Source organism: Vanessa atalanta, chromosome 17 (genome assembly GCF_905147765.1).
Source record: "Vanessa atalanta chromosome 17, ilVanAtal1.2, whole genome shotgun sequence".
NCBI lineage: Eukaryota > Metazoa > Arthropoda > Insecta > Lepidoptera > Nymphalidae > Vanessa > Vanessa atalanta.
Genome location: NC_061887.1, coordinates 1,799,909 through 1,871,997, shown reverse-complemented (window position 1 = coordinate 1,871,997; position 72,089 = coordinate 1,799,909). Strand labels below are relative to the sequence as shown.

The 72,089-nt window shown below is 32.1% G+C and overlaps 4 protein-coding genes across 5 annotated transcripts; 3 read left to right on the top strand and 1 right to left on the bottom strand.

Annotated features, from left to right (window-relative positions):
- The first annotated feature begins 8,447 nt into the window (after positions 1-8,447).
- On the top strand, positions 8,448-15,426 carry LOC125070388 (cuticle protein 3-like). Its single transcript, XM_047680233.1, has 4 exons — positions 8,448-8,479; positions 10,107-10,290; positions 11,833-12,060; positions 15,249-15,426. The coding sequence occupies exons 1-4, from the start codon at positions 8,471-8,473 to the stop codon at positions 15,347-15,349; spliced, it is 522 nt and encodes a 173-aa protein (XP_047536189.1). The 5' UTR covers positions 8,448-8,470; the 3' UTR covers positions 15,350-15,426.
- Positions 15,427-17,701: 2,275 nt separating this feature from the next.
- LOC125070462 (cuticle protein 3-like) lies at positions 17,702-25,733 on the top strand. Of its 2 annotated transcripts, XM_047680348.1 has the most exons (5): positions 17,702-17,793; positions 23,237-23,422; positions 23,812-24,073; positions 24,680-24,907; positions 25,454-25,733. In XM_047680348.1, the coding sequence occupies exons 3-5, from the start codon at positions 23,830-23,832 to the stop codon at positions 25,603-25,605; spliced, it is 624 nt and encodes a 207-aa protein (XP_047536304.1). In that variant the 5' UTR covers positions 17,702-17,793; positions 23,237-23,422; positions 23,812-23,829; the 3' UTR covers positions 25,606-25,733. The 2 variants fall into 2 exon arrangements, with proteins under 2 accessions (XP_047536304.1, XP_047536305.1); XM_047680349.1 differs by lacking the exon at positions 23,237-23,422.
- A 22,794-nt stretch (positions 25,734-48,527) lies between these two features.
- On the top strand, positions 48,528-54,491 carry LOC125070376 (cuticle protein 3-like). The gene is made up of 4 exons (XM_047680220.1): positions 48,528-48,610; positions 50,375-50,569; positions 52,058-52,256; positions 53,881-54,491. The coding sequence occupies exons 1-4, from the start codon at positions 48,602-48,604 to the stop codon at positions 54,000-54,002; spliced, it is 525 nt and encodes a 174-aa protein (XP_047536176.1). The 5' UTR covers positions 48,528-48,601; the 3' UTR covers positions 54,003-54,491.
- A 2,550-nt stretch (positions 54,492-57,041) lies between these two features.
- LOC125070627 (pupal cuticle protein 27-like) lies at positions 57,042-58,305 on the bottom strand (the record flags this gene model as incomplete). Its single annotated transcript, XM_047680575.1, has 3 exons — positions 57,042-57,148; positions 57,498-57,779; positions 58,095-58,305. Coding segments are annotated over 3 exons (600 nt in total), but the record flags the coding sequence as incomplete, so codon positions are not given.
- Positions 58,306-72,089: the final 13,784 nt, after the last annotated feature.

The following is a 72,089-nucleotide window of genomic DNA, read 5'->3' as shown; positions in this document are numbered from 1 at the left end:
CCAATATCCCTAATTTTACCTCAGTCACGGCACACTATAGGTAACCTTGCTAAAAACAAAATCTTCATATTTCTAACATCAGAAATAACGAATTTCCATAAAAAATTTCATCCTCCAACTCCCATAGGATGAACTTTGAACAATCCTTTCTTCTACCTAGGTTCCGTAGGGTTTTTTTTTTATGTAATAGGTATGCGGACCGGCTAATGGGCCATTTGGTGTTAAGTGCCCAAAGACATTGGTGCTGTTAGAAATATTAACCATCCCTTACTTCGGTAATGCGCCACCAACCTTGGGAACTAAGATGTTATCCCTTGTGCCTGTAGTTACACTGGCTCACTCACCTTTCAAAACAATAACTGGTATTGCTGCTCGGTGGCAGAATATCTGAAGAGTCGGTGGTACCTACCCGGATGGGTTCGCACAAAGCCCTGCCACCAAGAAAATTGATTTCTAGTTTTAAAAAAGTTACTTTTTCTTTTTTACTCACCCACAGTAAAATGGGTCGACGAGATATTTCAAATAAATATAGTTCAGGGGTTTAGGGTTACTGGTTTTGACATACGTATGACATTTCATTCGATCTGACGATGTTATCCACATTACAAACATAAAAACACAGTTGTTCCTCGTGTTCTATCTGAGCAATCTTGGCTCTTGTATCAAACTACAATTTCGAACCTGTACAAAAAAGTATGTATTTTTTTAATTTTTTCTTCGTTATATCTTTATTATATAATTTCATTTTATTATATTATAGTTTATATTTTTCAAGGTTGTTTGCACCTTTAGAGACGAATCACATCGAATATTAAAAGTTTTTAATTTAAATTGTTTATGGTATAACTATTTCCATAAATAAATAGCAAACACGAAAATCATTACCTTATCCTAAATGTAAGTCGGTTAAAGGCATTTCCGCGGCGCGATTATTATTTAGCAGCGTAATCAATATCAGCGCTATGAATTATTCATAGACATTAAAACGTAAAGTTAATTTGATTTGTCTGTCTATCTGTCCATTAAGATATGTGAGGATGATTTGCGTGTTAGCAAGTAATGCATAAATGCACCCACCATACCCATTCGTTTAATTAGATGATTTAATCTCTTGAAAATATTATATATTGCTATTGAAATTAATTTAAAAAAAAAACGGCACTTTGATTAAATTAATGCTATATGTCAAAAATCTATAATTATTTCTTACAGTGAAAAGGAGATACGAATTCATTGATTATAATTTTTTTTTATTAAATTTAAAAAAAGAACATATTTTATTTCGATTTATTTATACTCAGATGGTAGATTAGTTGGACGCGAAGATCTTCAACGATGCTGCGAGTTGAAATCCAGACAAGTGTCATGAGCTTAGCTTAGAGTTAGCCAAATAACAGTAAACTGTATTGTTTGTTCCGGTAAGAAAGGTGAGTGAGCCAGTGTAATCACAGGCACAAGGGACATAACATCTTAGTTCCCAAGGTTGGTGGCGCATTGGCGGTGTGAGGAATGGTTAATATTTCTTACAGCGCCTTTGTCTATGGGCGGTGGTGACCACTTACCATCGGGTGGCCCATATGCTCGTCCGCCAACCAATGCCATAAAAAAAAAATTAACGTCAACCAGTTCGAAAAGTATTAGATACTCTTTTCTCCATATTAATTCAACATTGCTTTAAGTTAAAGTTAGATACGTTAAAGCACCTACGTAGAAATCTTAACGTTATACTTTGCAATTATCTATTGTACGAAACTATAACTATTATGAAATTATTATAGGTCAGAGATAAACCCGGTCAGATAAAAAAAAAAACAGAGACGCGCCCAAATTTATTCAAATACCATTCATGTAAATGTTAAAATTGCTAAATATATTATACAAATACGTTAAAGCCGCAGCTTTGCTTATGTAGGTGTAATGGTGTCTTAGTGGCCTTGACGTATCGTGGATTAACGGCCAATGTTGAGATCCAGGTGAGGAAACAAGAGCACACGTGGGCGCCTAATGACATTTAACCTAAAAAAATCTCATTTTTATCTTCCGAAATATTGTACCCATAAGTGTTTCCGGAGTGTGTACATCACTTCTGATAATAATAAAAACAGCCATCAAATAATTTGAAGAGACGCACATTGTTTACCTACCAAACCTCTCATTGGATATTCCACCGCTAAACAGTAATACTTAACATCGTTGTATTCTGGTCGGAAGGGCGAGTGAGCTAATATGACAACAGGCACAAGAGACATAACATACAACTCTACCATTATAAAATATTTAATTTATTATGTTTATAAACGCTGTTTGGAAATATCAATAGGGACTTACAATTATTTAATTTGAAAGTATTTATAAAATACCATACGGATAGTGTACTATTATAGATTGACATACAGAGTGTACAAGTGTACAAGTGTACTATTATAGATTGAATATTAATAACAAGTCTCGCTGAACTCGATATGGATTTCAAATCGAGTCGTTGTTAGCGATCTCCATAATGTGTCATAAACAGATCTATGAATGCGGCTTTCATTCTATAAATTTGTGTTAATGCATGCGTATATACATAGATTATCTGCTATAGGTCAAATATACTTCACAAGTTTCAAAGATAGATAAGATATGATACTAAAAGATTATAATTATCTTTTTTTGATCCTTCCTCCTTTCTCTGCTACATCTGACATTGAGAACATAATAACAGAATATCTATTATGTTCTTACGGAGCTTTGTTTATGAATATGAATGCATAATTAAAACGTCTGTGTTGTCTGTAAATAAAAATATTAATGACAAGTAACACGATGTTTTTGTTTTTTAATTTACAATAGGCAAACGATACTGGACTTACAGCCTAATTTATTAAGAAATAAAAAGTTTCAATTTTTAATATTCTTCGAGTTCTTATTTTATGTATTTTAAGATTTATAAATTTAGTGAATGTCTGAATTTTTATTTAATGATAATTTCTAAAAATTGTAAAAATAACGATTATTTATAATAATAAACAAAAATGTTACTCGAAAAAAAAAACAAAACGTATTTATACACACAAACATTTTGAGAACCTCCTCCTTGATTGTTATGGGTTTAAAAACTGATAAAGCCGATGTTAGAAGTCAAGTTGACAATGAAATATGTACAGACAACCCAAACTTCCTAAATGATTCACAGCATCCTTGACACAAGCGTGGGAGCAACAATGGATTAGGAATTAGTACTCTACTGACACACGATTGAATTATTTACTACGCAAGGTAAAATCAAGCGAGGTTTGGAATTTAATTAACTTCGAAATTTATAAAAAAAAAATAATGACAGAAGCGATATTCAAAAAATATCCAATCAGAATCCTATTCAAGTTTAAAATGTAATTTTATTGTGAGACTGTACATTGATGATTGCGGGTTCAACCCCGACTATAATGGAATTTATGTGCTTTAAATAAAAAATAAATTAATAACATCGTGGGAGAGAAACGTTTTTCTACCAACCCACATTGGCCTAAGGTGGACAAGTCCAAAACCTATTTCAAAAGGAGAATACTTAGTCTACATACTGATTTTAACTGTTCGTAACTTATAACTCAAAATATATAAGCTGATTGTAAAATATAATTACTCCACAGACAAATAAATACAAATTATTAAAGTTTTATTTAGCGTTTTTATTTATGCAGACATTATTATTGATAATTCTTGCTAACGAAACTTTAATAATATTTTTTTGGTAAACACTCATTGATATAGTAGTTAAACTAACAATTACTATACTTAAACCATAGAGTACAATATCTCTTGTTATTAACAATAGCTTGGAGCAAATCCATCATAACTTTAATAAGAGGTTATTGTACCTTAAGTATTCGTAATAATAACATTGTAAATACCATTTTTTTTTATTCAAGCAAATTGCCTACCAGTCACTTATCAAGTATTCCGCCAAGCAGCCAAACCTAGTGTTGTGTTCCTGTTTGGGGAGTGAATGAGTGTAAATGTCGGGACAACTTCTATCTTAATTCCTAAGGTTGCTGGAGCATTGCCGATTTAAGGATGGTTAAAATTGCTCACGGTGCCTGTTGTGTTCCTGTTTGGGGAGTGAATGAGTGTAAATGTCGGGACAACTTCTATCTTAATTCCTAAGGTTGCTGGAGCATTGCCGATTTAAGGATGGTTAAAATTGCTTACGGTGTCGATGTTTTTGTGACTACTTACCAGTAGTTGGATCATTGCTCGTTCGCCTATTATAACATAAAAAAAGGAATAAGCAAATTATTTTAACTACTCGACTAACTCGTAAAATCGTGACCAAAAACATTGAAATATTATCATTGGTTGCCATTATAAATTTATAACAATGATAATGACACCTAAGTAGGGATTAAAAAAAAATCAAAATGCCAATGATAATATTGGTAATATTTTATGACGTTCTATTGCTCTATTTGTAATAAAAAATATACCACAAAAAAAATGTATAAAAAATTTAAGGTGCGATCAGACTTCCGTGAATATTCTAACCTTTATGTAATGTAAAGATTGATGCTTACTTTATTTTTAACAATCGTAAATCCGGTTTGTTTATTTGTCGAGGATACGCGACTTATTTTGTTAAAATAACGTGTAAATACAGTTACAATTGATAGGCATCTCATCACGGTTCACAAAGTTGGTGGGATAGTGGTGATGTCCCTTACATCGTTCATATTTCTTTTGCGCAAATGTCTATTGTCGGTGACAACTTATCATGTGGTGGCCAATTTACCAGTATACCTAATTATATAGAACAATAAACATTTTGGGCGGACGTACCAAAATCAATTATGAAACAGCATAAGTGGATCCCGAATAAGTTATAATATTACGACACTAAAAAATTAAAATTGTACGTACAGGATGTATCTACAATATTTTAACAGAAGTTCGTACAATACATGTTTTGCCTTATGCAATTGCACTTGCATCTAAGTGCCAAAAATCAAGACAGATAGCTGTCACTAGGAAACGTAAATCATAAACAAAAGAAAAAAAAAAGATCGGAGACTTAAGTCCGAGCGAGCACCATTGGAAGCAAAATTTCCATGTGCTTACATCTTCTTTATAATGTCTATGGTGGTTGTTGGTGGAGGAAAATACTGTGAAGAATTAAATTGGAATTGAAATTAAGCCACATTGGAACGAGCTATAGCAACTTGCGATGGTGATATCTACCTGAACATATATAATACGGTCAGTTAAAGGGAAGATAACTTAAAGACACTAAAGCACCAAAATTATACTTTTGGTAATTTTTGAGTAAGCCATAGCAAATGCAGGCAAAAGAGACACAAGGAAATGGGACATAATATCTTAGCTCTTAATGTTGGTGACTTATTGGTGTGATCTAATGAATTGTTAATATTTCTTACAGTGCCAATGTTTTTGGGTGGTGACCACTAACCATCAGATGACCCTACAGTAAAATCTGTAAACCTCATTTCCCAAATATAACATCGTTACTTTCCACTGGTAATATGTATCTAGCCTTTTTAGTATTACTTGGTTATATTAAGACAGAATTCAAGGAACTTTTGGGTCAACAAAGGAAAAGAAAGTTATATATTTGGCTTATTAAGATCATTTAACTGAACGGAACCTATTCGAATCGTCGTCCAGCGTCATTGAATCGATTAAACGTGTTCGTTAAATATAAAATCTTTACATTTATATATTTAATGTGAATTTATTTTTAAACTTTTACAATATTATTCCGGGTCATCGTTGAATATAACGTTATGTTTACTTTTTGTTTCGTTTAATTCTTGATAATGCCAAATTTATTAATATCAGTGAGATCCGGAGATAATAAAAGATGTTTATTTAATTTATTTTTTATTTAAAATACTTATACTGGGAAATCAAAATAAAAAAAAAAAATAACAAAATATTATTTATTCGAGTAAAATCACTTGTGTATCGTCAATTTAAATTAAGTTACCACCGGTTCGGAAAGTAGATTCTACCGAGAAGAACCGACAAGAAACTTACTAATTACTCTTTATCACCATTTTAATTACAAAGTATGCCTGTAAAGTACAATTAATTTTTTATCATATATCCTGCATAGAAATCTTTAAATAAATGTCCACGCTTTTTCATCTTTAATATAATCTTGTATTAAGTAATATGCTTTATTTGTCAATGTTTTTTGACACGAGTTTTAATTTTCTAAATGTCTGGTGGCTACCGCTGAAACCCATCGGTAGTGTAAGAAATAGTAACCAGCCCTTAGTACGTCAATACGTCACCAACCGTGAGAACTAAGATTTTATGTCTCTTCATCCAGTAGTTACACTGGTTCACTTTCCGAACCAGAACACTGCAGTAATAATTATGATTATAATTCTGGGCAATAGAATATGCGATGAGTGTGCGCTACCTTCTGAGACTGGCTGCACAAAGCCCTACCGCTAAGTATTTCTAAGTTTGTCTAAGAAAAGAGCCACCGTAACAACTCTAAGCACAGCGTCGACTAATCAAATATGGGCTGTAAGTTTACTTTATGATGTTTATGTTTTTTTTTTATGGCCTTGGTTGGCGGACGAGCATATGGGCCACCTGATGGTAAGTGGTCACTACCGCCCATAGACAAAGGCGCTGTAAGAAATATTAACCATTCCTTAAATCACCTATGCGCCACCAACCTCGGGAACTAAGATGTTATGTCCCTTGTGCCTGTGATTACACTGGCTCACTCACCCTTCTAACCGGAACACAACAATACAGTGTACTGTTATTTGGCAGTAGAATATCTGATGAGTGGGTGGTACCTACCCAGACGGGCTTGCACAAACCCCTACCACCAAGTAAATATAATATTATTATTCTATAATATTCAATTACAAAATTAAACGAATTGCTATTCCCAATGATGTGAAATACAACTTCACAATTTCAGAGTCTCCGATACGGATAATACTCAGTATCAGTGTGAGAGAGAATAAGGAATATAATTATATTGTGCATGATGATGATGACGATGATGATGTGCATTCCATAGTTGACGTTGTAAGAACTAGTCAATACCTCTTGCTTTGTGATATTGGTAGATATATTTTTAAGCCGAGTAGGACTGTGCCTTCCCGGTAGTAGACTCGTATGAGTCTACTCCACCTGATGGTGAGTAGAAGTGGAATTGTAATTAGTCCAAACGCGAAGACGACCAGTACACTCAGGGGGAATGAACAGCACCAGTCGCCCTCGTAGTGGCGGCCTGTAAGATGACTTTTCACGCCTCATTTGGAGGGACCCAGTATATAAGAGGAGGGGAACACGTGTGCTGGTAGAGAGTTCCATTTTTTGGCGGTGTGACAAAGAAAAGAGTTGCCGAAGTTCTTCGTGCGTGATGGAATTGATGTCACAGTTAGGCGGTGTCATCGCGAGCCAGCACGCGTATACTTGTGAAGGAAAGGAAGCAGGAATTAGAGAGAATAATTACTCAGAGCTCTCACCGTGTTACAGTCGATAGAAAGGAGTCAGTCAAATATAACTTTTTTGTTAAAATCAAACGCGCACGAAGTCGCGGGCACCGCTAGTAATATATATAACAAGATAAGAGGCCTTAAACTTGTCAATGAGAAATTATTTTTTTACCGAAGTGTAAGCCATAAATTAATAATGATTTTATTATAGTATTTAAAAGTTACACAGCTTCTATTCATTCTCTTATATGAATCCACTATTTTGACACTTATTACATTGACTTAAGCGCTAGAATAGTATGCTCAATGAAAACGCATTTGTTTTTATTGATTTCGATTCCAATTTTGTTAAAACTAGGTTAATTTAGTGCAATATATATTTACTGGTAGGGTTTTTTGTAAGACTGACTACCACCCACTCATGATATATTCAACGCTCAATATAAATGTTTATTATTGTTGTAATCTGGTTTGAAGGGTGAGTGAGCCAGTGTAACAGACACAAGGGACATAATATCTTAATTCCCATGTTGGTGGTTGTATATTCCCATTGTTCATTTTTTTATAATATCAATGTCCATGAAGTAAAAATGTATTTTATATTCATGTTTAAATTACTTTACACATTTCGTCTCTAATTGCACCAAAAAAATAATATTACATTAGATCAGTCCAGAATCGAACCTTCGACTTTCTTGTCACAAATAGCCTTTATAACATCAATCTGCTTAGATTATACTTTCTCGTTTATTTATTTGGACTTCCGTATCATTATCTATTTTAAAAATATAAATACAAAAACGACTTTATTTCATTAATGTTAGAGTTCAATTTATATATAGAGCTTAACCAATGAGACTGGCGTTTACTCTTCAATGTGCTACAGGTCTTAAGACGAACAGATTCTACATTTCAACCTTGACATTGCCAATATTGATGGTGTTTAGTATATAAACCGAGTTGGGAACCAGACTCATCATTCGAGGATCGTTACTTCAACCGGCAACATGAAATTGGTACGTCAAACGACCTATTATTATTTATCTTGAAAGACTTCATTAAAATCAGTTCAGAAAATTGCATATACTTTGACATCATCACGTGTATTGTGATTCTATTCAAAGGAAACTTAATAAACTAATCTGGTATACAGTGGAAATAACTTAATTTAAGATAAAACTCATCTCTCTTTGACACTGGTGATTGCTGGGTTCATTTTATTGCCGGGAATTTTGCTAATATTTATTTTTAATTTTGACCCATATAGTCTATCGATATGTCTAACTGATATAATGGAATATTTACTTACATAATGCGCTTTTAATATGACATATAATAATTAATTCTAATACTAATTCAACTAATATATTTAACACAAATATGCTTGGAAGTTAAATGGCCGTATATGTTGCTGAGGGGTGATTGTATAGATATATAGAGGAGCATGTGTATTATTTTTCAAATTATCTATTTAAAGTTTAATTAGTTATTAGTTAGCAAACTAAACAAACTAATTATTAACGCTACTATCTTTACTTGCTCAATTTCAAATCAGTTTAATAGTTTACATGAGTCCAAGTTATAGATGCCACGGGGCTTAGTGACGATAGTATATTTTGAACGTTTTAATAGTAAACAGTTATTATTAAAAGTATTGTTTAATGCATTTACTAACGTATAATAAATTTAGTCGATTTTAATTGTCAACTGCTAAAATAATATGTATTCGCTGAATTTAAATTTCGAATTACATCCGTTACAATTTTCGTTGGATAAGATGTGTTGGTCACAGCGGTCACTTAAAAATAAACTGTGTGCGGAGCCGATAATCTAATGCGCTTTTTATCGGAGCGAGAAAGGCTTAACATACGTTTGGACTTAAAGTATTTTTCCTATTTTATACTAAGACCTAATAAAATTAAAAACAACGTTACTCTTTTGTTCGATGTTTGCGTTTATTCTAAATATGAATTTATAATGTTTTTTTTCAAATACGAATATATCTTAGCTAAATAGTTCAATGTCACGTGATATATTATTATTATACATATTATTATTCAAAACCTGACTAAGTATATAATATGATGCTTCTCCCACATATTATCATAATGACTTAAGCTCCTACTTAAACATTAAATGCTTTAAATATGATCGATAGTTTTATACTGATTAAATAACATATATTAATTACATATATAAAAGCAGTGATATTCAAATTAAGTTTATTTTAAAATGTCGTAAGTAATAAAGTATGTATTTTGAAGATTTTTTTTTAATAAAGAAGATAGAGTACCTAGATAGAGCTCTGAATGTTATACTTATTAAATTTAAAATATATTAAAACATATAAATGACTTATCAATCAGAAGACCGCTCCTAGTATTTCATTCTGAGCACTTTCTGTACTATTTATGTAAAATAAAAAATATAATATTAACAAACATTAATAATGTACTATACAGACTTAAAATTAAATTATAAATAATTAATATATCGAATATATTATTTATTAAAAAGTAACGGGTTTCTGGTAATTTTAAATCCTTATTCCAAAGTACAAACTTGTTAAATGATTATTTTGATATTGTCTACGATAATCTTGTATGTTTTCTCTATACTAACTATACATTTTATTTGCTCTAGATCATCCTAGCAGCTATCATCGGCGCGTGCGCAGCTGCGTCGCTCCCCGGCTACGTGGCACCTCAGTACCGCGCCTACTACCAGGACAGGCCTCGCGCTGCATTGGAGAGGAATGCGGCCATTTTACGATCAGTGTCCGATGTCAACGAACAAGGATATCGTTTCGCTTACGACACGGAAAATGGTAAGTTGACACTTAAATAAGCAAAAAGACCTGCAATGTAAAATACATTTTTCAAACGATACTCTTTTTGGAACGAAACTCTAAAAACCGTCACGTAAAGAAAAAGCGTTATATCCTCTAGGCGACCGTTCCTCTCTTTCTATCTTATCTCTGTCTCTTTCTATATATACGATTTTATATCATATTATTTTTTGTTATTGTTTCAATTAATTGGGATTTTAATATTTTTTTTATGTCATTAAATCATTCTCATACATTGATAATTTATTTAATTGCGTATAAGTAATTTCGTTTTAACCAGGTGTCCAAGGATAACTCTCGTTTTATTTTGCCTAATCTTTCGTATTTTCATTCAAGAAATGGAAAAAAGAATAATGGTAAATCTTAGGTTTTACTGGAAAATCTTAAGATTTACCTTAGTTCGAGCTTTTACAGTAATACATATACAAAATAAAAAAAAAAATGTAACACAGGTGAAATATTTTAAATATGTGTTTATTTATATAAAGCCTTTTATAAATAAATCCATCAAAAGTTTTGTTATTATTACTCTAAAACGTTTGTTGGGCAAACCGTTGGATAAAAGCCTCATTTCAAAGGTTTATATATAAAAAGGTATATATGTAAAAGATATATATATATAGGTACAAGTAAATAGGCCATCTGATGGTAAGTGGTCACCATCACCCATAGACAATGGCACTGTAAGATATATTGGCCATTCCAACATCGCCAATGCGCTACCATCCTTGGAAACTAAGTTGTAAACTGTTATGTCCCTTGTGCCTTTAATTACACTGGTTCACTCGCCCTTAATTTTTGGCTGTAGAATATCTGATAAATGGGTGGTACCTACCTTTAAAATACTTTAAAACAATTGCTTTTGTTACCCTACCTTTAAACTTATGCAAATTAATCCTATATAAAATTTACATAAATATATGTATGTAAAATTTACGATCATTGCCACCTATAAAACTATTACAAAAATTTAAACAAGGTTAATGTTAAGACATGATGTATCGATATAATTTTGAAATCTGATATTTAAACGTTACGATTCTATTTTGTAGTAATGAAAAGCCTTCTGGTTTACGATACGTATTGTGACATAGAGGTCGCTCGTTCAATCTAGGCAGTATGAGATATTTTTGGAAACGTTGCTGTTTTCAAATTAATTATATGTTTAAAAGGGGATTTTTAATTTGGGTAGATTATTTTAAAAGCAATATAAACAGCCTATAAATGTTCGTCTGCTTGCCTGGGGAATGCTCTTCATTTGACACGATTAGGACCTTATTCCACTACGCGTTGGTGACATAGATTTTTATCTACCATATGTAGGTTTACTGACGATGTTTTTCAACACCGTGTGAAATTAGATGAATTAGGCATATGGAAACACTGTTAAGATTTTAGTGTATTGTATTTTCAAAATAATCTTAATGATAAATCAAATAGATCTCGAATCTTAATAAAATGTTTATATAATAACTACTATCGATTCATTAAGATAAATAGATTTTTATTAATAATTTTCAGGAATCCAAGCCGAGGAAACCGGTGTAGAAGCTAATGGAATTCAAGCTCAAGGCGGCTACTCGTACACTGGTGACGATGGCCAGATCTACAGCGTGAGGTACACAGCTGATGTGAATGGCTTCCAGCCCCAGGGTGCTCATCTGCCAACCGCTCCACCAGTACCCGAAGCTATTGCCAAGGCTTTACAGGAGAACGCTAGAGATGAAGCCAATGGCATCTTTGATGATGGTAAGCCCAAATATATGTTTGATCAGCCAACCACATCACAATTAATAACAATGCCTCAGATATAACGCACGCTGCGTGTTCAAGAAACCGTTTTATACCTAGATAACTTGGTGCATACCGTGATTTCTAAAAGTTGTACAATACCAAGATTCGGTAGTGTAGACACTGATAGAAATCGAAGTAAATCGAGTAATTTCGTTTTTATCAATCCGACTTTGAACCCTGTATACTTTGCAGCCGTATCAATTAGCCAAAAGGCTACTAAGGGAGTAAAATCAGTCTTATCCCTCTTGAGGAGCATTACATCGTATCGTAAGCCATCTGGTTAATGCTATCGTTCACAATCTATACACAGTAAAAAACAAAGTCGCTTCGAATCTGTACACTTTGATTTTTAATCTACGCAACGGATTTTAATGAGGTTTCCATCAATAAATAGAGTGATTCAAGAATAAGGTTTATGTGTATAATACAGGCATATTACAGTAAAGTAAAGGTCAGAATTTCAACTAAAGTAAAAACACGAATTATCTCTTTATGTTTTTTCTTCAACCTTAATGTTTTATATTGTACCCGTATGAAGCCGGGACGTGTAGCAATATTATAGTAATATATAATTAAATACTGAATAGCAATACAAATATTAATTAATCTGATAAAAATCTATCCCGTTCCATATTCGCATAGAACGAGACATATAACTATCGTTATCCCTTTCCCTCGCATAGGGATAAAAAAGGATTGGAAATTTAGTTATGCCAAAAGTTCTTATATTTTTAAATTGTGTACAATATAATTAATTTAAACGTTTTTAATAATCATTAATTTATCATAAACAGTAACATTAAAATTTCTAAAGAGATTTTTATACGCGTAAAATTATAAAAAAAAAATTCAAGTAATTTTCGCATTCATATCTCCGTTTTAATAAAGTTTGTGTGAATGAAATGAATATAGAAGGCCATATGGAAGAGAAAGAGACGGCGTATAATTTTGGCAACAGCTTGAAGAGTGAAAGTTACACTAAAACTCCTACATAATATTTCTTACACGCGTGTAATTTGATTATAGTTATTAACATGTGTTAATTTTCATAGCGTCCGAATGCGTAACTAAATATATTTATGAATTTGCCAACTGTGTTATATAAACTTATGTAGATTTTGTTACCTCTGTCTATTGTTGCCATTTAACGGTTTCTTTATATTTGGAAGAAAAATAAATCTCAAATTTTATGTCATTAAAGGATATTCAAATAAATAATAGAAATAACTTTTTGGCTAAATTTTAAATAATTATATTTTTTTAAAAAGTATTAGAATTTGTATTATGTACTTATATAATTTTTACTTTTATCTTAATTAGTTGAGTCTTATCCTTTATAATTACTGTCTAGGAAAGATAAAAAATGGCCTCTTCTATACCAAAACAAAACTCGCAAAACTATAATACCCCGAACTACATTAGTTCAAAATAACATCCTAGAATAACAGTACCACGGGGAACCAACTCATAAAGTTTTTTCCTATTGCAATACAAGTGCAAGCCAATTTTCAAATAATGAAGTATGTCAATCATAATTACTCATTATTCTAGTAACTTTGATATTAAGTCGAATTATCTTTACACTTTAACATCGTGGAATAATCATTAATCTTCTCTTCGTGTGATTTTAGCGACATTTACGTCAAGTTTCATCAAAAGATTCGTATCAAAATTTTAAATGAATTATTAGTTATAGTTAACTTCAAATATCTAATATTAGCCTTTAACCAGTACATAATAATTATAAATATTAAGGCCACTACACACACACACTAATACACACACATTAATTAAATGCAAATTAAATTTAAAAATAGTTACTGTACAAGTCATGACCGCGGGGATTGGTGTCAAGAATCAGCAGCATATCCTTGTTGAATCGCAAATTCTCTGAGTAAAATGGGAACCAGTCAGAATGGCAATAAGCCGAGGAGTTGCACTAGTTTTTTTCACCAGACGGCCTATTTAATCATCTGCCTTCCAAATAAAAAAAAAACAAACAATTACTTAAAGTATTTAAATTGCCCTTATATACTATATTGTATATTGTATTAGGTATTGACAAAACAAAAGATCTAACAGATGTAGTCTTAATTTTTTTTATAAAGGTAAGGATTTATTAAATTGGAAATATTTTAAATAGGACGAACTAATCTTTGTCTACAAGGATAAGTATCCGTCATTTCTTTTAACATTTCAAGATGGCAAACGATTGCAATACAAATTACAAATAATATTCTTGACGATTTCATATTTCTTGTTTCGACCGAGTCACGAATCTTTGATTCATCATGACAGCAACAAGGAACAACAATATACGAACCGATCACCTTAATATCAGGTTATGACCCGAGGCTTTTAAATCTTCGTTTTCTTCATGTTTTGTAAAACGCTTCCCCTTAAAACAAATACAAAGTATCTTTATTAGCATTAGCAGCCTGTAAATTTCCCACTGCTGGGCTAGAGGCCTCCATTCCCTTTGAGGAGAAGGTTTGAACATATTCCACCACGTTGCTCCAATGCGGGTTGGCGGAATACACATGTGGCAGAATTTCTGCTGTGGTTTGCCTGGGTTTGAACCATAAAAACATAATAACAAAGTATCTGGTAACTTCAAACTGTACTTGGTAAGCACCACCCATTATCTATCTTACCGTCAAACAGCAATACTTATTATTGTTGTGTTCCGATTTGGATGGTGAGTGGCCAGTGTAACTACAGGCAATAGAAACATAATATTATGGCTTCCAAGGTGGCGCATTGGCCATGTAAGTAATGGTTAATATTTCTTACGTGCCAATGTCGATTGCCAGTGGTGTCCACTGACCATCAGGTGGCCCAAAAATTAGCTTACTAATCTATATTATAAAAAAGCTGATTAGTAGTCCACAGAATCAGATAATTGATATGCACAGTGCATTGTTATGTTTTACGTTATTATTGAAAAAATATTAGCTTTTAAACATCAAAATAATATTTTTTACTATCTAAAAAATATATATTTCTGATTATTGTCTTCGATGTCAAACATTTTCTTCGTATCGTTTTGTCTTGCTCTTTCGCCTTCTTATATCAAATTAAACTTGAAAGTTGTATCTAGTCACTTCATATAACTAAACATTCTTTTCTTTTAAAAATTTCAGGTAGCTACCATGCGGGTAAATACGATCAAGGCGTATTTGCTGCTCGCACCTACACTACCCCGAGGTACATAGCGCCCTTCGGAAAGCCCTACCGCTTCTGAACAACACGTATTCGTGCCATCGATTAGACTAAGTTTTGTACAGTGCAATGTTTACGCAATAAATTGATTATCATTTTTATTTTTATTTTACTTTATTCGTAATTCAACTTATCTCATATTATTGAAGCTTCAGAGAAATAATCGTTGCGGTTGTCTGTTTAATTTGTTGTGATTTCATTCGACCATTAAAAAAACATTAAACAATTTAGCCATGCGAGACAAGGGTCAATTACCCTTGTACAAGTAAAATATTTTAGTAATGTGCGCAACTCAAACATCACTAATCATAGTTAAACGCGTTACTTGCAATCACATCAAGTAATTTATTAGTCAATTCTAACACAAAAAACCACCTTCACTCGAGTAAATTTTCTTCGACCAATTTTTAAATCAGTCGCTATAAACACAGGCTAAATAAACTTCCAGTTAAATTGATTAAATTAAAACTCCTTTAACCCACTACACAATAACTATCGCAGGTCATATTCATTTAGTCTTTCATTTAATTGACCTGAACTGAACTACACATATTGTTTTTTTTTAATTCATCTATTCAACAATTCAAAAATCAAATAACCACGAATCATGGAACCACAAAAAAGCTGAAAGGTCATCTTGACTATCTTTCCGTATATTTATTAATTATTTAATTATCTCTGTTATAACTAGCTCATGCAACCTCATCTGCAGCCTTATGAGATCAATAAGGGTCCAAGTTTACATAATAAACACAAACCTTTATGTAAGACTAAAATTACAATCAAAAACTAGTTAGATTTGTGGTCCTAGAATAACTCCTCAGTATGTGCTTTGGTATTAGTACTTCAAATTTAGAAAAAATAAAACCATATTAAATTAAGCCAAAGGAGATTTTTATAAACTGTCATCGGAATATTACGAAGTATAAAACGGATGAGAGAAGTTATTTTTAATTAGGTTCAAGGTAAATGTGTTACTATTGAATCTAGCACACTCACCTTTTAAACCATAATAGCAATACTAAAGAATGATGTTTAGCAGTGGGATAACTTGTGATTTGTATCTACTAAACAGCATTTTACCGTTCACTAGCATTTAAGAAAGTATATATTTTGATATAAATGTATATATAAATAGAGCCGAGATGGCCCAGTGGTTAGAACGCGTGCATCTTAACCGATGATTTCGGGTTCAAACCCAGGCAGGCACCACTGATTTTTCATGTGCTTAATTTGTGTTTATAATTCATCTCGTGCTCGGCGGTGAAGGAAAACATCGTGAAGAAACCTGCATGTGTCTAATTTCAAAGAAATTCTGCCACATGTGTGAATAGAGTGGTGGAATCACCAAGCCGCATTGGAGCAGCGTGGTGGAATATGCTCTATAACTTCTCCTCAAAAAGGGAGACGAGGCCTTAGCCCAGCAGTGGGAAATTTACAGGCTTTTTATGTTTATTTATGTATATATATATATTTATATTTATTTTCCTAGGTACGAGCGACTTTACCCATTGAATACTTCTAATCCTCATTAGAAGATTCTTACGGAAATAAATATGTGCAGAAATTTGGAAATTTTCAGATACCTTAAAATCTATATTAGTAGTTTACACGGTTTTTTTTATTTACGTATTCCATTACGAATTAAATATTCATCAAGACAGAAGACCACCATAAGACAGGACAATGTTCATCAAATAAATATTTCACTTTAACTTAAGTGTCATCACCTACGTATCCCAGCGCTGGGCAATGTTCACTTGACTTATCTTTTATTTTTATATATTTTCATAACTCCTTAGAAGATAAATTAAATCCTAATCCACTATTCCTATCATAAATATCGCTGTTGATTTATACTCGGTGACAAGCCCGTCTGGGTAGGTACCACCCACTTATCAGATATTCTACCGCCAAATAGCATTGTTGTGTTCCGGTTTGAAGGGTGAGTGAGCCAGTGTAACTATAGACACAAGGGCATAACATCTTAGTTCTCAAGGTTGGTGGCGCATTGGTGATGTAAGGAATGGTTAATATTTCTTATAGCGCCATTGTCTATTGGCGATGGTGACCACATACCATAAAAAAATGGAATTAAGAAATATCGCGAGTTATAGTTTATCCAAGTTAAAAAAAAATGTCATCTAGATTTAAGCTGCAACTTCGGATCCTCAACTTTTGTCCATTGGGCCACCTTATCTATCATCGACATCATCAATCCAAACAATGCAAGGGTATTAATATATAATTAGGGATTTACAAATGAGACGTTTCCGACAAGTACAATCTGTAATAATCTCGTCATGTATCATTTTACAAGCCGCAAGAAATAATTGCGTGTTGTTTTATTATTCATTGTTCTCGTTAGCGAGATGTGGCGAGTTCAGGTCAGTGTGCAAATGTCAGACGAATCCGGGAACTGTTCCACTAATCGTTAGCTGTTAAAAAAATATTTTTAGTATTTAGGTGAGTTTTAAATATACCCTGTTCAAGTTAGCTTGATCTTTTTGATACTTGTAAATTTTTCTGATCGACATAACTTTGCAATTACTAACATATTATTTTCTTAATTTAATGATTTTAAAAATTGTAAATATTTAAAAAAAAATACATATAATACAAAATCTACCACCGGTTTAGCACCTCGGACCTGAGAAGAACCGGCGAAAGAAACTCAGCGGGATATATTATTTTTTTTTTTACCATTTTGCACGTACAATGATAATTATATTTTAGATATTTGAAACAGCCTGAATATATAGGATTAGTAGTCTTTTTTTGGTTACGCAGTTCAAATAAATGTCTCTTCATTTAATCATATAAAATGAATGTTAGTATATCCATTGGAGAATAATACCTTGCGACGATTACCATGAAAGCTATACATAATTTTTTATATTGTTATACTATTTGTCGTAATTTTACAATATCCCAAGTTCACCAACTAACGATACGTATCGCACCGTATCATAATCACAATTGGTGCATATACAAAGGCAGTCTGTCTGCACATTATAATTCAACTTGCTGGGCTGATATAGCCCACTGGTTATTTATCACATTATTAATTATAGTGGTTTTAGTATAGAGTTCATAACCAGGCAACCTTGAGCTGAATTTTGATGTGTTTTAACGAGTGTTTTTTTATCTAGTATATATAACGGACTTTTGAAATGGACCACCCGGTGGTAAGTGGTACCACTGCCCGTAAATGTTATTTTGTATAATAATTAATTATATAGAAAGACATATTAATCGTTATAATCAACATTATGTCCCCTGTACCCGTAGTTACATGGCTAACTAGTTTATAAACAAATAATGTAATATTAGTTTTCGTTAAAACCAGGCTGTTATTTGATCTGTTCCGCAAGATGTATAACGTATAAAGAAGTCATTAAAATCTATGTTAAGTCGTATTTATTTCTAACTTTCTGAATTTCTCTTTTTACGAGAAAGACAATGGTTATTATTAAACATTTTTTTTTGCACGTACACGTCACGTACATGTATATACCAGCTCTGAATGTTTTATCACGATGAATAATTCTTTCTAAAATTATATAATAGAATATAAAAAAGAATACTTCAAAAATTGCAATTTAAATTTAAATTAGAATAACTCAAGATTCCCCCACTCTTTTATATGTATAGTAATGTAAAATAAATTAGTGATGTACGCTTTTGATTCTACTGACGAAAAAAAAAACATCTCTCTAAATCCACAGGAACATACAGTGTAACACTTCTTTGGTATTTATTGTCTGTCTGTACATAGCAAATTACGCGTAACCTCTTCGTATCGTCTGATAGCATTGTTCGAATATTTAACTTAACAATACATCAATACACGTCGTGTTAATTTGACTAGGGCTGCCAACCGTTTTGTATTCACAGGACTCGTCCTGCTGGTTTATTTAAAATTAATCGAATACAATTGTGTTTAATTTTAACAACATTTTTAATTAAAGTATTTAATAATAATGTACTTTAATACTTAAGCTAGTGTTAGGCTATTATTTTGTTTTATTTTTGTGTGTCTTTGTACAATTTAATAAATTAGTCTTTGAGTGTTCTTCGGCCTTAAGTTCAACCGATCAAAATCTTACATATTTAGAAAATAATACGTCACTAACAAAATTGCATTGTAATATTATTATCATCAATATATGTGAACACAGGTTTATTTAACATATTTAAGTTCTGAGTTATATATTGGACTGCCTCGTTAGTCTAGTGGCTAAATATAGGGCCACAGATTCCCAGACTCTGGGTTCAAATCCCAGGTTTAAAAATATTGGGATTTTGTGTCGCAAAACTCTCAACAACAGCTCGGAGTCTTAAAGTTGGAAGTGTGTACTCTCCGTTCCTCGGAATTCTATTACAAAGTCAATACGTGTCTATTTTATTTTGGTAGTAACTTAAACGAAATAACAAATCAAGCTCAACAAGATATGAACACACTAGTTCATTGGTTTCAACAAAATTTACTTACGATCAATGCATCTAAAACTAGTTACGTCATTTTTAAACCCAAGAACAAAAACATTCCAGTACACACTCCTCTCGAAATTAATAACCAAAAACTGCAACAATTACAATTTGAAAAATATTTAGGACTTCGATTAGACGATTGTTTGAACTGGAAGGTACAGATTGCCCACGTAAGATCAAAGCTCTGTTCTTTAATGGGTAAGCTACGTAACTTCATTCACTGCGTTCCGCGGCAAGTGCGACTGATAATATACAATTCTTTAGTAAAGCCACATTTACAATATTTAATTGAAATTTGGGGTTTTGCTCCAAAAAGCAATTTAAAGGACCTACAAATTGCACAAAATAAAATCATTAAAATATTATTTAATTACGATTATTTAACACCTACAGTCAAATTGTATAAGGAGACACAGCTCATGAATATAAAACAATTACATGCATATGGCACTTGTATATTAATAAGAAAAATCCTGAATAAATCAATTAATTCACAAATCCCATTCACAAAAGTTCATCAAGCTCACACCCGTAGTAGCCGAAGGGGAGACCACATCTTATTACCTCAAGTCCAAACCACTTTAGGTATGCGCACCGTGATCTTTGCTGGAGTACAAATCTATAATAAATTACCTAAAGAGATAAAAAATGCAAATTCATTTAAAATCTTTAAAATTAAACTAAAAAAACATATAGTACATGACAATACATTATTAAAATAAAATAAATAACTTAAGCTAATGCAAATAAAAAAAAAAATAAAAAAATTTATATATATATATAAATAAAATTAAATAGAATAAAAATAAAGTATGAAATAAATAACTAATGATCAAACTGTTTTTGTTACTCTGTGTCTATGAGTTTGCATTTCTTATCGCTGTTTTGTACACAATTATTGTTGCTTTGAGGGTATGTTTTAGATTCCTTGTTTAAAACAAAATTTATTGTAAGAATAATATGTTAAACTAGTGATATTATGATTGTCGAAGTTTAAATTTAAAATATGTTTATAGACATAATTTTCTCAAGTAAGTGAAATGTAATTTCTTTTTGAGAAATAAAGTATCTTTAACCATAAGTCAATATTGTATCGCGTTTCGTATCACAGCAATGATATGCATCGGCGATGAGAATACCGAAGCAGCAAATGATACATTTTATCCGGACTCAGCGTAATATTTGTTTAATTTTTGGTTTTTAATTTTGTCCTGATTTCCACTTTAGTATGGTTACCCCAGTACAACTTCAATTGAATTCATTTTGAATTTAAGTTATTACAAACAACAGTCGTATAACTCATCGGACAAGATTCTATTGTGAAGTATTACATCTGTATAAGTTTATTGTTATTGCCGTGGCATAACAGATTGTTAATATTTGCTTCGGTATATTTTTTATTTAGAAAGGCAACACGTAATTGGACCATTTTTTATAGCATAGACATTAGCACTACAAATAGTTAATTAACCATTCCTTACATCGCCAATGCGCCATGGATAGATCTTAGTCTCTATGATCGTCGGTGCGTTGATGATGTATAAATAGTTTGCGGTACTCGCAGTACCAGTGGCTATTGCTGATGTTGACCTTTTAATTAGTCTTAAACTTCCTAAAGAAGATTTGCAACAGCCTGTAAATGTCCCAATACTTGCCTGAGGACTTCTCTGCTTTCGAGAAGATTCGGAGCTTATTCCATCATGCTGTTCCGATGATGTTTGGTGGAAATCCATGTTGACTTACGATGTTTTCCTTCAGCGCCGAGCCGAGAACTCATTTAGAGTTATAAAGACAAATAAAGTACATTAGAATTCTAGCAAATAAAATGTATTAACAATGGGCCATCACGACTCTCTTTAAATAAATGTTTGTATTTATATACAGCGTAGTAAATAGGTCAAGTTATATTAAACGATGGTTGCAGGCTTGAGTCATGACAAATACCATTAAAGTTTCACGTGCTGAATTTGTGTTTAGAAAATATATTTATTTGCTCAACGGTGCAAAACCATAGACTTAATCTAACCAAAAAAAACTGCCATACCTAAATTAATCGCAGTGAAACAGCGTTAAGAGACTCCAAATCTATTAAAATTTTTTGCTCCGTTGTGGTAAGAATAATACTATTTATTTTACTTGGTTATAGGGCTTTGTTCGAACTCGCGAACAATTTTCTCGTAGTGTTGTGTCTTCCAGTTTAAAGGGTCAGTGACTATTGGCACAATGGATATACAATTGTAGTTGCCAAGGTTGGCGCATTAATGATGTAAGAGATGACTATTTATCGGACTGGCCCATTTGCCAGACTGCCTACCTAAAAATTAAAAATTATAATTAAAATTTTTAATATTTAAATGCATGTCTTGTTTCCATTGAGGTTTGGTCGTGTTTTAAACGTACTCGAAATATAACAACGTTAAAAAATTTAATACCTCTATTGTATAGCGAAAGTATAATTGAACGTAACAAACATATTAGCCTAGAATTATTTAAAGCACTTAATTTATGAAATAACACTTAAATTATATATTTATTCTTAATTGTTATTATTTAAATGTAGACCACAGATTCTCGTAGAACTGACATTTAAAAATTAAAATACAATGTACTTTCGTGTAGAGGTAATATTGTTAAGATTGATTTTACTCAGTCGCGCTAAAACTTCTAATTAAATTTGGCAGAGTGAGTCATGGCTAAAATAGGAAATAGCGCCGAGCGAGACCTCCTTTCTCAAAAATACGTTGATCTGTTATTCGTTTGATTTTTCAATTTGTTTAAATATAATTATTATGATATTTGATACTTTTATTATTGAACAATGAAGATCGAATTTTTCTTTTGTTTTTACATCGTTTTAATTGTGATTTACATCGTCGTAAAATGTGTGGCATAGCAAACATTTCATAAAATCTAGCATCATAATATTATATTTTACAAATATTATTTATTTGTGTGAACTGATCTTTTGAAATATAAAAAAGAACTAAACGAAACAAGAAGAAAAAAATATACATCTATTAAAATCAATACAAATTCATTTTATAATAATAAAAATATGCCCTTATGCTCAAATTATATACAATTGCCACATCTATCACTTACTATGGTCTGTCCAAAATCCGCTCTACTTGTTCAGTGATCGGGTGCATCTTGTTACCTAACAGATACCATCTTACAGAGACCACTTATACCATGGACCTTTCGTATTTTTTTTAAATATTGTGTTTACGTTTTAAAACCTATACAAATGAGTGTTTTATTCTAAAAGCTAAATTAATAATTAATTGGTATATCTCACTTTTTTTTTTAATAAATTATAATATGTTGATTATTTTTTGTGTTGATATGTATATGTTAATTATTTTGCAAACATCTATCTCAAATATTGCTGTTCTTATTTTATTGTAATTTGCAGTATTAATCCAACAATTATATGTGGTCAGAAAAGTTCTTAGTTCCTGCAATGTTACTGAAAACGATACGTTAAATAAAGCGAAGTGGAAGCAAAAGTCTTGGAAGGTAGATCCCACCATCAGATGGGAATAATAAATGCACAGGAGAGGGAGAGAGAGAGAGAGAGAGAGAAGTCAATAACACATAAGTGAATAACTATTTTATAATTATTAAGTAAAATAAATATATCATTTTTTTTTACTATGTTCATACTTTTAGTGGTATCACCGCTAATAACACAGTTCTTATTAAGTCAGAAGTGTGACTTCATAAGAACGTGCGTATATAGAAATTATTTAGTATAAAAACGGTTGGGTGAAATTTTTTTTACGCATTCAAGTTCTAAAGTTCTTGTAAAACAGTCAATATGAAACTGGTAGGTTTTAAAAATATTTATTTTAAATTTAGAATTGTAATTTTGCTTTTTAATTATCTAGTCCAATTTAGGTTTTTTTTTTATAATTTTGACCATTTAAAAAAAACAAAATTCCTTTATACTTATGTAATCTACTAATATTTACTTTGTCTATATTCCAGATCACATCTTTCACGGCTATGGTGGCGGCAGCATCAGCTGGCCATATCTTCAACCAACCACAGGCCGAGCACTACGCAAATGCTGCCGATATCTACCAATCGGCGGTTGAATACCAACAGCCTGGTGTGCAAGCCGGACATTCATACTCCGCGCACGATTTGGCCTATCAGAGACCCTCAGCTGAGAAAACGGCTAAGACTTTAGCCTATCATTCGGAAAATAATGGTCACAGCTACCATTACGCCTATGAAACTGATAACGGTGAGCATATATAGTTTCATTATAACTTTTGGTACTTTAATTACAACATAAACAAATTTTATGTGCACAAAAAGCTATGACGATAACTTGATATGGAAAGTGAAGTTAGGAATCAAATGATTTATCCTTATTAATTAAAATTATGTTATAATTGGAGAACTTATTCCAGAATGTCTCATATAGAAATCATAATGTTATAAAAAAAAATGTCATAAATAAAAAAAATATATCCCGCTGAGTTTCTTTCGCCGGTTCTTCTCAGGTCCGAGGTGCTAAATTCCGAACCGGTGGTAGATTTTTGACAATTAATAAGCAAGTGCAAACACTTCTATATTGAATAAAGATCTTTGACTTTGACTTGACTTTAACTATATAGATCTATTTGTATTGACAGAATTTATAGAATTTGTAAGTCTTTGTCCGAAAACTGAATCTTGCATGGCAAGATTTAACGGAGATCAAACAAGGCGTAACTGTAACGTCTCCACAAATTAAGATATTTTTGTTAATTGCGTTTGAGCGATTATAATATCCTAAACCTAATTGAATTAAAAAATAAATTTAAGAGGTATACATTGGTAATCATTTTATCATTAATATTTCCAGGTATCAAAGCCCAAGAAGTAGGCCACGTCGGCAAAGGCACCCAGGCTGAAGGCGCCTACTCCTATACCGGAGATGATGGCCACACCTACACAGTAAAGTACACTGCTGATGAAAACGGCTTCCAGGCCTACGGCGATCATCTGCCCACCTCCCCGCCAATTCCTGAAGCGATCTTAAAATCTTTGGAAGAAAATGCGAAGGCTGAAGCCAATGGCATTTATGATGATGGTAAGTGTTTTTCATATGCTTCTCTTAGAAAACATATTTATATAATATTTTATCGATAGTAGATGGTGCAGATCCAGATAATGGCAGATAAATACACTTGTCAATAAACATCAATACTTCGTGTTACTGTCCAGGTTTTAATGGTGACTGGATCGTATTATTCAATGATATATATTTATTTGTAATACGTCATACTGTAAACTACAAATCTTCACAACCAAATGACCAAAATTGTAATAAAATTTATAATATATACCAATCGACAAAAAGCCAATGTAATCATAAACACGAGACATAACTAATCTCGCCCATATCAATCAGATTTACGTATTTGAAAATGGAGTAAAAATTAAATTTGTATGAATTCGGTCATATTAAGGAACACTTGCATATGACTATGGAGAAAATGAAAATAAAACAGCTGAGAACCCTTGATTTGTAGCACATTGACGGATAATGAATCGGATATTTTATGTACTGTGCAAATAAAAATATTGCAATAGTAAAAGCCAATACGTCTAATGATTAACAAATGTTTATTTCCAGGTCACTACCATGAACAACAACCAGGTCACTACCATGAACAACAACAACAGACTGAAAGCTACCATGATGGTGGCGTTCAGTACCACGAACAGCAACTCCAAAGCTACAACAATGCCGTTCATGCCGCAACTGACTCCGGCTACCATCATTAATAATTAATTGTTGTTGAAACTGTTGATTTCTAGCTTTTGTTATTCTGTTAAACTTTTAGTTATTTGTTGTTAGTTGAAGCCAATTTGTTATTGTTGTTTTGTTTTGTTGTTTCAATAATTAGTTCCTAATATTTTAAAGGTTGCATAAAAAAACCTCTATATAGTCTAAGTATGAAGATCTCTTATCAAAACTTCTCGCTATTAATAAATGATTTTTAAAAAATGATCTTATGTATTTTTCTTAGTAATTATCTGAATTTATAAAATTGTTTTTACTTGTCTATTAACGCACAATTGGAAGCATGATAATAAGCATCTGCTGTATATTACTTGGTCGTGGGACTGTGTGCAAGTCTAAGTAGATACCATACCACACCCACTGACCTGATATTCTACTATCAAGATTAGTTTGGTAGTAGAATATTAGCTTACTGTTTGGTAGTAGAATATTAGCTTAGTATTCTTGTATTTCTGTTTGCAACACCAGGGTCTTGCAGATGCATTGTCGGCCTTTAATGTATGTAGGCTCTTTTCTTGAAGTTTCCCAAGTTGTATCGGTTCAGAAAAAATGCAGACGAAAGTTTCCACAGAGTGGTTAGTTTAGGTGTTGAATATTTTAGGTACCTACATATTTCCAAATGCACATCACAAAAATGATATGATGTTCCTCCTATTTCTTTTATATTTCCTAATAATCGTAGCCCATGTCCGAATTTAAGTCAAAATAAAAGAAAGGTCACTTTGTCTTGTAAATTTATCATTTTGTTAAATCATCAAGGAACTCAACTTGCTAAACTCTTACATTAGAAATGTATAGTAACATTTTAAACGTTATCAAATTGATATAATATATATATTTTATATTCCTAGTTAACGTCTAGCTTGCAATTAAATATCTAAATATTCGAAACGACTTTCGTATCACCTACAATTACGTGATAGACAGCATCGGTGTTATTAGCATTAATTAAGTGTTTAAAAAAACAAATGTTTTTAACTAACGAGAGAAATAACACAAACTCTATAACAATTGCTATTAACATTTTTAATTAATTATTAATGAATAAGTATTTTCAAACATTTAATTAATACACGATGCGTAATTTAACCTTAAACAAATTAATTAGTGTTGCTTTTAATAGAATCCGATAATGATTCACAGCCTACGAATTAATATAATGTTTCTTCAGACCTACGAGTCTACCCACAAGGTAGTTCTTTTGTAAATATATTACTCATTTTTTTTTTTGTAGTATTAAGGGTGTCCTAAATATGACAGGATGAGATCGGATTGGGTCAGGATTACGATCAAGCACTAGGAGTAGGTGTGAGTGAGATGATATTTTCATCCCCGGCGGAGTACTTCGCTGAGTCGCAAGTGGACAGCGTGGGATCAAACTCGTGGGATCAACGATCACGTAGCCTATATGTACAAAGAACAACAGCTGTTGTTTTAACGATAATAAATCAGTAAGAAAGATGTTCTTAATAAAGAAATGAAATAATTATTAATAATCGTAACAATTCCTAGAATGCTAAACACCAGTATTAAAAAGAATGGTTGGCCACTAAGCCATCAGTTTCATCGTCATTTCATTCATCTGGTTTCCAGGTCACAGAACTTTAAGCACTGCCAATGTCCAAACTACAGGCAGTAATTGAAAATTCCTTTAAAACCCCAATTATAGGATAACCCGGACTTTGTATTAAGATACCCATTTTTTTTTTGTATAAATTAAAAGAAACTGTTAAATAAATTTAAAGAGATCGCTTGTTTAAATCTTTCAGCAATTCACTCATAAAAAAAAGATGTTTGTAACTATATAAAAAGTTTATAGACATAAATAGACAGAGGTTGTGTGGAAGACCATGCTTCCTACACAATATAATCGATTGTAATACTTAACATTCTAGTGCCTTCAGGGTGATTTGATTCACTTTGACCCGATGACATTTAAGTTTAAACGATAGACAATAGTTTGTGATCTCACATTCATTGGAGATCCTCAAATTATAAAACAAAAGACAGAGAGCACGTGGACCAAAATCAAAATCAAAATATACTTTATTCAAGTAGGTTTTTACAAGCACTTTTGAATCGTCGTTATACAGCTATATTAAGCGAAGCTACCACCGGTTTGGAATGTAGATTCTAGCGCGAAGAAACGGCAAAGTAACTCTTTAGTTACTCTTTTCCAATATTTAAAATACAAAGTTATGTTAGTTAAATACAATTACATATCATGCTTGAGAGTCAACGGGTACTATCTCCACGCTTTTTATCATCTATATAATCTTGTGTTGAATAATATGCTTTATTTATTAATATATATTTTCACAAATGATATGAATCCGTAAAGTTAGAAATATCTGCGGAATTTTACTATAAAAACGGATACCTTGCACCAAGAAGGATTTATTAACTTTGCGGAGTCGGAAATCAAAAAATCAAAAACGAATACAAATTCCTGGTGTAAAGTAAAGACAGCTTTTAACAAAAGGTGACGTATTAACAAAAAGCGCTTCGTTTCGTTTCATTTTCTTTTGAAGACGGTGTTTTGGCAATACGATTTGAACTATAGGTTCAAAATTGAACAAGCACAACTAGATCATCATGTGCTACTTTTGTTTTTATTATTAATCTGGTTCTAAGCGGTTTAAGAAAACTTCGTACAATGCAAAATGACGCGTATTTTTTTGGCTTCAAAAGACCTGTCATTTTTATTTGTTACTTAATAACGTATTACCAAATAGTTAATCACTGTTAATGTTTTGCGCTGTTCATCTGACTTTCATTTATTATATATATGTATTATTATATATTTGTTAACGTGATATTTAAATTAATTTATTTTAAGGCCGGCAACGCACCTGCAAGCCTCCCGGTGTTGCAGATGTCCATGAGCGGTGGCAGTCACTTTCCATCAGGTGAGCCTCCTGCTCGTTTGCCACCTTTGACATAAAAAAGCAACATTTAAAAACTAAAACTACACGTATTTTATATCTAAGATCAAAGTGCAACAAACTCGTACCTCTTAACGATTTAACATTCGTTTAGAAATTTATCCCACAATCAATAAATCTATACAGGATTAGTCACGACGCTATTCATATCTAAAAAACGTATATGACTTTGACATAGATTTCGCTATGGAATTTATTACAATAGTTTTGAACTTTCACGGTTCGTATTTTGGTAAATTGCTGATACCTTAAGGCTGATTTATTTACGGTCTAGATGTGTTGTAAGAATATTCTCAAGTTAGGCTTCGTTAAGTGCATTATAGATGTGTGTGTTGATTCTGAGTGGTTTTCTGTACGTAGATACTTCTAACAAGGGGGCTGGTTATTGTATCTGGTTTTGTTAATTACTTCGTTCTTGAAACTGGTTTCCCTTTGATAGATTACACAAATAAGAGCACACAATATAACAATTAACAGTACACTGTATTGTGGTGTTCCGGTTAGAAGGGGGAATGAGCTAGTGTAATCACAGGCGCAAGGGACATAACATCTTAATTCCCAAGGTTGGTGGCACATAGGTGATGTAAGGAATGGTTAATATTTCTTACAGCGCCTTTGTCTATGAGCAATGGTGACCACTTACCATCAAGTGGCCCATATGATCGTCCGCCAACCAATGCCATAAAAAAAACAATTAATCTTGTCTTACTAGGTGTACATACAGTATATGTGTGTTACCGTAAATCATTAGCATTTAAAAGCATTTATTAGAATATCTTGATAATTTATATATTTAATTATAAATTTTTAAAGAGAAAATCTTTGAAGGCCTTTGGTGAGGCACGCATTCATGGTCAAATTAAAAGTGCGATATTTCTATAAGTAACGTTTGAGGAAAAGGTTTGAACGTTGTCAACTTAAGACTTAAATTTGAATTTATGTTTCGTTAAGATTTATATTTTTTGGTTAAGTATTATTTTTCAACTTTAAAGTCATTTTTTATTTTATTTTATAGTTAGACAGACTGAAGGTGTTTATGGGCGGTAGTGACTGAAGGTCACTACCGCCCATAGACATTTGCACTGTAAGAAATATTAACCATTCCTTACATCACCAATAGGACACCATCCTTGGAAACTAAGATGTTATGTCCATTGTGCCTGTAGTTACAATGGCTCACTCACCTTTACAAGCGGAACACAACAAAACCAAGTATTGCTGTATTTGTTTTGTGCACTTTTTTTGGTCAATAAAATAAACATTAGTAATAAGACATTTTTTAAAACAGATGTGTATCATTGAGGAGTTCTTTCGTCTGGAGTTACTCTTGAGTGCTTAATCAAATCAACCTTACTAATACATTGTAAACAGGTTAAACTAAATAAACTGAAGCAACATGTAGATTTCAACTCTTTAAGGTAAGACAAAATGGTTCAAAGCTGAATGCTTGCAAAATTTGACATTAACAAACTAACTCTCAAATTCGAATCAAATAAAATCTTGTAAAAGTTCAATAGCGTTGCAAATTAACAATGTGTGGATTAAGGATACCTATACATCTAACATAGTTATAAACCATTTTCTAATGCGTCAATAATCTAAAGTTCAACTGAGTCCGCTTACATATTACTGGGAGTTTTAGGGTTCCGTGTTATAGAAAAAAATATATTATTTTTATTCTGTACTTTTTTTTGTAAGTAGTGCGAAACGATGCGTTCTTTTGTTATTACGTTAAAAACGTTGTCGCTTTGTTAATTACTGATTGAAGTTTTCTAATTTTAGTTCATCTTTGAGATACCGCGATATAGGAAACACAATTAATTATACTTTATACAGCATGTGCTCTTTTTGGTACATATATATGTAGTATGTTATGTGTTAGCCGATTACAAAGATATATATCTCTTTTTTTTATTTACATTAATATATAGATATAAAATATTTTAAATGTAAAAAAAAACAGACAAATTTTATTCTGGCTTGTGACTTACCTTGGCCCTAGCGTATGTTATAGAGGCTATACTATCCGGGTTTTACTCCGTCTGACATAAGCCGTCATTATCAACAACCTGAAGTATTCATTGTCTAGAAATAAAATTGCAACAAGTTTATTATCTTATAGAAAAAATCTAGACATCATATACTAAATTAATGTTAGTTGTAGTAGTACTTCATGCCAATGGAGAAATCGACGATTACTACAATCGTAAACAGAACATCGTCTAAGATCAAATAAATAAAATAATATACGGAATTCACGATACGCGAATTAAATTCACGCTCTCCATGACATTCTCGGTCAATTTATATCAACACGTTACAAATACAGTTGCAAAACTTATGCGCCGAAATAAAACAAGAATGTCGTGTAACGTCCATTAATCAAAACCGCGAATGTATAGACTCGGGTGTAGGTGACATTTGTGTCATCTGTAATAAAATGATTGCATATTATTGAAAATCAGCACATTTGCTAGTAGGGCTTTGCGCATGCGATCGACAGATATCCTATTCTTCTTTTTATGAAGTGGATAAGCCAATTCGAACGTTGTAAAGGGATGTATATAATAGGTAACCTAGATGGGCTTGCGTAAAGCCCTACTTGGTGGTAGAACTATTATGGGTACCCAAGCATCATATATTCTACCGCTATGTTTAATTTTGTTGTATTTCGGTTTAAAGGGTGAGTAAGCTACAGAGTCATGGGATTAACCTCTTAGTTCCAAAAGTTGGAACTAAGAGGCGCATTGATAATAAACGAAATGTTTAAAATATCCAATAGTACCAATGTCTATGGTCCACCTACCTTAGATATGACATAAAAATAGCATTTTTATCTAATAACTACTTTATAGGACTGTATAGTACAAAATAATGGTAGATTCATGAATAAAAGTTATTGAATAATTTGTTAGTTCTAAGTAGCAGGCTGGATTTAACAAGTTGGGAGAACCCATATCTTGTAAGTCAAAAAAATGTCACGTAGCGCCTGATTCTGAACTCTCTATATATGCTAGTGAGTTCTATCACGAGGTTCAAGAATAGGTGCACAATAATTGCCTACACATTTGTGCACTATTCTTGATCTTATCTTGTATTTGTTAATCTTCAAATTGGTTGATATTTAAGCATTTTTAATTTTATTCATTCGCTACGTACATTGTTACAAAACTACATACACCTAAAATACTAATTAAAATTAACAAAACCAAACTGATAGTCCGCGCCTCTCGATGTATCATTATGCAATGATACACTTTAACACTCGTTATATTAAAGGCGTGTCAAAGATATGTAAGAGCAAAATTATACATTACGGTCTTAACATAAATAGTCCGCGGGCAAAATATCACTTTCGACACCTAACATCGATTTGATTTTTTAAATATGCTCGATTTAAACCGACCGTACCACCTACTATCAGTTATATTCGAGTGTAATCAATTATTAATTATAATTCATTGTCATCTTCATCTTCAAACATTTTATTCCCATCACTATTGTCAGATGCTGGTGATCTTATCATATTTCCAAGATTCGTGATTTTACGATTTTTAAATTAGGTATATTTAATTTAGTATTAGTATTTAGTAATACTAAATTAAATGTATACTTTTGTGACCGCGTATTCCGAGGTCTTCGATTCGAGCTACAATAATAAAAAAAAAAATATTCATCGTCGATAAATTTTTTTTAACAAATTTTTAGTAGCAACGCTTGCTTAACTTAGCGGTACCTACACTGCTGACAATATGTAGAGCCTTTGGACTTGGGATGATCTCTTTCCAGCCAGGATTTGCAGTCACATTGGAGAGTGAGGGGATAGTCGAGGGGATAGTTAATCTAATCTAAGAGTCACCACTTATTAAGGTTCTAAATGTCAATTATTCTTAGCGATAAAAAGTTTTTTTTTATAAACAGCTGTCAATAACCCATCGTCAATCACCATCGGCCCTAGGTCGTTGACATTCATATGACATCCGTTTTTGTAACTGAATTTCGAAGTAGCTTAACTAAGCAGTCATTATGTGTAACTTGATAAATGTCTCGAAGTAATGAACGTTGTTACGCGTTATTTAAATCAATCATGAATATTTTGAAATCAATACTCGCACTCGTATAATGATGTCCATTAATGTGTCATTTTAATCCAGTAATAAAAAAAAATATACAAATATTCTTTCGACTTCTTAATTGGACCGAGTTATAAAGAAATGTACCACAGACTTACTAAAGCTTAACGATTAAAAAGATAAAACATATCACAGATTAACGGGCACTATGAAAATAGTTCACTCTTAAATATCTTTAAAACTTAACACATTTTCTTAGTGCTTTTGTGGGTTGGTACATTTCTGCCCAACGCGGTTTTCGCAATTATATTTTTGTATACGGTAATAAATGAGTTAAAATGTGAATAATAAAAAATATTATAGTATTTAAATTGATGTATATCACAAATTTTATTTATTATTCAATAAATCATGTATGCTTTTGTTTTAATAATTCATTTTTTAATTATAATAATTATTTTATATTTCGCCCAGTAATAATAATTAATTTAAAAAAAAAATTAACTCTAAATAACATTATTTCTAGTTCTCGAGTTAATTAATGAAGTAGAACTATGTAATTTATTTTTGTTTAAAATCGACTTAGTCAATATTTAATGAGCTTGATGTCTCCTGTAATTGCAGGAGTAAATACATTAATGCACGATGTAAAGTACTTGTAAGTGCGTATCTTTTATTGGAGATCCTTAATAAATAAATTGTTAAATGTATGCATTTATTGACCTTGAAGTTGAAATTTCCAAAATTGTTTTTTTATGGTTAAATAAATAAATATTGGACAACATCACATACATTACTCTGATCCCAATCTAAGTAGCTAAAGCACTTGTGTTATGTAAAATCAGAAGTAACCACGGTACTACAAGCACCCAGATCCAAGACAACATAGAAAATTCATGAACTTTTTCTACATCGACTCGGCCGGGAATCGAACCCGGGACCTCAGAGAGACGTACCCATAAGAACCGGTGTAAACACTACTCGACCACGGAGGTCGATAAAATTGTTAAAAGGTACGATAAAGTTAAAAGAATTTTAATAAAACAGACTTTACCAATATTTTTCTTTACATTAGCTACATATTTTAATAGTATCCCATTTGATACAATAAAAAAGATTTAAATATCATAAAAAAAGGCCCTGAATCTGAAATGGCTGTGTTGTGGCAACCCTAGACTATCCAATTACGTCATTGCGCATTATCCACTCCCTTGATACTAACTAATGACTATTAGATAAGTTAAATGTTATATGCAGCCATAAATTCTCATTTATGCAGACATAAAGGGCTCGAGTCAAGGTTAAGATGACCAGAACGTAATGTGGAACATCTGATGTCCGGGAGAAATAAATTACTACCAAGGTTATTTTCGGTATTTCCTATTTGTAAAATAATTAAAAAGTAAAATTACTTTATAAACATTGATTATGTTCTTCTATCTTAAGGTATCATGGTTAGTTAGTCTTCCATATTTATCCCTAAATAATTATTTATAGAGGTAATAAAGACAAAGAAAATCGGTTCACATTGTACGCAAATTCAATGATGGAATTTGAGGGCAAATATAATTTTCTTTTTATAATTTTGTTTTTTTTCATTTATGTAACCCCTGAGCAACTTTAAATAAAATGATATCATCACGACCGGATCGCAATGAAACTTTCTATTTAAAAATATTGTCAATTAAACCCTATTTACGCGAAACATTTTAGCCAAATATAAACAAATATTAATTTAAAAATATATAATATATAATCCTTCCTTCCTTCCTGTTGTTTAAACCTTAAAAAAATACTACATTCCGAGGATTTTTTGCTAATAATCCTAAAAAGTCCATTTTATTAAATATATAAGACATTTATCATATTATAATGCAAGTCGATTGACCAATAAGATTACGGATAAACAGCAGGCTGTAAGTAAAATTTTCAACGCTGCGATCGCGCCTTGCTAACAACAACGCTCTCCAAATACTTAACGACTACCGTTGACTTAGAAGAATACTTAAAAGAAGACAAACTTATCGCCGTCCCTGAGCACTGTAAAAAATTCTGCCCGACACACCACAAGTAAATTTAAAATAATTAAATATATAGTTAATTATCAAACGACAATTGATAGATTATTTTTTGTGTCATAATTTTTCATTCACCGTGAAACTGCATAAACTTACAAAAAAAAGCATAGATTTTTTTGAATAGGTAATTCGCTGGTATTCTGAAGCTTTTGTTTGACGCCTGTTGAATTCCTAAAACCAGTGTTATCGTTATAAATTCACAAACAGCTCTTAATTATTCAGGAAACAAGAATACTAACAATTTATGCAAACTAACTCCTTAAAAATACGTTTTTCTTTACGTAGATGTAATTGTCATTCAATACTAAATAAGGCAGGCCATCTTCATTTGCCATTTTTGCTCATAATTCTTGCCATGTATAAAAAACCAGAAACATTTTCTTTAATTAGAATTCACGCAGAATTACCCATATTTAAATGTAACTTCAAAAAAAGGGGATTATTTTCTTAACAATGACTTATTCTTGGTAAACAAATAAATTTCAAAATAAAGTACTCAATAACCCGGGGTCTTAGGTATTATATTCCTTGAGCTTTGAAGGGTGAAGTTTGAGTTCCGGTTTGAAGGGTGAGAACTGAATACATTCCTCAGATCTTCATTTGAAATGATATAAATATATCTATTTGTAATTTATTTTGATCAATGTAAAATTAACAAGAATTTAAGAACTCACTTCGTTACATTTCACGAGTGAGATGTTTATAACAGACTTTCGGTAATACGCTATTTGCGTTCATGTAAATAAAAAAAAAATAATACATTACATGTAATTTATGTAAATCAAATCCAATCAAAACAATCTGTGCACTGCAAAATAAAACGAACGTGTAAAAATCACCCTTTTTAATTATTATTTTATTAATTATTACAGTTACAGTTATTCTTAGGGTTGACCCTTTTTCTAATAAATTAATTATTATTTCACAAAACATTCATATAAGTCAATTTTCGATAAAATATTTTGTTTGTATGAAATTGTACTTATTTTCTACTGTCCGCCATTTTAGAATTCAAGTGACCTCATATAATTTGGTCGTCCGGCATATTTGATTTTCAAAATGACGTCATAAAACATAAGACAGTCGATTCTTATGACACACTTATTACTATTGTTAACCTCGTGATGGCAAGGAATAAATGTTATTAACGTAATACGATTCTTAATCATTTAAATGGACATAAACAAGCTATTTGTTTTGACGTCAACATTCCAAGCTTATGTCTTTGTCAAATTAGATTTTACATAACTAGCCCTCGACTTCGATTCGATCGAATATTTTACATAGATTTTATTATCTAATTGGAAGGCTTAAAAAAATAAAAATTCACAATCAAAAATGAAAACTGTTATGTTCCTTGTGCTTGTTACTGACTCACCAAGTTTGTAAAACGGACGCAGCATTATTGATACTTAACGTTTAAATAAACGAAATGTTTCTTAAAAAAAAAGCCTAGTACGAAGTATACCTCAACCTAGACCTATGAACGTGTATGTTCATTCATAAAATATACTAAATAAAAACATTATATGACAAACATATTAAAACATAAATAAACATAAATAAACAAAACATTGCATGAATGTATTCTTCTAGTAAAAATTTCAAAGAAGCCAACTGTATTATGATTTTTGATTTATGTTCTTCGTAGAAACAATAATACGACAAGTGGTTATTTTGTCGAAGCTGTCAACAGCTGTGAGCTATTCTGTAATCAGAAACTCGAACTTCACGAGCGTGAAATGTCAGAATTTGATATGCGACATAGACATATAATAATGATAAAATTTGTAGGATACAAGTATCAAAACTGCATATCACGGTATGTCCGTATTTAATATTTCTCTAGTGAGATACGAAGTGAATTCTTTAAAAAAATCATTTAATTGTTTTTAACATAATTGGACAACATCACATACATTACTCTGATCCCAATGTAAGTAACTAAAGCACTTGTGTTATGGAAAATCAGAAGTAACGACGGTACCAAAAACACTTAGACCCATGACAACATAGAAAACTAATGAACTTTTTCTATATCGACTCGGTCGGGAGTCGAAACCGGGATCTCGGAGTGGCGTACTCATGAAGACCACCTCCGTGGTCGAGTATTGTACACCTACAATACTCGACCACGGAGGTGGTCTCGAATTATTTGATTATTCAATAATAATATAAAATATTTATTTAATTGTACTCGGTGGCAGCACAAACAGTAATACTCGGTATGTTGTGTTCCGGCTTGAAGGATGAGAGAGCAAGTGTAACTATAGGTACGAGGGCCATATCATCTTAGTTTTCAAGGTCGGTGGCGCAACGGCATAATAGCATTAGCATTAGCAACCTATAAATTTTCCCACTGCTGGGCTAAAGGCCTCCTCTCCCTTTGAGGAGAAGGTTTGGAGCATATTCCACCACGCTGCTCCAATGCGGGTTGGCGGAATACACATGTGGCAGAATTTCGTCGAAATTAGACACATGCAGGTTTCCTCGCGATGTTTTCCTTCACCGCCGAGCACGAGATGAATTATAAACACAAATTAAGCACATGAAAATTCAGTGGTGCCTGCCTGGGTTTGAACCCGAAATCATCGGTTAAGATGCACGCGTTCTAACCACTGGGCCATCTCGGCTCATAAGGAATAATAAGGAATGGTTAATATTTCTGACAGCGCCAATGTCTATGGGAGATAGTTTCTACTTAACATTAGGTGGCCCAATTACCAATCCGCCAACCTCTTACAAAAAAAAAAAAAGAATAATCGAGTTGTTTTTTAACGTAGCTAATATTAATAAATATATATTTCATTTGAATAAATAAACAATAAATAAAAAATCATCACTTAATAATGTCGCATAAAGAAGTAATAAACGATTTATTTATTTGCAAAATAATGTGTTAATAGATTTATTATTTACATATTAATATAAAAAATATTAAAACATTGTCATATATTAATATAGCACCAGTAAATATTTAATTAATTTTAATTATTAAATAAATAATTAATAAATAAGGCGAATTACTGTACACGTGTTAAGAAAGCTTGAAGTTAGAATTCAATAATTTTCATGCAGGCTCAATAATAAATACCAACATGTAATTTTATTGGCGTTAAAGATTTACTACTGAGTTTCTTGCCAGCTTACCTGGTTAGGCTTTGTGTATAATCTCTGAGTTCCACCCACTCATCAGATATTCTACTCACAAAAGATTTTTATTCCGGGAGATTCTACATAGTAAGTCGTTGCAAGCTTATCCCAGAGGGCTTTTGTGCAGGTTACCAATCTTACCCAACCAGATCTTCTAGATTATCTACTTTGATATTTCACAGGAACGAACGGTACGTGTACGGTACTGCTAACCAGCAGTCTGTATCGATCATATTCAGACATCACCACGAACACGTGACTGACCCCCCTATACTATAAATACCTCCTCCACAGGTATAATAAAAAGCTTGGAGAAATTATATTAGAAGCGATTATTATATAAGTTCGTATCTTTGGATCAAATCTTGCAAGTAAAAAACAAGACACTAAATCGATTGAATTACAATTTGGCACACTTTAATTTTTAGTGTTAATTACAATCTAGAACACTAATATCCGGTAACTTAACCGATATGGCAAAGTTGTTAACCGATGATTGCAAGTTCAAACCCAGGAAAACGCTATTGAATTTTCATGTGCTTAACTGGTCTTTAGAGTTCATCTCGTATTTGGCGTTGAAGGAAAACATCGTGAGGAGCATGAGTTTACCTTCAATGAAATACTGTCATGTGTATCCACAAACCTGGATTGGAGGAGCGTGCTGGAATAAGTTCCATGTCTCCTTAAAGGGAGGAGAGGCCAGCACTGTGATATTTATACTCTGTTACTTTTATGACCGATATTGTCTACGAATTGCAATTCAAAAGTGTCTACAAAACGACGTTTCGTAAGTTATGTAGCATCTATTGGATGTAAAATCTCATACGAAAGACTTTAACGAGTTTACGACTAACTCGAAAAGTATCGCTTATATGCACTAACGATTCGTTAGATATGGAAACCGGGAATAAGTGTCAAAGTGGGAAATTTATTCAAGGCCAGTTGTCGCCGGCGGCTTCGTTCGCTTATGTTCTTCCTTGGGGTTTTATCAAATACTTTAGTTATAGTTATTTGGCCGTAAAATCATAATAACACAGACAGACAGGCAGATTTACTTTAACATTTATAATATTATTATAGATTGTAGTCAAGTAAAATTATACTTTTAATAGGGTTGTTTTTTATATTCATTATAACGCTACGCGGTAAGGCTTCAAGGTTATAAACCTTGAAAGCCCATTAAATAATTTTATTAAATAATGTGATGGAACGTTTAGTAGATGTTTTCAAAACATAATCTAATAATATACACCGGTTTTCATGGGTACGCCACTCCTTGGTCCCGGGTTCGATTCCCGGCCGAGACGACGTAGAAAAATTTCATTAGTTCTATGTTGTCTTGGGTCTGGGTGTATGTGGTACCGTCGTTACTTCTGATTTCCATAACACAAGTGCTTTAGCTACTTACATTGGGATCAGAGTAATGTATGTGATGTTGTCCAATATTTATTTATTTAATATTTATTAAAAAAAAAATATATATATTCTTATAATATTTTATAAAATTTGTTACAAAGATGTGAAGAATCACGCCATTTTATTTATTATTGCTTTCTCACCTTGAATAAACTTTGAATAATTCATTTAAATAATTTGAATAGAGTATAACTTTTATGTTTGTACGTTTTTAACAATATCATAAAAATAAAAAGTACTGATAAAGATTTATCTAGAAACGCGGTAGCGTGTCAAGCCAAGTTCAAGTAAATTTCAATTATTTGATGGGATATATACTTCTACGTTTAACTAAGCTATAAAAGTCAAAGTTATGTCGTTAAATTTTGTTTTTTATTCAATATTAGATAGATGGACGGGAACTGAGAATAAAATTTCGTTACATGAGAGAGAAGAAAGATGTGATATAGAGGGAGAGAAAGAGAGGCTATATAGGTTAAAAAGTTACACTTCTATCACATATATAGAGCTAAATACGCTCCTTTATGCCGATTACAGTATAGTAACCGGCACACATCGTCACGTACAGGATATCGTTATGCCCCCCCCAGGTGACCTTCCCCTCTCTTTCTCTTCCTCTCTATCTCTTTCTATTTTACTTCTTTGTTATTGTCTTGTAAAATATTGTTCAGTATAGTTATTAAATGATAGTCACAATAAAATATTCAATAATGAATAGATTAATAAATAAAGAATATAATTTCGTCCTGGTCTTTCGGTCCTGGCGTCCCACGACACCACTGGTTTTTTATAAAGAATTGATTTTCCAATAAATTATAACACCATCACTTAATAACATCGACCTTAAATAATTCAATTGAGGAATTTAGGATAATGATGCGAATAATAATGGTCTTAGAACTAATAATGTTGAGTCAAGGAATTTTGGCGTCATTATTGTACTCGTATATTAATGGCGTTAAGTGTCAAATATACATTTATTTTTCTATTTTATAGTATTCGATGTACCTCAATAATCTATATTAATAAATGAGGATATAAAAGAGACTATAAAACCTATATATTTGAAACTAGATAAAGATGATATACACACGTCAAACAACGTCGGACGATGTTTCTGGTCGTATTATATGAATTATCATAAACATTAGCATCGTAAGAAATTTTAACCTTTCTTTACATTGCCAATGCGTCACCGATCTTAGGAACTGAAATGTTACGTCCCTTTGGTCTGAACTAGCTCACTAGCACTCACAGTCACACTAGCTAACTCACCTTTTTATAAATTATAAACACAGTAAGATTGAGTACAATATGTTGGCTTTCGATAAACGCTAGCCCAAGTGACTAGGCAAAGCTGCTGATATGGAGGTTCTAGGTAAAAAAAACGGATCAGATCAATAAAAATTTGGTTAGGTTAGTTCTGAGAAATTCTCAGTAACAGTTCAGAGTCCTGATCAACTCAACTAGAAACACTCCTTTACCGTCAATATTTCTCTATCATGTCAACCGAATTGGATCATTATTTTCGAAATAGTGATGTTGGTTTAATTGTAGAAGATAGTGTAATAGACATTTTGGGAAGAAATGAATGAAACGACCCAATGATGAGATCCACGACTTTTTTGCCTGTAAATGTCACAGCTGACTTAATGCCTCCCCTCCCTTTGACGAGAAGGTTCGGACATTATTTCACCACGGCGCTCCAATGTAGGTTGGTTGATGCACATGGCAATTTTATTTTAATTAGGCACCCGCAATTTTCTAGACAGTTTCACGAGATTAATTATAAACATAAATTAAGCTCATGAAGATGCACGCGTTCTAACCACTTGGCCATCTCGATTCTCTAATATAATTGTCTTATTCTATCAACGATTACTTAACTTCCGCCTACTGCCTTGCACAACTACTCCGTGGAACCGATACGACTTGGGAACCTTCAAAAAAAGAGCGTACACCTTCCGGCAACGCACCGGTCCTAATCAATTTCCATCAGGTGAGCCTCCTGAATAAATTAAAAAAATAATAATAAATAAATAAAAACGTAGTCAAGTCACATAGATCACTAGTCCATCAGAAGTTATCACATCAAGAATGTATAGATATAGAAAACAGGCCGAAGGTAATAAAATTTAAAAATGTAATTAAAAAAAAAAAAACATTTACAGTACAATAATAGTAAAAATTTATCGAAGATTCCATTTTATTGAATCAAGAATTTAACCTTTGCAGCCTATCTCTATTAGTCATTCTCATCCTTTGTTTCCACGAAGGTTAAAATGTTTTATTTGAAATATTAGATATTAGATTCGCTTATGTCTAGTGATGTGAAGTAATTTGTAACGAGGTCAAAGTTGAAAAAAAACACTTATGAGTTTTAATTTTATGAATCTCGTGTACACATGTGGTTGAATTTGTTGTTGTATGTGACCTTTCAAACTTTTCATCAGTATCCGAAAAATAATTTTTCATATTTTTAGCTTAAAAAATGACGACTTCCATCAAAACTTTCAGCCCTTATTTCATGCCCTCTGAGGTAGAAGATCAAAAAACGCTTTAATACGTATTTACCCATTTTTAAACAGTGTCACATAAATAAATTTTAATTTTTAAAGTATTAATTAATTTCATGGTTCTAACTGAAGAAATAACGGACTTCCAGACTAATCTATATAAGAAATGTCAGCCCCTATTAAACCCCTTAGAGGTAGAATACGTATTTAATCATTTTTAATCAGTATCCCAAAAGTAAAGTTTCATGTTTCTATCTTAAAAAAATGACGGACTTCTATACAAACTTTCAACCCTTATAATAAGTATCTAGTCCTTTTAATCAGTATCCCAAAAAATCTCTGACAGATGTTGCTTACTTACTTTTGTAATATTTATATGAGTTTTCTGTTATAATTTATATTTCAAAAACTAAAGTCAATTTAAATATTTATATGTAAAATATCTATATTAACTCTGTATTTATGTTAAGCTTTCACGGCTAAACCACTAAACTAAATTGGATGAAATTTGCAACAAAGCAAGCTCAAGGGACTCCAAGGACGGACATAATCCACTTTTATATATTTACAAATGAGCCAGATGATAAATGATCGTCATCACTGCAGAACATTGAGTAGACATTGGTACCGTAAGAAATTTAAAACCATTCAAAGTAGTTTAATCAAGAGACCCTTTATAATGATTCTGTATCAGCATATTAATAAAAAAAATAGTAAGACTTTAAAGCTTATTTTGAATCTATTATATAAAACTACAGGTAATCTTTTATGTAAGTAGTTGTATATAACGGCTCTAAAAAAGTTAAGATATTGGTACGTTATAAAAATCTAATTAGCGTTGTACATCTTATGACGGTTTCAATTTAATAGTTATTTCATAATTATGAATTCAAAGATAATAATAATTCTTACTCACTTTTGGAATATCGAATATAGAAAAAAAAATCGGTTCGAATAAAAAAACAACCTGCGGAGAATCATAGGGATTAATAATAATCATTCATTATCGTTTTATAAATTTCGAAATTAAAATCATATATATACTGAGAGCAGCTATGCGAGTTTCTTGCCGTTTCTTCTCGCTGGAGGCTGCTTTCCGAAACGGTGGTAGTTTTTTAATATCGACGATTCAAAAACGCTTCGTTGTAAAGTTTACTTGAATAGAATTGATTTGATTAGAAGAAATTTTGTGTTTTCATCCGTAGTGTGGCAGTGTGATAATACTTAGGCACATGATTTGATCCACTAAAAGGTTAGGTCAACTTGGTCAGTTTTCATGTGTTTATAATTCATCTCGTACTCGGCAGTGAAGGAAAACATCGTGACGAAACCTGCATGTGTCTAATTTCAACGAAATTCTGCCACATGTGTATTCCACCAACCCACATTGAAGCATCGTGGTGGAATATGCTCCATACCTTCTCCTCAGAGGGAGAGGAGGCCTTAGCCCAGCAGTGGGAAAATTTACAGGCTGTTAATAATGATGATGATGAATAACTAGCATTACCCACTGTTGTTGTGTTCTGATTTGAAGGGTGAGTGAGCCCGTGAAACTGCAAGGTTCACGGCGACTTAGTTCCGAAGGTTGGTGGTGTATTGATGACTTAAAGGATATTTGATAATTCGAACAGCACCAATATCTATAGATGGATTTGGCCTTTAGTTGGCCAGTCTGCCTGCTTAACCAAGCTATAACTCCGCGATGGTATAGAATATATCCATTTATTAATTTCTGTAATGTGCAAAACTATATTGAGAAAAGGCAAACTATCACCAAAACTTCGTCGAATGTCATAATTAATTTATTATTACCGTTTAAGCTAAGTCTTATATTAAATGTAATTATGCTTCGGACCTATTGCTACGTATTAGGTAAGGTAAGCAGATCTGTGAGACCGGTTTGTTATTCGAAAGGCATAGGTTCGATTCTGACCTCATCGACTATTACTTACTCTTTCTCTCAAAACATTTGCAGAATATGAAAAACAAAACGTTAGTAATGGTTGAACGTAAACGTTAAATATATTTGTTGGTTTATACACAATAGAATTCACAAGTGTCTTAACCATATTACACAATTAATTGTCGCCCGCAGTTTTGTCCGTTTTAAGGGTTTAAGGGTTAGTCGTCAGATGTTTTGGCTTGGAGTTTAAGCTTCCTTGGTGGTTTCGCCATGAACGAGCAACGGACAGGCAAACAGAGCTACTTTCAAATTTATAATATAGGTATACATAGGCGAGATACCGTCTCTTGCAGCCATAGACTTCAGATGTCGACATCTACGCATAAGGTTTTTAGGTATTGGATATTTTTTATCATATATATACATCTACAACCGGTAAGTCATACATATACAACCGGTAATTGATTATTATATTATATTATGCAACATATAGATATCCCATTGGTACACTGGTTGCCTAGTACCGCAGATCAGTAGGTACCGGGGTCGAGTCTATATTATAATGTATTAAATTAAATTCTCTGTGGCAGTTCGGATCTGGAATCTTATACTATCGTTTTACAAAAAATACGTCGATTATTATGTACCATCTCTTTCATAAACAATAGAAAAAAACAAGACAGACACACGAAACAAAACATAAAAAAGAAATACTAGAGTAATACGTTATTTTTATATTATTATAAAAAAAAATATGTAATATTAATTTTGATAAAAAAAATACGTTTATTTATGAAATCACAGTATCTTAAATTTTGAAAATAAAAATCGGATGGTCCTGTCTAGGCCATGTCGGAAGTAGGTTATTTATAAGAATAAGAATTACTATCAGCGATAATTGCTCCTGAATTTTGCGCGAACCGTTCAAAATTTCGATTGGCTTTTATGACAAATGTTCAAAAATCAAAGCGATCGGTACTAAATGTGTTCTTATCCTGAGTTTCCTGTCTTTACAAAATGTGTAATGATGTCCTCCTGTATTCCTATGATATATTCCCATAATCAGATAGGATGATAATCAGAGGTTTGAAGAATGATTTCTAACATGACAACCTAGTCACTGGAAAATTTGATTACAATTCAAGTCAAGGGCAAATTCAGCCTGTTCAAACATGGCATAATACGATACTTTAAATATAAATTAGTGTCCCAAGGCGTGTAATTTCTCAATACAGTTTGACCTCTTGCGGTCAAACACTCAGATTATCGAATGACTGAAACCAGATATTGAGAATTGAGTGATGGCTTAATTATTATAATTTTGATTGGAAAAATTGAAATGAAAAAAAATCTTTGATTGTTTTTTATTGATATAACAGATATCACACTTTTTAAATTATTGGATACAAAGACTTTGATAGAGATATTTTTTTAAAGGCACGTATTAAATTTATTATTAAATACTATACTAACTAACATCACGAGATCTCCGAAACTATGAGTCCGAATTGTATGAGCATAGTTACTTCTTTAGCGACGTAGACGCTTACTAAGGAAGGATTTGATTTTTGGGAATTTCAATTTCGAGCGGTCAATGTGAATGAGGTAACTTTGTGTGAATTTTATCCGGACAAATGGGGACGGACAACTAGTTATCAGTAAAATCTACAGCCAAACATTATTGCTTTGTTCAAATAGACGGACGAGGAAGCCATTTTCCTCACAGGAACGAGAGACATAATAACTTAGATTTCATAATTGGTACTGTTTGGGGAATATATTAATAAAAATGTTAAATTTCTTACAGACTTTTTGCTCCGATTATTATTTATTTCTCAACTGTTAGAATATTAAAAAAAAAGGAAAATGTTACGCTTCCTTTATATTAAATCAAGATTTCGATAAAATTAAATAAAAAAAAATAAAATTCCGAGTGACGGGCGATTAAAAAGCCATACCGATTTTTATCTATCTTGTTATTAATTTTATCACGATAATTAATATCTTAAGTACGTACTTAAAGAAAAGTATCAATTAAGGGTGATTATAAAAATTCAAATTTTTTAAAAATGTTCTAGTTTATAAGCCAATGTAACCGGTCCGTGTTAATTTTATTTATGTAATGTTCTTGGATTTTTCAAACTGCTGCCTCATTTCTCTAGTCATTAAAAAAATATTGGACTTTTTTGTTTATATATTCTTAAGAGCAATCCGGAGTCCAGAAATTGTTAATGCTACGGCTTACTGAACTATTTCCGATCGTATCAATTTCGCCAATCTGTGTGATTGTCATAATGAAACTGAGGGAATTGAGACACTTTTTGCTTATACCTACATCTGTGCAATATAATTATGTAATGGCACTAATGCCATTGGGTCTGTTCACATGAGGTGGCCCATTTGACTGTCCGCCTAAAAAACATTTTATAAAAAAACTTTTTTTTATGATATTAGACGGACTTTTTTATGATGTCACCCTTCAAACCGGAACACAACATCACTAGGAACTGCTGTTTGGCGGTAGATTATCTAATGAGTTGGTGGCACCAACCCAGACGGCACAAAGCCCTACCACCAAGTAGGCTCTTAAAGCATTTTTAAGGTGTAATGTTACAGAATTAAATCGAATATCGGAGTGAAGTCGAATGAACTAATATAAATTCTGGAGAACTGTCATGGAACTCAATACCTACTTGTTCTTCTTTTCATACAAAATAAAATAATTCGACAAATGCCATGCTCTTATATGGAAATGCACGAATACGAACTACAACCTTTTTTTGTAATGACCTATTAATGTTTTGTTTTTTTAATTCTAATACCAATAGTCAATGTGTGTGAGAGTTGCAAAATGTAACTTTTATATTATCTAATAATTGATTTAAGTCAGTTTCGAAATTAAAAAAAAAAAACTTTCTTGCGTTCCAAATTTGAATTGTAATTAAGCTAGTTTAATTACATGTACATGTAACATAACTAAGGTTGAATAATTGACATCGTGAATGCAACAAGACATGCTTTATACAATGTCAAGGTCGAACATATTCGTACTTGACCATTCAAAATCAAGTCAATTCTCATTATTTAAAGAGGCACTTGTATGTTTGAAATATGTTTAAAAGCATGTTGAATTGAATTATTAAATGACTTCACTTCTTGTTTGGACCCATTTAAAGAAAACCTACGACGACTAAAAACAAAAGATTGTTGAATTATTTCTCGAATTTTGTTATTAACCGATTATCCCTCAAATTATCATTTTAGAAGATTTTTACGTTACATAGTATAAAATTAATATTAAAGTTACCGCCGCCGTTTAGATGAGCCGAGGTGGCCCAGTGATTAGATGCGTATCGAAGCGCTTCGAAACACCCCATTAAATCTTTGCAAAGCGGTCCTCTTTTTAAGAAGGTTTGAAGCTTATTTCACCACTCTACTCCAATGTAGATTGGTGGATACATATATTACAGAATTCCTTCTATTAAGAAATCATATTTAAGCATATGAAACCGAAGTGATTATCCGAATTGATGGTAGGGCTCTGTACAAGCCTGGTCTGGGTAGGTTAGGTTAGGTTAGATTAGTTCACATTATATTCTACCGCTAAACAGCATTACTTAACATTTTTGTGTTCCGAATTGAAGAGAGAGTAAGTTCTGAAGGCAAGCAATGGATAAAATTTCTAATCACCAATGTCTATGCTCGGGTGACCACTTACCATCAGGTGGCGTATTTGCCCGTGAATCTACCAATTTTATGTAAATTTAATCTTTATATCAAATAATTCCATAGTACATTTTATACAGGCACAACGGCACGATATCTTAATTTCTTCCTTAATCTGATTTAGATCTCAAATGTTGTCGCTACAATTTTTGAAGCGGGCAACATTATAAAAAAAAACTCCTCCAAAAAATGCCTCTTTTCTTGATACGCTGGAACCGAGAACATTGTTCTAAAGTTATCTTAAATTACTGTATTGTTTTACATTAATCGCGTAACTTAACCAATAAAGAAAAATGTTATTAATTAATTTCGAGAGTGATACATACAACTTATATAAATAAACGATTAACTATCAACAATTAATTAACAAATAACTTTCCTCTACACAAAGTTTAGGCTTAGGTTAAGGCTTTACAAAATAGACCGAAAATATTCGGCTAAAATTCACTATTTCGCTCCGACCCAAACATATAATATACTTAATAATAATAAATATAAGATTGCAATCATAAGTAATAACATTATTCTTTATTAATAATAAAACAATATAAAATTATTTTTTTTTGTTAATGGTAAACTATTTAAAAAAACCTTGACACTAGAGGTATTAATATTTAAATTTTATTTAATTAACCTGTAAATAATTAATCATTTTGCTTATAAGACGAGTTATTGTATGCTTAAATATTACAATTAAAAATATTATAACTTTAAGGTTAGTAAATAATTAATTGTTAAATAAAAAATGGCATGACTTCCCGCTAAAATTTTTTTTTTTTAATTTAAATAGCAAAGGCATCTTGAGTACGATCCGATATGGAACCTCCTTTTTTAAAGCGCCGAGGAATGCATCAACATCCTTGACATCTAGGAATTATTCTGTCATATCCGTAACAATATAGTTCACAGCACAAATCAAATAAGAATTCTTATTATAAAATTAATTTATAAAAATCAGAAGTCTTCGAAATAGTTGACTAACAGATTGAGGATTCCAAAAAAAAAACTTACGCAAAAAAATCTTAAGTTCAACTATATACAGAGAAAAGTTACATTATAATGTTGAATGAATTTTGTAACCACCGCATCGAGTATATATAAACGAATAGACGTTAGAATCGTCACTTGTGTGATCACCTCCGACCTGATCTAACATATATCATAAACATGCAGCTGGTGAGTACATTACGATACATCGATTTTAATCTTAACTTTTTTTTTCAATCAATTTTATGTCAAACGACAATTTTTAATATGCCATCCGAAATAATATTCCGTGATTCCTTTTTTTGTATTTTTAAATCGATATTAAAATTCTAAATTTAAATTCGATTTTTGACATTGATAAATGATGTTTCAAAATCTATGATAAATTATTGTCTAATTAAAAAAAAAACGATTGATCAATACGTATCTGTATGTAAATATAGCATCTGGTAGATTGCCATAGTTGAAAAAAATTTTGATTTGACCATTGAAATTAATAAATTTTAACTTGATTTAAAGTATGATTACTTTTACATCAAATGTTGCCAACAAATATAATAATATTTATATTTTTATTTATTTGCATTTTAGTTTTTCTATTGACTCCATTTTGAGCTAGTTCATTGTATTGCTTTGTTAAATTATGTTTTATAATTTTATCGTTAAAATTAATTTACTATGTATTTAATATTGCTCTTTAATACGAAAAAAAAAAAACTAAACTTAAGTTTTCCCAATTAATTATAGACCCCTTAGAGATCGATAACATAGTAATTATCTCATGAAAATTTTTTTGTTTCTGGTTTGCTGCCACATTAAATACTTATGATTGAAATAATTATAACTAAATCTCCTTTTTTTAAATAATTAATTTAATATTCAACCTCGAATTTGCCAATTTCTCTTTTATATTTTGAAATGTTGAAGGAAATTCTTTCATTATGTCTAAGTAAGTTTAGATTAGATATTTCTTGTACTTATACTAGTATTTATGGTTTGATACTAGCTTATCAATGTTTTGTATATTTCTATGTCAAAGTACGCTTAGAATATTATTAGACAGTTTTTTTTTTAAAAATATACGAAAATCTTGTTGATTAACCTAACGATCTCTTCAAATTGAATTTTTAAATTAAACCTGAAAAAACTTATCATTTCACTATCAAATCTATAGTGGGAAGTTTAATTTGAATGTCTGTTTATTTCCTAATCTTTGTTAAATTTGAGAACCTAACGTCTGTATTTTGGTCAAAAATGCCAACCAAAAGACGCCTTATGGTTAGGAAGATAAGATTTAAAATACTTCGTAACAAATTTCTTTTCATGTGAACTGCTCTGTTCAGGGTTGTAAGCGATGGTAATGTCGAGACAATGAGTATTGCGTTTGAGATAAATATACGTGTGAATGATTAATTGTGAGAACGGTAGCAATTTTTATCTTCTTAATAATTATGTTTTAGTCGAAAACATTAAATTACAAGTTACAAGTCAAGTCAATAATGTGAATATTTCGACACCGGAAATAATTACTGTTCTTACGGTGTTCTTTTGAATTCCTTCGTTTTAGTTTATTGAAGATTAGTTGTCGTCCGCGGTTTCGCTCGCTTTTAAGGAATTCGTCCGTTAGGTGTTAGGCGAAAAATTTTTGTCTTGGACTGCCCGTCGCACTTATAATAGTAGTATTTATTTTATATGTCCAATTTTGTATATTGGAGTCGCAAATATTCTTCATTATTAGGTTTTTGTTTTCGATCCTCAATCGATTATCGTTTATTTTTCACTATTATATCAACAACATTACAAAGATCATTTTTTTTTTAAATATTCGTATCGAGAATCCATTAAGTATGAGACATACGCAATTAATTCTCCAATAACCATATTATGTTATAGCTTTTTATTTGAAGCATATTTATAAAAATCGACTAAATTTAAAATTTCTTCTTTCTTCAGTACATCGTCGCCATCGCCCTCTTCGGCATCGCCAGCGCCGCTTATTCCCCATACCCAGAACAGTCCAACCGTCCCCAGGCTGCCTACGAGAAGAACGCACGTATCTTAGCCTACGATTCTGATGTGAAGGAAGACTCTTACAGATACAGTTATGAGACCGAGAACGGTATCAAGGCTGAGGAACAAGGACGTGAGGTATGATACTATTAGTATTTATCTTCTGAGAAAATGAAACCTACTTCTTTGAAAAATTGTGATAGGAATATATGTTTAAATTTCTATAACACAATACTTTGTATTGGATTAATATTTTAAAAGCTTCAAGTGGCTTCTTAAACGAATTATGAGTTAATTTTAGATTCCCAAAATTAATATAAGTAAGCATAAATTAGCTATTTATGAATAATATAACTGAATTAATTTAAACGTCGAAGCGAGCTACAAAATTATGAACTCAGAACATCATAAATTATTTAAATGTCATAAAAGTAATAAATCTTTAATGAAAACCATAGTTGTCTACTAAACGCAATTACTAAAATTAAACTCACTTGATCACATTAAAAGTGATGCAACACTAATTTATGCACCGGTACTACCTTTGACCTCCATACATTATCTGGAACTTTAGGCCGATCCCATTCGTAATACACACGTTTGATACAATCACCGGTCGAAAGGGCATCGGTCATCCGACTTGCATCCAAAATGTCGACGTTGCGCAAAACTTTAACATTTTTAGATTTATTTTATCATCAGTAAAATCGATGTAGTGAATTAACTTTACATATAACGGAACCTGTTTCGATGTCACGAAAAATTCTAACTCTATATTAAAGAGTGATATCTAATTTTTTTATAACGAATATTTTGAAAAATCATTGCTTAATAATAAATTGTATATAATATAATACAAACCAAAAAATATATATTCTTCTCCAAGATGCCTTTTAAGTGGTTGCAAAATTTCTCTAACATGTTCAAAACGATATAGCAATGGGGAAATACCCATAATTTTACATACAAATGTTACATCAATGTTACGAAAGAGATATCATCTGGATGATAGAATAAAATCAATTTACACATCACCTGTTCGTAAAGTGTGTTCAAGGTTAATTTATGGTAATAGTTTATTCGTCAACGTTGAATTTACCAAAATATATCTGTTTTCTAAATTATTCATCAATATTTCAACCAAATATAGCAGCTGATTAAAAATTCTTAAGCCGTTCCTTACCATATCAATCTTTAAATTCTTTTGAGGATCATTGCCATAAACTAACTATGACTAATTTAGAATTGCCCGTACGAAAGAGAACTTTAACCTCAATAAATAGATTTAAGATTTATTGATAGTAAGCCCGTCTGGGAAGGTACCACATACTCAGCACATATACCGACAAGCAGTGATACTGAGTATTGTTGTATTTCGGTTTGAAGCGTGATTGAGCCAGTGTTACCACAGACACAAGGGACATAACATCTTAGCTCCTAAAGTTGGGCGTGTTGGCATTGTAAGGAATGGTTAAAAAAAAATACGGCGCCAATGTCTATGGACAGTGGTGACCACTTACCATCAGGTGGCCCGTTTTCCCGCCATCCTACTAATTTTATCTGATAAAGTAATCATTTCATAGTACATATAACAATTCCATAATCAAAATTTCTTTCGAATTACAGGTCGATGGAATTGAAGCTCAAGGTAGCTTCCAATTCACCGGTGATGACGGTCGACTCTATACTGTAAGCTACACTGCTGGTCAAGCTGGTGTCCTAGCCCTGGGTGATCACATACCTACTCCTCCCCCTACACCCGAAGCCATCTTGAAAGCTCTTGAACAAAACGCTCGCGATGAAGCCGCTGGTATCATTGATGACGGTGAGTGTACTTAAAATTAATAATCCTAGTTGCATATAAGTCAACGATAAAAAATAGTTTCAAATTTGAACATTTTCTTTATTTAAATGTCAAATGTTAGTCAAAAATAATTATGCATGGTATATACGAAATTACGAAACATCAATACTAAAAGATGTGTCTATTTCTACAATTAGAACGTCGAGAATTTTACGTATTGGGCAATTTTTATACACCAATGCAGGTTGTGTTGTAGCGTTTAAAGCAATTACATCGCTTGATAACAATGGATTCACAAGACGCATGGAATGGAGTAATGTTTAAATTGTTAATTTTATCTTAACAATGTAAAGGAAGACATGCATCGAGAATTTAAACGTGCATGCATTTTTGCAATCTTGTAGTTAGATTAAATTAAAGAAAAAGATATTATTTGAGCGCACTATTTACCGCCTTTCAAACTCTTGATTGTGATTGATTTAGAAGACTTTTGAATTTATGTAATTTATGAAGATTTGGGCATACCTGTCAGCTTAATAAAACAGAACTTAAAGACTGGAAGCTCATACCTCATTAATAAAAAGATGCAAGCAATGGATTTCAACGAAATCCGATAGTGCATTAAGATTAGGGATTAAGAGATTCCTTAAACAATAAATAGGCAATATTACATAAACCTAGAATAATATATTAGTCTTGACGACGCAATCAAAACCTACGCTGACTAGGCGTAACGTGACCTTTCCTGGATTACGTAAGTCTGGGAACAGTTTAACCGAATCGTATGCACTTTAAATACAACTATTTACAAAGCATTAATGATATTTACTTATGCAAACTCTTGGGAATATCGGTTTCCAAAATTATTTTCCAATTGAACTAACCTTAGCTCCGCATAACAAGATTCATATTGGTTCGTGAGAGAATTGCAAATAACAATTTATTTGAGAGTTTATTTTAATAATTGCCTATCGTGAGATTTTAATAGAATTTTACGATGTATTTTTCAAACATGATTTATTCTTCTAGAGATTTATGACTCCTTGGTTTTGATAGATATCGTTTTAAAGTTTTACGTTAAAAAAATATGAATAGCAATTTGCTCTTCCAAATGGTAAGGAGATTAATCCCAAAATAATGTTTAGTGTATAAGACAAGCAGATCTGCTATAACTCACTAATGAATTATTTTTTCAATACATTCAATAAAATCGTAAACCAATGAGACAATTAAATTCATTACATTAATCACATTAACGGCCTGTAAATTTCCCACTGCTGGGCTAAGGCCTCATCTCCTTTTGAGGAGAAGGTTTGGAGCATATTCCACCACGCTGCTCCAATGCGGGTTGGTAGAATACATATGTGAAATTAGATACATGCAGGTTTCCTCATGATGCTTTCCTTCACCGCCGAGCACGAGATGAATTATAAACACAAATTAAGGACATGAAAATTCAGTGGTGCTTGCCTGGGTGCGAACTCGAAATTATCGGTTAAGATGCACGCGTTCTAACCACTGGGCCATCTTGACTAATTAAATTCATTTAATATGCTAATTACAATTATTAAACATACATATATGACTATACATTATAAAAAAATTGTTCGATGTCAACATTTAATATTTTTGTTTTCAATTCCAGGTCAATACAACCCCGCCAAATATGGTGGTGCTGCTTCCGCCGGTGCTTTCGTTCCTCAGCAGAATTATGCGCGTGCTCAGGCCTCAGCCTCAACCGGTTTCCGCAAACCCTACAAGTACTAAATTCAAACGAGACCTCCTATAAGCCTAGTTTACATTTAGATATCTAGAAAAATGAATTATTAATACTTTAAATACTTGCTCTAAAAGGGCTAAAATTAAGAGGCTAATTGATTCAACTGTAAGCTCTACACTCTAAGTCTTCTTTCATTAAAACAAAGGTTTACGGAATATTTTTCAATATGACAATCTCTAGAAGATATTCTTTGAACTCTTTGCTTTTATTCCACTGTTTAATTGTGATAAAATATGTAGTTTAATTATTCATATAATTTCTTTTATAATTCTTTTTCGTAAGTGGACGTTAATTGGGGCACAAGATACGCTCAATATTAAGGCCGGCTCAGGATCGACATCAGATCGTATCCTTTATGGCTACCTAAGTGTAAACGAGGCATTAGATAACAACATTAGCTTACGATCAATAAAAAATAATGTGATAATAATCTGTACTTCTGTAGTTATAATCCAGACGATGGAAAATTAGTTTTTATTTATTCTATGAATAAAAATTTTTTTTATATATAAATATTTTTTTGTTTTAATTTTTTGTGCAATGCAAATCTGTTGAGCTGTTATTTACGACCATCTGCAAATTTGTGTTCTGTTTAAATCAGCACAGATCACAGCTGAGTAATATTAGAAAATTAAATGCGAAATTTACATAGTTATGATCGAATTAACTCTTGTGGGCTCTTACGAGCACTTTTGAATTATAATTTTATATGATTAAATCAAATTTGAAGCTACCACCGATTCAGAATTATATAACTGCTACTTAACATTTTATTAAATTTATCAAAATAGAGTTTGTTTATAAGTCGATTTTATAAATGCTGAAAACTGATAAGTGAGTTTAAGAATTCGCTTCTCAAACCTCAATAGTGCTCTTACTAAATATCATAAAGGATGTGTGAGTGAGTCAGCAAACTTTACTTCAAAAAAAAATTATCAATAAAAATAAATGTTAACTCTGAATAGTATTTCAGTCATCGTATTTGAAACTTTAATACTAATCTATAATAATAGGATATTTTCGTTTATTTGAGATTACTATGAAGAATCTACTTAAAACTATTAGTAAAAAAGAGAAATTCCTCATTGTCATTGTTCAACGTTGACTTGTTAAAAGAAACCATGTTACGTTATATATGGGTTACCTTATTTAAATTATTTATTTCAACACATAAATATTGTTAACGAACAAGTATAACAAGCCACAGACGAGACCCATACGTGTATTAACAATAGGTATATTTTGTCGATATACCTAGAAGTAAAATATATAAAGTATCAATTATAAACAGTCTATACTCTAATGACTAATGTGTTAAAATATTTTCCGTGGAAAACAATATCGTAACTTATTCCCGTAAAATTATATCAAGACCTTGGGAATGAAATGATCGCCTCCGGGCTGTTTCAAATAACTAAAATATAATTATCATTGTACATGGAAAATGGTTAAAAAAAAAATATATATATATATCCCGCTGAGTTTCTTTCGCCTTTTCTTCTCAGGTCCGAGGTGCTAAATTCCGAAACGGTGGTAGATTTTTGACAATCAATAAGCAAGTGTAAACACTTCTATATTGAATAAACATTTTTGACTTTGGCTTGGCTTTGACTTTGACTAAAACTGTCAAAATATAAGAATATATGAAAACATGTTATTGAAATGTAAAATTAAAGTGTTGTAATTGGGTTTTGTTGGCATTTATAAGAGTCAATTATATAAATTACTTAATGACAGACAGTGGAATCAGGAGACCTTTGTGTAACATGTTAAGCACTTTTCAAAAACCTTTAAATTAGTTTATATGCTTGCTAAATCTATTTATATAAGAAATAAACTCCTAGATTCAGATGATAAAATCAAGGCTGCTTGGGATGTAATTAACAAAAATAAACTTTTGCTAATGGAATTAACCTTTGGAATGTACATTTGGATTTGGATATTTTTGAGAAATAACTTCCCACTTAAAATCATCTACTATAGAAGCGAATTACTGGTAAATATTGTTTCCAAATGTAGCGTTGGATTAGCGTTTCTGCATTAGATATTATATAAGTATTTAAAAGCCTTGAAATTAAAACAACGAATGATCTATGATATCGATCCGTATATAGCCTTAATTTTGAACAAGTGTTTGGAAACGGAATATTTTCTGATTTATAAAAATGGAGTATAGTATTACCAATTTTTAAAAGTGAAAACAAAAGCGTCCTAGTAATTATAGGTCTATTTCTAAACTACCGACATTGAGCCAAAATTAAAAAAATATATCTGTTAAATCTATTTCTGTTTCATTTTTGTATCAAAACTATTAATCATAGTGAACAATTCGGCTTTACTAGGGGTCACTCAACAACTGATGCTGGAGTGACACTACTTAGATATATACGATGCAAGATTGAATGCTATTGGCGTGATCTGTGATTTGACAAAAGCATTTGATAGCGAAGACCACGAAACACTTTTGTACAACCTACAATATTACGGTGTTAAAGGTAATTCTCTTGATCTTATTGCTTCATACTTGAATCAAATAATTCCACATGTGTCTATTAATGGAATTAGTTCTCCTGGGTCTGTACTAAGAATAGGCGTTCCACAAGGATAAATTATGAGTCCTTTTCTATTATTATTGTATGTGTATTTATGATCTTACTCTTTATGTTAAAGGTATTTGTGATATTGTTTTGTTTGCTGATGATACCTCATTAGTTCAAATATTAATAGTAAATCTGTTTACCATTATTATTATTTTTTATATAGATTCACGTGTCACGGTTCAAATGTAAAATTAGTTTTTTTTCATAAGCGCTCAAAACTATTCAGTTAAACTATACTCACTTGTCTGTGGTAATGAATGAATGGTATTGAATGAAATGTTATTTGGAAATAAAAAAAAAAAATATTACAAAAGAAAATACACATTTATTTAAAAGATTTATATAAATATTTTCACTAAAATAAATAACATACACATTGATATAAATTGTATTATTCATCAAAGTATTTTAAAGAACATCTCGTGATTAATAGGAATATCCCGTGTTCGAGTTGAAATTGCTCTGGCTGGAAGAGTCCTGACCAGAACTTCCTCCGACATTGCCTTGACCATCACTATCGGGACGGTATTTACCTGTTAAAAAAATAAGGAAATTAATTCCATACTGAGAAGATTAAGCTTTGGCTCGATCCATAGGGAAATTATATTTTATCTAAATTTATATAACCAAGTGTAACTGCATGCACAAGGGACATAACATCTTAGTTCCCAGGTTTGATAAGTGGACAGGCAAATTGACCACTTGTTGGTAAGAGGTCAATATTATCCATAAACACTGGCACCGTAAAAAGAATTAACCATTATTCATGCTATGGGCCACCAAAAATGGACGAAAAAAGAAACTTGGTAATTAAGATGCTATGCTGAGTATTATTGTTTGAGGGCAGTATTGGAAAGTGGTACTCTGCGAGAAATACATTACATAACATAGCTTTAGAATAAAAACTATAATTACCATCGTCAAATATACCAGCCGCCTCATCTTTCTCGTTCTGTTTCAAAGCCAATAGGATTTCTTCAGGTGTTGGTGGTGGTACTGGAAGGTGATCACCCTGGGGCCTGTAGCCATCTTCTCCAGCTGTAAAGGTCACAGAGTAGACCTTTCCGTCATCACCCTTGTATGCAAAAGCACCTCTGGTCTGAACGGTGTCACCAGATTCCTCAGCTTGGATGCCATTGGATGTTTCGTACGAGTAATGGAAACCTGTGTATTGAATGAAGATTTTTTGTTATATTTTTTAAGTTTATAATTCTAACAAATATTTTACACTTAAGTTTTAATCTAAAACTAATCGCTAATGATATATTTAAATACATATATAATTGCAATAACAGTTAGTCATTATAAAAAATATAACAACAGCAGTATTCTGATAAGAACTCACTTTGTATCTCAGTCATTAAATTTTGAAAATTGACTTACAATGATACGGCCTTTTGATAAAGCTCTATATCACTTTTTGACAATTCAAAATCGTATTCTGAAGTGAGTACCGATTTCAACATTGCTTTTACTGACCGTTTTCTCCAACTTCTTGATCCAATTTCAATATGGCAGAATTTTTCTCCTCAGCTTGTTGAGGGCGATTATTGGCTGAGTCTTGTCCACTCGGACCGAACTGATTGGACCCAGGTGCTCCAGGACTCTGAGGTAAATAGGTAGCTGATGGTAGTTGAGCAGCAGATGCCCAAGCCAGGATTGTGAAAAAGATTATCTGAAATAAGAGAAATATTTTGTAATTACAACAAATTACGCTTTTCTGTAATTATTTTGATTAAAACAATACTGACTTCTTTCGAATCACATATGGTAAAAAGAGATAAATCATTGCTTAGCTATATACCTACTGAAAACGTGTAAAGTCAATAATGTGTTATTTAAATATTGGAACAGATTTAAAAATAGCAGTGGTATCAACTCTGATGTCATTAATTCGCTTTTAATTTAATTTTCCACATTTGTTTTATTTGATATTGTTTGTATAATAATAAAAAGTATGCAGATAAATATACTAGCTGTATACCAGTGTACTCAACTGGCTATTTTTGCCACATACATACATGATCAATTTTAATGGTTTAAGATGTGGCATTAGAAAACTTTCTTCAAATTTTTAGTTGAATGTTAATTTGTGTTCAGTGAAAATCTCTATAAATATAAATATATAATTCAAATGAAATTGTGCCACATGCGTATCCACTAATCCGCATTGGAGCAGCGTGGTGGAATAACCCCCTAAGCTTCATATCAAAGGGAGATTAGGCTTTAGCCCAGTTGTGGGACATTAACATGCTGTTACTTTTTAATTAACTAAATTTTTTAAATTAGATGATAAAAATCTTACCATTGCGTTCATTTTGTATTATTTTTGAACTGAATTGATATTTCGATGCGATGAGTTGTACTGTGCCGTGTTGAGTCCGGGATGCGCTTTTATATGTAACAAAAATATTTAATTCAACAATTAAGAGATTGTCAATAGCGATACTGTGACTCCCGTATACCTTGAATATTTGAAGATGCGATCACTTTCTATAATTATATGCAAAATAATAAGAATATTATACAAAAATATAAAACCTTATTATGTTAAGGTCATCTGGTTATTTATTTTTTCATATGTATTTTTTAAATTCTTGGTTGAACGGACAATGTGACACCTGATGGTAAATATGTGACCATTGATTTTGTCGCTGTGGGAAATATTCACCATTACTTAAATCAATACACTAGTTAACTTATCCTACACTCATTCAAGCGGTAATGATGTTTGTTTGTGCTTTTAGTAGGAGGGACGTGTACAAAGCTTAATATAAATATAGACATAGAATTTAGATGTTATTCCAGGTAGGTTTGGTGACGAATGGGGCGTCCAATTACAGTTTAGTTGTGGCGGAACGTCACAGGATGCGTTATATCATCACAATTTCGTAGACTTTCCAATCCATGCCGTAGACATTGCAGTAGTTTTAGTGGGTAGGAATCTCACGTAACCTGGTTTCCTCCACCCAAGGCTTACACTGCATAAAAATATATAAAGAAATAAGAAAACCACGTATAGAGTTATTCACGCACTTATATGCGTGACTAAAAGTAAAGGTGACAGGTCAGCTAAAATATATAAATTGGATAATCTTTCTTCTGTTTATTTAATAAAAAAAAAGTATTATAATACAATTAAATGTGAAGTTAGGGGCCTTCCTAATTCATAGATATGTAAACAAATGAATAATGTAAAATATTCTTCGTGCTCTCAAATCTACGTGCACCAAATTGCAAGGTGATAAGTTGAGAGCTTTAAGAGTTAGTAGCGTGATACAGCGCCATCTAGTGGCAAGTCAAACAAAGTCAAGTAAACAAATCACCCACATGAAATAACACATGTGTACAATGTACACGTGTGCCATATTTAAATTTGATCGATCAAACGATGTCGAATACATTTTTATATCATAGATTCTTATATTAAAGTCAATGTTTGCCTATCAACAGAATTAATTATAACTAAAATAAAATTATAAATCTTTGAAATAATTACAAGTGTATGTATAAATATATTTTTATAAAATTAGTGTAGGCTTCGTTGAACATTGTCCTACATACATATTAAAAAAATATATTATCTACTTCGCAGCTTTATCGTTGAATTAAAAACTTGTTTTAGCTAAATGTGTACACAGCATTACAGTTGAAATAAAGTCAATAAAAATGTAACGGAGGCAGATGAATAAAACGCATGCAATCGACATCGGAGAGTCAGTAGAGGACCCAGTCAGCTCTTGAGCATACTGTTGTAATTATATCAATCATTCCACTAAATAATAACAATAATAATATAGCGTAATCCGCCGCCATATTTATATGTATATATTTATGTATTTAAATAAGTTTATTTTATGAAATTTTGATTGTTTAAATCTTTTATGCGGGCGTGATAGTTCACAAGAAATTATAATAAAAACATATGTTATCGCGATTGAAATCTAAATATCTATGTATGAATAGACAAAAACATTTCAGTACCTTATTATCTTTGGTTGTTGATGAGCTTAAGAGTAATAAAATTTAAAAAAAAATATGTTTAAAACTCAAATTTCAATTAAAAATATTTTCCTCAATTTTTCAATAAATGATGATGATGAATGATTTTAGCTCGAATTTCCACAACTGGGATAACATACTGGAAGTACCTATTATTATTTTATAAATACATAGCTAACATCACGAAAGTTTAAAGTGTACGATTCTTATTTTTCATTGAACTGTATATTATGTGTAAACATTTCCCGGATAAAACGTTCAACATTCAAGTCTAAGTTTAAGTCTTGTTCGAGTAAGCTATTACGTGAAGAAATAATTTAAGTTAGGAATACATGGGAGAGGGCGTCACGGTAGCATGCGAAAACGATCCCGTGGCGCCCGCCAAAGAGATTACCGCTGCTTTTTTGTAGGTATTTCAGTGTACCGGTACTCGGCGTCCAGGGCACCTGCGAGTCCCACATATCGACCACTCACTACCACCTGGGGGAAATTTATAGAGAGTTTTTCCAGCGAGATAAAAATAAGAATATATGTGATAAGATATTTGGCGACTTTGATCACGGCGTCCATTATTAACGGAGATGAGTCAACTGAAGAAGAAATAAGGTACACTTTCTATTCCCTCTCTTTCTAGATGACTACAAAGAGAGTAGGAGCCAGGGGCTGTTGAGAATTTCTTAAATTTTTCTTTAGATTTTTTTTTAATTTCTTTATCCAGCATGAAGTACTACTATAATATAAGTACTATAGTATTGTTTATCTCGTATAGTAGAATAAGTACTGTTTATTTCCCAAAATAAAATAAAAAAGTTACTGATATTTTTTTCCATCGAACGCATAATATAGTTGGAGCCCAAGACCTCAAGACCAAGGATCAGCAGTGTCATTAGTATACCACAAGACCAAAGACACAGACGTGCTTGATATTAAACGTACATTTCATTACCAAGAAACAATTGGGAAATCATTTAATGTATGCAATGTAAAGCTCACGACTTTGTAACAATGACAAGGTCATGTGAAGGGCGCAATGTCGAACATTCTCGTAATGAGCCAGAATCTGCTATATTTAGAGAAAATTAGTCGAATCTCTTTATACGATATGTTTTGTCGACCTCGAAAAGGAGGTTATTATTGTTTAAGTGAAACTTCTTTGTAGATACAGAGAGTAACATTACAAGGTCATATTTGTGGTCAAAAGTGTGGCGTTATCATATTTAAAGCTGGAATGAAAAGTGTTTGAGGTTTATATTGTTTTTTTGAGGTCCCGATTTATACCGATCGAACTTCCACTATTCCTCCCAAAAATAAACCTTAGTGTAATTGTAACTGAGGATCAATTCAACTTATTTATATCGTCTATGATACGATTATGTTCCGATTTAATTTCGACCGAACCGCAACTGGATCGTTGTGTTAGTAGAATAGGAAAACAGCTACGATCACATTTTGATTCTATTAGGATAAACTGGCAATTTGTTAGTAGAATTGACAACCGTGGGAATCGTAAATTTAAGTTGTTAACTTTATACTAAATTTGACTTTGATAACTTTTACTTATATTTAGTTTAACTAGTTCCCCTGAAGAGAGATCCAACGAACCGTGAGCGGAGCACAGCAAATTATAATAACTTATAACGGAAATTCCAATTCAATTGCGGTCTAACTTCATCTATTCCTCACAAAAACTTCAGCTGAATCGTACCTGAGGACCAATTCTACTTAATTATATCGGTAACGATACGATCCCGATTGTAATCCGATCCAAATTTGTTGAAACCGCATAGTTTGTAGGGCTTTGTGCAAGCCCGTCTGGGTAGGTACCACCCACTCATCAGATATTCTACCGCCAAATAACAGTACACTGTATCGTCGTGTTCCGGTTAGAAGGGTGAGTGAGCCAGTGTAATCACAGGCACAAGGGACATAACATCTTAGTTCCCAAGGTTGGTGGCGCATAGGTGATGTAAGGAATGGTTAATATTTCTTACAGCGCCTTTGTCTATGGGCGGTGGTGACCACTTACCATCAGGTGGCCCATATGCTCGTCCGCCAAACGATGCCATAAAAAAAAAAGTACCACAGATACAGAATAACAACGAATAACTTTCATTTCGACTGTCTTTTAACAAAATTGTTTTAAATTTCTGGCACTTAATTTTATTTTATTAATAAAACTCAGAATAGATCTGTTCACAAAGGTTCTCCCCTCCACGTCAAATTATCGACGTGCATTATCAAATATATTTTAATTTGCTTCTTTGGCTGTCTCTATTTTTATATTGGTCTTACGCACACTAAGACATCTTGTTAGCACGAGCGTCACCCATACTAATGCACTGATAATTTAGAATGAAGGGTCGCGCCTTTGTAACTTAATAGATACATACCTGGTAGGTACCATTTATCTGATTCTGTGTAATTCATTTATTTCATTTAAATTAAAGTCTTACCTGCAATGCCATCACTCACTCAATCATGAAATCTGAATGCCTAGGTTTCAAATTCCTTGCCTTATGAGTCACAATCTTGGAATATCGTCTCTTTTAAGTAAAATCGTAAATCAAATCTTTGCATACTTGCACGCAAAATACATTCAACCAGCTATCTATGGCTTGGAATTCTGTATGTCAATTTTACTTGACTTTTTATTTAACTTGAACTTAGAACGTAATGTTAAAATGGCCAGCTTCAACGTCAGTCAATTGAAAAAAAATGTTGCTCAGACGTCATGTGACCTAAAGTACCACCAATAGCTATTAGTACTGCAATAACGTACTTTCCAAGTCCACTACCGGGTACCAGATAACGGGCTGATAATGAAATTATTTTTAGTAACGTACAATAGTTGTTGGTTGTGCGTTGCTTGAGGGGCGCGTCCTATATTTTCTGGTACATTAATATTACATTAACAGCCTGTAAATTGCTCATTGCTGGGCTAAGGCCTCCTCTCGCTTCGAGGAGAAGATATGGAGCGTATTCCACCACGCTGCTCCAATGCGGGTTGGTGAAATACACATGTGGCAGAATTTCGTTGAAATTAGACACATGCAGGTTTCCTCACGATATTTTCCTTCACCTCTGAGCACGAGATAAATTATAAACACAAATTAAGCACATGAAAATTCAGTGGTGCTTGTCTGGGTATGAACCCGAAATCATCGGTTAAGATGCACGTGTTCTAACCACTGGGCCATCTCGGCTCTATTGTCTGGTAAAATAGTTAAATTTATCATTGACACAATTTATAACTTATATTCATGCTGGCAAAGTCTGAAATTGCAAATTTATTCGGTCGAGCGTCTGGAGAGGTGTCTCTCACGCATTAGTTAGCGCGCCAATCAGTAACTTTATATTACTGTGTTGCTATTTAAAATATAAGTATGCCGATGCCCAGTGGTTTGTTATAAGGGCCCGAGGTCATGGGTTCAAACCCCAAGTCAGATCAAACAAACATATTAGGATACAAAGATATTAGGTTTTTCTCTCGAAAAATTCTCAGTAACAACCCGAAGTGTGGTTGTTGGAAGTGATGCTGCACCGGAACTGTTTCCGGTCATATCGGATTTGCCGTCCTATCAGATTATGAGTGTACCTTTGTTGGCGTGCACACATTGTTCACTATAATATATCCTGGGGCTTCTTTGAGATTAGCCGCCGTGACAACGCCGGTCAGTTCGACATCATCATCATTCCGATGTCTACAGGAATGATGAATATAGCATCTTAGTACGCATGATATATTGAAGATCTAAAAGAATGGTTAGAAGAAGAAGAAGTGGGCAGAAATAACCGAATGTTGTAAATAGTTCTAAAAAAAAAAACATTCGATATTTAAAAGTTTAACAATTTGACAATCAGTGGCATTCGAGACAGCTTATTATTCAAAATGACTCGTTTCTATCTGAATTGTTGGAATTCTAAAATATAATATAAATATGAGAAGCACTTAGTAGCTTCAGTTAGGTCAAAGCTAATGATATGTTAGTATGGAAAAAAAAAACTATTAATGGCAAATTGCCTGAATAATTCGTGATCACTTACATATTATAACCAGTTCCGTTTCACACAAAACTGTTGAAAAGGTCAAATTGAATAAAATGTACGCGTAAGGCTGGTTACAAACGCATCTATTATTAACAAAAAAAAATATTTTTAATAAATTTATTACAAGAATATAGGTACCTATTAATCGATACTAAATTACATTTATCGATAAATGGTTTGCGAATATTATTACAAAACATTATAACAATGATACATTACATACATTTACATTAACAGCCTGTGGGCTAACGCCTTCTCTCCCTTTGAGGAGAAGGTTTGGAGTATATTACACCATGTTGCTCCAGGTTGGTGGTGGTGAATGATACGCCTGATGGTAACTCGCACTGCTTCCCGCCAAAAGTGAATAAATTTAAAACCAATCTGACAGCTTGATAATGACGTTCGGATAGTCACACTAATTCTCCTTATACTATAATATTCATTATTAATGCATATTTTTGAAATGTCCAAATTTTGTCATATACTTGAATTGACGTTCCCAAAAATTAGATTATATTTTAACTGTCATTTAACTGTTTTTTGTATCTGTATTATCTAGGCCCATTGTTCACTAATTGGAATGTGAATTCTAAACGAAGAAATTCCTTTAAACAGAGCTATCGATTTAAACACAACACACACACCTGAAACATGAAACACTGAAACCTGAACACATTCCTGAAATATTCATTTATTAAACAAAACTATTAATAATAGTACGCAATAAATTTTATATATATTATTAATAGTACCGATTCAACGATGCTCGTAAATACTTGATCAAATTATCTCGTATCAAGGGAGCCTTATAGCGAAAAAAACCAATTCACGATTTAATTGATTTGTACCGGCGCTATTTATAATTTTAACATGAAATAAACGACGGTTGAATGAGACGATACATATTTTTTTAAATTACGCAATTAATATAATTATGGCGGTACTAAAGTTATTGATTCTGTTTTACGACTGACGAACCTTTATTTTTATGAGAGTTCAAAGTTAGAACGTTAAATTCTTAAATTGAAAAAAGTCTTAAATTGTATTCTAGTAGTTAAGGGTAGATTCATTGTAATTATTGAATCTAATAATATAATATTAAGGTATATTTTTATATATTTTATTATGTAATAATATAATATACATATTTTCTATTAAAAATAAATAAATAAAGCGTATTATAATGTAGGTTGGCCTATTTTTCATACGACGTAATAAAAAGTCTTATAGTAAAAATACATTCGCTAATCTATACTAATATTATAAATGCGAAAGTATCTCTCTGTCTGTCTGTTGCAATTTCGTGGCCAAGCCACTGCTAGCTTGAACTCCAAGGAAGAATGTAGGTGTTGGTAGGGCTTTATGTAAGCCCATCCGTGTACCCAGTACCACCACTCATCAGATGTTCAATCACAATACTAAGCATTATCGTTCTTATTTGATGGATAATTGAACAAGTATAACTACAGGCATGGGGACATGGCATCTTAGTTCCCAAGGTTGGTGGTGCAGTGGCGATGTAAGGAATGGTTAATATTTCTTACATCACCATTGGCAGTGGATGGCGTTGACCAAGTACCACTTGGGGTGATGGCTACTTTTTATGAAAAACACCAGACGGCCAAACTCTAAAACGCGAGCAAAGCCGCAGGCGACTGCAAGTTCAATATAAATCTATCCACGTTTGGCACTCAAAGAAATCTAAAAGTACCTTCTACATACTAAATATAATTTTTGTTTATAATTATTTATCTCGTGCTCGGCTGTGAAAGACAACCTCCAAACTTACCCATAAAAAGGAAAGCCTTATCTCACCAGTGGAACATTTACAGGCTGTGACCAACCATAATGGTATCGAAATATCAAAATATCATACATTAAACTAAGAAAATATATAAGAGGACCAGAGCAACAAGCAATTTATATTTAATCTGAGACTGTGACCACTGAAGCCTATTGGAGTGACCACACAGCAGTTGGAGTCAAAATCGTTAATACCATTAAAAGCACAGATAGTCCAGTAGAGACAATACGGGAATCATTAACGAAGTTTGTCACCACTGAATTTTCATGTTCTTAATTTTTGTTTATAATTATTTATCTCGTGCTCGGCTGTGAAAGACAACCTCCAAACTTACCCATAAAAAGGAAAGCCTTAACTCAGCAGTGGGACATTTACAGGCTGTTACCAACCATAATGGTATAGAAATATTAAAATATCGTCGCCATGTTGATTTAAGATTATCCCCCTAGTAAAGCCTTCTAGGATAACACAAAAATTAAAAAAATGCGTGTTAAATTAGTGTTGTAGTTTTAAGCTGCTTAAATGACGCTGCGCCATTTAGAGAAACAGTTTGATACACATTAAAAGTGTTTTTTTTTTCTTTTGAAATATAGGACGACCATCATTGTCATCTTTACATTAATAATACCATTAAATACAATTTACCATCAGTAATGATACAAGTTAACTACAAAAATCTCTTGATTTAAAAGTCTTATTCCACATTTATTTATTATTATTAGTTATTTTTTTGACTGTTTATCACAGTTCGCTCTACCTATAAGCTTTTACTTAAAGATTCAGTACATTGAACACAATAGCTAAATAACTGTTATAACTTTTATAGATATGCTCAACAAAATGTTAATTTTGTAACATTCACTAAAATCAGTTCACAATAAGTGAAAACATTAAATAATACTTTGAATCCAAGACTCTGATGCGTCATATCCTCCTTAAGGAATAAAAAAAAACAATCTATTGATTCAAAGGCGGCAATGAGTAAATTCCGTCTGAAAGTTTTTGAAACTAGCAGATTTTATCAGGCGCTCAAGTTTTACTTTACGTTTTGCATGAAAATTAATGTCTCTTGGATACAACAAGTACAATTTAGGGATAGTAAATAGGCGAAAAAATAAATAAATGCAAAAGGTAACTCTATTGACAAAGGCAGGCAGTCTGCCAAATAGGCCTCCCAGTGATACACCACCGCCTATAGACATTATAAGAAATAATAACATTCCTCTCCATTCCTCAACAAAGTATTATCAACATCTGAGATCTAATATCTTAATTATGTCCCCTGTGCCTATAATTATACAACAAACTTAAGTATTACTATTTGGTGGTGGATGTACGTAAGGAGTAGATGGTACCCACCCAGGGTTGCATTAAGTCCTTCATTAACGTAGAACATTAGCTTTGTTAATATTAATACCACTCTGATTGATGCTGTTATCGTTTCAAAAATATTTTTGTAAAAATAGATAATTGTCATTCAAATTAATCTCTGAGTCCATCTGTAAGTAATGAAAGGTATTATTTCAATAATCCCTGTTGATGCTTGTTACGTGAGTAATCGACTAAGTAGTTCCGTGTTTGATTTTAAATATGATTTTAATCCGATTTGTGCTCGTATCCGGAATATAGTTTAATATACGATCGAGTTTTTGAACTTATTTTATAATCATATTTATTTTATCCTTGTAATGTAATTAATAAGAATATTATAAATAGCTATGTCAGAGAAACGAAATATGTACAAAACAATGAGTAAACGTATAGTTAAAAATTAAATTGCAAGATATAACATATCGAATATTAGTTCTACTTTAAAAACATATATATTGATTTTTATTTATTTATCTTATTCAAAAAACTGGATAAAATAAATAATTGCTACGAATTTACTAAAAACTTAATAGAATTGCACTCTATTTGGTATGCAAACACTAATTTCATATATATATATAGCATACTTTACTTTTTAGACCCCCTCTGGAGGGGAAGATTATTCTAACCGCATTGGTTCAATATGTATTGGTGGAAACCACCTGTGCAGTTTTCAATTATATGTTTCACTTCACGAACAAGAAATGAATTATAATAACATAAAATACGCAAATAACAACTCAATTGTACTGACAAGGTATTAAGCCCAAAAACTTCGATTTAAATTAACATGTTCTAACTGGTCGCAACATTGTTTCATGTACACTGTATGTTTTATATTTATAAGCTACAAAATATAGATATAATGAATCTATTCGTGATTAACAATATCTTAATCTATTAAAAGAATAAATGTAATTAAATATTTATAAATAAAAGAGAGGAACCAATTTTGAGATTATTATTGCTTGAACAAATTATACCTTGATTGAGTTGGATCGAATTAATTATATCTTTCTCTATGTAGGTATTTAACATAGAGGTTTTATATATTATTATATTATTAACTAATACTATTCGTTAGTAATTATTCACATACTGGTATATAATATAAAAGATTCTAATATTAAATTTAATACTCTATATTTCAGTGAAAGATTAATGGAAATTATAATAATTATTATTAATCGTATAAACAGTAATAACAATTTACTCTCAATAGCCTTGTCACCCGACTGTATGAATCAGCCTTTAAATAACCCTTTGCTGGGCTATGATGGAGAGTAGAGATTTTCAGCTTATTTCTACTAATAGCCGAGTGTTAAACTACCTGTAGTTTGCAGAAATAGTCAAATTCGTACGGCATGAAATTGTATATTATTCCTACACCAGCTAACGGCCGGTTTTGTAAGTCCGTACAAAGATTTAATATGCATGTCAGTCAATCAATATGCCAATCAACACTAGTATTGTTGTGTTTCAGTTTGAAGGGTGAATTAGCCAATGTTACTTCTACATCTTCGTTCCCAAGGTCAGTGGCACATTGGCGCCTTAAACTTAATATTTCTTAGTGTATCTATGAGCAGTGGTGGTGACCTACTTAAGGTGACCTTTTTACCGGTCTGGCTACCCAAACGTAATTTAAAAAATGAGGTCTAACATAAAAAAATATCTTTAACTTTTAACTACGAATTACTTTTCACAATAAAGGAGCTTTTAAAATTATCAAACTTTATGTATCAGTTAAAGCTTAATGTGAAACGTTAAAAGCATAATTATTGTTTTTTTTTTAAGCTCAACCGTTAACGAACGTTTATTGCGGAAAGTCATGACTATGTATAAACAAAATTCCTTCGTTTGTTTATCTGTCTGTCTGAACAGAATAAATTAAAAAACACATACATGAGGAAGGCTTAGTTTGTTACGGTTTTGTGTGAAGTGGCTGTTATATGATGATGTTTATTAAATATTGCTAAAATAATCGTTGTGAATAGGATTTATATGTACATTAGGATATGTATACATTTTACGATATTATATGCCTATTACAATCGTAGAAATAATAAAGACAAACCTTACATTATCGAATTCCAAGCAAATTGCTTTCAGCTCACCAGTACTGAATAGCTCTTCATTGCATAGTAAAAAACAAAGTCGCTTACCGCTGTCTGTCCCTGTGTATGCTTAGATCTTTATAATTACACAACAGATTTTGATGCAGTTTTTTTAATAGATTAATGGATTCAAGAGGAAGGCATAAACTATGCACATATTAGTAGAGAAACACTGAGAATAATTTAAGGGGTTTCTAAAGTAATGTCGTACATAAACACATTTTTTAGCGCTTACATTACGAACGCTGGCTTAACCCTACGAGATAATTCAAAATAATATACTAGAGTATTGTACACCTTATAAAGGTCTTCAAAAAAGTCCGCGATGGTATATGTCTATCTCGTAGGGATAAACCACAATAACAATTTTATTCAAAAGCAATAAACCATTAATAATTATCCGATGAAATACCTAAAATACATTGCGCATTTAATATAGATCAATATGGCCCTTTACAGCATGTAATTTAAATGAATATATTCGAAGATATTACATATTTAAAACGCAGGGACATGGCAGTTTGTATTGTCCGATGACTGAAAAAACTGTCAACGTTGTAAGACATTCTGTAGTATATTTAGTATTAGCATTGCACCCGTGCGAAGCCGGGGCGGGTTGCTAGTATTTAATATCTCGCTATTTATAATACATTACAGCTCCACTTAAATACTTCTATTACAGTTATCCACTTCAATTCTGCTTTCAAAGTTCCGATGACAGCTTCGTCGACCTTTAAAACGCCATTTTTTAAATCCGTAAAGGATATCATAGTCTATTCAAGCTCTCGACCAATGGTGTTGCGTCAATTCGATGTCTAATGATGCTTTTTAGCTATTGTCTTCTAGTGGAAGGTATAGGCTAATAAATTTTCTATGTAGACTCTTATTCTATTGCGCATGGAGCCTGGATTAATAAATTATATGACTCTTTTTTTGATTTAATGAAATAAGGTATATTTAATATATTATACTTACTTGATGGTAGGGCTTTGTGCAAGCCCGTCTGGGTAGGTACCACCCACTCATCAGAATTTCTACCACCAAACAGAAATACTTAGTATTGTTGTGTTCCGGTTTGAAGGGTGAGTGAGCCAGTGTAACTACAGGCACAAGGGACATAACATCTTAGCTCCCAAGGTTGATGGCGCATTGGTGTAATGTAAGGAATGGTTATTATTTCTTACAGCGTTATTGTCTATGGGCGGTGGTGACCACTTACCATCAGGTGGTCTATTTGCACGTGGTGGACGTGCAAATACATATTCCATAAAATAAAATAAGTAGTTCGTAGACTTTTAATTGCGAAATGATGATTCAATTAATACCGGGACTCGAACTCCTGGGTAATCTTATCAGGTAATTTTTTATAGGCGAATTGCTTGGAATAATCCTAGCCGCTGAATTGCATCTCCAGACATCTCGTCAGAATTGAAAAATGTCCGGAAATTAACAACATTGCAATTTATAAGGCCGGTCTTGGTATCAGTTGGCGGTTTTTCGACAAATACGACTTGGGAACCTTCTGGGAAAGAGCCTACTCATTCTTTAAAGGGTGACAACGGCAACGGCAACGGCAAGCTCCCCCGGTTGCCGTGGGTGGTGGTAGTCACTTTCCATCAAACGGGCTGATGAATGAATTTGATGATTTATAATACTATGATTAATAATACTATGATAATATGATAATAATACTATGATTTTAAATATATTTTGTTTTTGTTAATTGAAATAAATAAAATGTCAACATATAGAATGAAAGCTTTTCAAAAATGTTACCTCTGTTTATTCCTCTGTTCCATGAAAATATGGCCTCAATTCAAGCCAATTATAGCCACATATGATTTGTAAGCTTAAACAAAGTATATCTACTGTTCAAATATTTTAATTAAATAAAATGCAAAATAAGCTTTGTTTCACGAAACCTTAAAATGCTCCCTTTAAGAGTGGCATACGAAGGTTAGGAATGAGCTTTTGAAAATAATGTTAGACCCAATTTGGTAAGTAAATTATATTGAACTAAAGGGCGACCAAAACAAGCACCTAATTTGATAACCCACCAATAACAATCTGCATCAATTTTATTCACCTCATGTTCTTCGGTTGATTAATTAACAGTTTCAGAAATGCTGTATGTAT

Bases quoted from the DNA above. Each gene is read 5' to 3' on its own strand.
- LOC125070388 (XM_047680233.1), top strand. The intron at 10,291-11,832 runs GTAAGTTGACAC...AATAATTTTCAG, and splicing joins CGCTTACGACACGGAAAATG to GAATCCAAGCCGAGGAAACC. The intron at 12,061-15,248 runs GTAAGCCCAAAT...TAAAAATTTCAG, and splicing joins CAATGGCATCTTTGATGATG to GTAGCTACCATGCGGGTAAA.
- LOC125070462 (XM_047680349.1), top strand. From the start codon at position 23,830: ATGGTGGCGGCAGCATCAGCTGGCCATATCTTCAACCAACCACAGGCC. The intron at 24,074-24,679 runs GTGAGCATATAT...TAATATTTCCAG, and splicing joins CGCCTATGAAACTGATAACG to GTATCAAAGCCCAAGAAGTA. The intron at 24,908-25,453 runs GTAAGTGTTTTT...GTTTATTTCCAG, and splicing joins CAATGGCATTTATGATGATG to GTCACTACCATGAACAACAA.
- LOC125070376 (XM_047680220.1), top strand. The intron at 50,570-52,057 runs GTATGATACTAT...TTCGAATTACAG, and splicing joins CTGAGGAACAAGGACGTGAG to GTCGATGGAATTGAAGCTCA. The intron at 52,257-53,880 runs GTGAGTGTACTT...TTTCAATTCCAG, and splicing joins CGCTGGTATCATTGATGACG to GTCAATACAACCCCGCCAAA.